Below are 72,089 nucleotides of genomic sequence, written 5' to 3'. Positions count from 1 at the left end.
CATTTTTTTACAACAATTGCCTGGCAATGTGGGCAACAGTAGACGTATATGACCCTGAAATATTCTGCAGCAACTTCAAGGCCAGGGGCGCAAGGCCAGGAGTAATGTGACGTCTACTAGCACTTAAAGGCAAATGTTTTATAAGACATCATATATATTGTCAGACACGTATTCTTCCCATAGTCAAAGCAAATCACGAAAACACTAGTACCCCCATGCTAGCTGACTACTGTCCTAGGGAAAATGGAATACAACTAGTGCCTCGCTCTATGCATATTGAGGTCACTGTCTAAGCCAATCACCGAAGGCTGTATGAAAACAATATGTTATAATGATAAATAGTTATAATCATAAACATTGACCATATGGCTTTAAAGGTAAAATCTCCCTTCTAGGGGTAGACCCCTAGAGCCTCTACAAGGGGTGGAAATATTCCAGCCTCAAGCTCTTCCCCCTACCTATTACTGTCTCAAGTTGCTATTAAACGTTTTTAACAATATTTCAACTCCGTGTAGTTGCTTTTTACATGTTGGTACTGTCTCGGAAAGCTCGGAAATTATTGCCTGAAGGGAATGAATATTCTTCAAATATTTGCTTTAAGTATCAAGCAACCCCCAGAGCTTCTAGGGGAAGACCTCCCATGACCCCCCCCCCCATAAGAGGTGTACATCTCTAGCTTTTCCCTTTAACTTTTACTGACAAGATGTTATTAAACTCTTTTTTGAATATATTTACCCTATGTATTACCCTAATTACAGGATGGTGCTATCTTATAAAGTATTTGCGAGACATAGTCAAGCAGTCCACTTTGAGTCACGATCAAATACCTGTATGTGAATATGATATGTATAGGGGGGGGGGGTTCCTGCGTATTGCAGTTAACGTCATTGTTATGCTTGAATATATAAACTAGTAACTTCTCTCCAACTGCTCAGGTGAAATACAAACGTGTGGATGTTATTGGACACCCTGTTGTTACTTCCCTAATCCATGAGAAATGGAAACAATGCGGAAGACATATATATTTCTTTGGTCTCCTGATGAACATCATCTTTGGATTACTTCTTACTGGATATTTGGTTTTCACTCCTCCACCCTATTATTACTATGACAACGAAAATGGCACCCGTGAATGGCTTGCCAATGGTGGTGATAAGTTTGATCAAGAAGCAAGTTCCTTTACGCAGCGATCACTCGTGATCTTTTGCAAATGGGGAGTCCTTCTGGTGTCTGCCTTTAACATTGTAAAAGAGGTAAATATTTTACGTTATTTCTCTTAAGTAACTCCTTGTATTACTATCAGCACTCCGTTATCCATCGTTTCTTATTCTTTTGAGCTGGGAATTTCTCACAGCGATATTCTGTTTACACAGATATATGCACATATACAGACATGTATATTCTTGTTAATGAGTTGCGCTTAGGCTGCATCTCTGTTTTTAGCTCTACTACAATATTGAAGGTTTTCACTATCCAGTGTGGTTTTTAGCATCAATTTGGATTGTAGCTGTCCGTGAATACCTGGTGACCCTACTGGACCTTGCAAACCTGCAACTTTACAAACTGTAAGGCAGTTTTTGGCTGTTTTTTATCATTTCCATCAAGTGAAGTTCAAGTCCAAGTGTCTGCTTGACCCAACACCACCTGGCCTGTTGAGGATGTTTTCTCAAGTGTAAAATAGACTTGCCTTAATTAACATAAAATACAAGGTGCTAAATAACCCAGTGTTATCAAGGGTAAATTTCACTATCTGGCAAAGACTTCAGACTTTGAATATATGCAAAACTCCCTATACTAAGAGAGGCTGTACTGCAGGAAGACATAAACAGCGTGAAATTCCAGTGATTATAGCTTCCTCTCAAAAACCAACATCAAATTACAATTTGCCAAGATCAGTGTGTCAACATAACCTAATTAACATAAATCCATCTCAGCCAATCAAACCTACAACATGCAAGATCAGAGATATTGATGTCTGTTTACTAAACTGCAGATCAATCAATAATAAATCAACACAAATAACTGACTTCATCACTGATAACGACATTGACATCGGACTGTTTACGGAAACCTGGCTACGTGGCGATGAGACCGATCAATTTTCAGCTGGCGAAATTACACCAACTGGTTATAAAATCCTTCAGATTCCGAGATCCAAACGGAAAGGAGGCGGAGTAGCAATTTTGCACAAGTCTACTTTGAAAGTGAACAAGGAAAAACAACAGTCTGACTTTAAGTCATTCGAATACCTTGTATCAACTATAACCCAAGCCTCTGATAGTTGGAAACTGGCTGTCATCTATCGACCACCACCATCAAAAAAGAACTGAGTGACAACTGGCATGTTCATTGATGAGTTTGCAAACCTAGCCTCAAATCTCTCTGCATCAACAGATAAACTGCTCATTGCTGGTGATTTTAATATCCATTTTGACAACAAAGATGAGGGTGACACTAGGCGTTTGTGTGACGTTCTAGAATCCACAAACTTAGTACAACATATCGACAACCCAACACATAGTCATGGTCATACACTTGATTTGGTCATCACGAAACATCACAAGCCTACTATAAGTAGTATTGTTATCGTTGACCCATTGATATCTGACCACTCAGCTGTATGTTTCAAAGTTCCAGTGACCAAGCCTGTACCACTGCGGAAAAAGCTTGACTCAAGAAAAACCAAGGACATGGATACTGATAAGTTCCGTGAAGACTTGGAGAAAAGTCAGCTGATTTCGAACCTCAAGACGTCTGAATCACTAGAAACTCACATCGAACATTACAATGACACATTAACCAGTTTGCTAGACCACCATGCACCTCTTCATCGTAGGACCATTACACTAAGGTCAAAAACTCCTTGGTTTACTGAAACTATCAGACTGGAAAAGAGGAAACGACGACAAGCAGAACGTAAATGGAGAAGTTCAAATCTAACAATACATAAAGAAATCTACAAAAATCAGTGTAACAAAGTAACTCAACTAATTAAAAAGGAGAAATCAGCCTACTTTTCATCTGTTGTACATGATAAACAATTGGACCCTAAAGCTCTCTTCACTGTCATAAATTCCCTCCTGCATAAACCTAACAAGTCATCGCTACCAGTCCACGAATCATCTGATGATCTAGCCGAACGATTTTCAACCTTTTTTGCAAAGAAAATTGCTGATATCCGCACAGAGCTACAAAGTCAGCTGCCTCAAAACTCAAATCCTGGCAACAACACTATTACATCTCTGACAGAAAATAAGCTTTGTTCCTTCAAACCAGCTACTGAAGATGAAATTCATGAGATTATCAAGCAATCACCAAGTAAATCATGTTCCCTTGATCCAGTACCAACTAATCTGCTGAAGAAATTCATGCCATCTTTGCTCCCAACAATAACTCGTATTGTAAACACATCACTCACAACTGGTACCTTCCCCGACACTCTAAAATCAGCTATCGAGACACCAATTCTCAAAAAATTAACTCTTGATGCAGACATATTGAAGAACTATCGACCAGTCTCAAATCTAAGCTTCATATCCAAAATCATCGAGAAAGTGGTTGCTTCGAGGCTGACTAATCATCTACAAACCAACAATCTCACTGAAGGTTTACAGTCTGCTTACAAAAAGGCTCACAGCACTGAAACTGCTCTGATACGTATACAAAATGACATCCTTATGGCCCTTGATCAGCGCAAAGTTGTCATGTTAGTATTGTTAGATCTGTCTGCTGCATTTGACACTGTGGACCACGCAATTTTGTTGTCTAGGTTAAAGTCTCTTGGAGTTTCTGATATTGCTCTGGCATGGTTCAACTCCTATCTCACCGACAGACAACAATCTGTCAGAATTGATGGTTCCACTTCAGGGCCTCACAAACTACTGTTCGGAGTTCCTCAAGGATCTGTTTTGGGTCCTTTATTGTTTACCATTTACACTTCGCCACTTGGAAATTTAATACGCCGACACAACCTGGATTTTCACTTTTACGCTGATGATAGCCAACTGTACTTATGCTTCCACATCAGACAGTTACAAGACAACATCAATCGGATGGAAATCGCTGTTTCTGATATTCATAGTTGGATGTCATCTAATCTACTCAAGCTGAATTCTGATAAGACGGAACTGATTTTCTTTGGGTCTAAACAAAACTTGTTAAAGCTGGATACATCAAGCCTTGAAATAAATGGTTGCAAAATTTCGGCAATGACATCTGTTAGAAACCTGGGTGCAATCTTGGATAGCTACATGAATATGGATGACCACGTCAAGTTCACATGTAAATCAGCAAATTACCACTTACGTAACATTGGAAAGATCAGAAGATATTTGGATAGGAACACCAGTGAACGCCTTGTACATGCATTTATAACATCAAAGCTTGACTTTAGCAATGGTCTACTGTGTGGAATCTCAAAAAGGTCCATCACAAAACTACAAATGATTCAAAATACCGCAGCGAGAATTGTCACCATGAAGAAGAAATATGATCACATTACTGAAGTGCTATTTGAGCTTCACTGGTTACCAGTTGAACATCGGATTGAATACAAGATATTGTTGCTCACATTTCGCGCCTTAAATGGACTTGCTCCAACTTACATTTGTGACCTTGTAACTCGCTATTGTCCTACCCGCACTCTCAGATCTATGGATCAATGTCTACTGACACCGACATCAGTTAACACCAAGTCTTACGGTCAACGTGCCTTTTCACATGCTGCTCCTAAATTCTGGAATTGTTTGCCAACAGAACTTAGACTTTGTAACTCTGTTGACATTTTTAAACGAAAACTGAAGACTCATCTTTTTAAGAAGGCGTATGCCTAGTTTTAATTTTGTTTCATTAGTTGCTACTTTTATCTATGAACTTTGAACTTGTGGGACTCTGAACGTTTTTAACTTTTATCCCTTTTCAGTATGTATTCCTTGCACCTTTTTAATTTTGTTCAGCGCCTCTGAGCAAACCCTATTTGTTATACTGGCGCTCTATAAATGTTATTATTATTATTATTATTATTATTATTATTATGCTGAAATCCACGTTTGGGACAACGTACGTGACATGTCTATGTTGAACGCTCCATGTCACGTTGCTGTGGAACTGTCAAGTCGTTCCCAGTCAATCCACAGTCTTTTCAGGAGTCACCCTGGCAAACATAGCACTTGAGGGCTCCGTGTGAGTATTGGGGGGGGGGGGTAGTATTGTCCCCGACTGTTCGGGTCCAGGTCCCAAGGACTCCCCAAATACGCACTCGTCTTGTATTGTGAGTTCTCCACCTTGAGTTATTTGAAAGAATTCTGTAATTCTGAAGGAGAGTAATTGATGTATACAAGGGTTACATTATTCTCCTCATCAAAAATAATTATAGTTTACAACCATTCCAAGTACAGTTTTACAGTCTCAGCTACTGCTAATGTTAAATAAGGATATGTGTGGTATACAAAGTCCTCTCTGCCTCAGCGCTCTGTCTCTCTCTGTCTACCTATGTTTGTCTGTCTGTCTGTCTGTCTGTCTGTCTGTCTGTCTGTCTGTCTGTCTGTCTCTATCTGTCTCTCTGCCTCTCCCTCCCTCTCTGTCTGTCTGTCTATCTCTCCCTCCCTCCTCTCTCTCTGTATATATATATATATATATATATATATATATATATATATATATATATATATATATATATATATATATATATATATATAATCAGAAAGTCTAAACCTGAGCTCGACTGGGGTCGTTTTCAACTTTCACACGTACATCTTAAATTACATTCTTTTGTCACAGTGATTTCCGTGATGAGTCATTTGACTCACTCAGAAAACCAGACTGGTAAAGAATTCCACAGATGTGGACGAAATCCTCAGTATTGTTTTTAGTAAATAACAATTTGTGTAATATCCCACATTGAAGTTTAAATGTTAACACACACACACACACGTACTCACACACACATACATTACTTTAGGTTTTTTGATTTTTTACACACAATGTCAAATAAAATAAGGTGATTATTTTGCTTAGATTTTACAGATATACGTTCATCGTGAAGATTACATAAATCCTCAAAATTTAAAGGAATGGACATTATATGTGTTCAGCATGCTATTCGTAATTGACATTATCAATGACGGATCAGGAATGAGAGAAGTATATCGTTTACCGTTATATTTGATAGCTCACTTCTTCCTTTTCCATGTGCACTGAAAGGAACTTAATCTTTTGCATCAGCACATGTTCTAAAATCAGCTGCATTATTGTACTTCACTTAAGCCTACACTAGCTGTAATAGGGCCATTATTTTCATTTCATCAAATAACCAGATATATATTCACTAAAATGTTGATCATTTATTTACAATAAAGACATTGTATCTGTTAATTAGTGACCAATATTATAGTAGTGTAGTGGCAAGTTTGTTTAACCTTCACCGTGTTTAAACTGTACTAGTTGTCTTTTTCGATTAGACAATCATAATATATTCACTGAAAATTGTCAAAGTACCAATAATTACACAATGAAAATTTTAATCAGTGGTTGATATTATTAATGTAGTAAGCAGTACAAAAAACATACTGAAAACGCGATCTCCTTTTAGGGCGCTAAATATTCCGAATTTCAATTTGATTTGATTTATCATGTACAACGGCTATAAAAACGTTTACCCACAGGTGATGCAATACTTTTCACAGTTTGTAATATTACGTGTAAGTTATTGTACCTAATAAACGGCTATATCACAATCAAGCGTACACAACCAACACCAACACCGTTACGGTCACATAGTACAAATGTGAAATTGAACATTTCCAAAACAATGATGTAAGTGGCATAAAGCCAGATTAGCCAGCAAAATAAAAAAAATTAAGTGAATCGGATAAAAAATGTATGAAATACACATATTTTAAAGGTGTGATTTTCACAATTTTTTCATGTTACGAAGGGTCATTTTCATTTTCACTAATTTTAACTACTCCTCATTCATACACTATATGACCAATACATCATATTGTAAGTTCTGTGCACTTTAAATTCATTTTAAAGTTTATTTAAGTGTGTGCTTGACATGCTGAAGGAATGCCGATGTTGAAAATCTGCATGGTTATCGAAATGACTCCTTGTTACGGATATTTGCAAACTTACAGCAACCTTATAAGAAGTGACACTGTACAAAATAAACCTGGCAATCTTCAGCACTTTAGGTCGTTATGAGATTAGAAATTATCTCTATTACTAAATTAAGAATAAAATTCATACCATTTGAAATGATATACTAATAGCAGGATGCATTGAAATGGAAAAGGAAAATTTCAGTAAATTTATGTAGTGTGCTAACCCCCCCCCCCCCAATTCTACTACCAATATATTGCACATACTAGGATAATACAATTATGATCATGTAGAGCCTCTATGTCATAGTCTATGGAAGTAAAGTGGACACTTAAGTTCAAAAACTTATCCCACTGGAAAAATTATCATGCCAAATTGTAGTGTACGTACCCCAAGTGTAGAGTACGTACCCCTGTTGCCATCTTGTTTAAAATGCAGTTTTCTATTAGTCATATAACTGAAAAAGTTATGTTTTGCCTCTATGTCCTAGTCTATGGAAGTAAAGTGGACTCTTAAAAACTCTTCCCACTGGAAAAATTATTATGCTAAATTGTAGTGTACGTACCCCCCCCCCCCCCAGTGTAGAGTACGTACCCCTCACAATACTGCAGCCATCTTGTTTAAAATGCTGTTGTGTATTAGTCATATAAACGAAAAACTGATGTTTTACACAGGAGAAGTTCACACCTTGGACAGAGAATTGGTGTTATAAGCTTTGACATAAAGTAATAATTGAATGTAAACTGTCATTATGACACTGTAGTGTACGTACCCCATACCCAGCTAGTAATATATATTACATGACACCGTGTTCTGTGCGATCAAAACAAAAAGACATACAGTTAGATATTATTTCAACTTAAAATATTTCTTGACAGTGCTATTATTAGACTTAAATAAGTTAAAAGACACTTAGTTACTGAAGACTGTTAAAAGTGTTCCCTCATTGAAATTAAATATTGAGTTTTAAAGATTGTAGTGGTAGAAGAAAATTGATCATTTGGTCATTTTGCACGTATGTGTGTTTCTGATATTTAGATTTTATATAAAGACTTTGAAAAAATAAGAGTAAGACATGAGATTTTCAGTGTAAGTGCACAGTTCATCATATTCAAACACATTCCAAGTCTGTAGTGTACTTACCCAAATCAAGAATAATTTAAATAATTAAGCAATATCATATGTCTGGTAAAGTTTACATCACTTTACTAGGATGCTGTCCTTCCTGTCACTCAAATTCCTGTTCATGTTACAGCTAAAATGATGCAGGTTTGGTGTTTCACTCACGGGACATTATATATGTTTGTGACACAATGATAGACAAACAGACTAACAATACCAGAATCACAACAAACACAGCAGGATCCTTTCTCCAGTCACATGAAAAGTGATGAACATCGTTATTCATTCACAGTGCAGTAAAAACAGACTTCTATAAATGAAAACATTACACATGGACTTGATGATTTTAATACCTGCAATTCCTTATTTTCTAACTGATAATCAACAGATTAACTTGATTACTTCTACATCCCAAGGGTTCACTGTACCTTGTTGCTGTTTGTTTGTGTCATGCTGCATAAGTGAAACGTGAAACCAACATAATAATAATAATAATAATAATAATAATAATAATAATAATAACATTTATAATAATAATCATATTTATAATAATAATAATAATAATAATGATAATAATTATAATAATAATAATAATTATTATTATAAAATAGTATATAGAAATAATAATTTTTATAATAATCAGGTTTATTGGAATATTAACCACCCTACCTGGGGTAGTTTTGTATGCTGAGTTCAGAAAAGGGGGTCATTTTATGAACATCTGTTGCCATGGTAACCAAAATAACCATAATATGTTAATCATTTTTCCAAAATTTGACATAAAACATTGAAAAAAAAGATAATACAGTGAAAAAATGTCCTTGTATTAGGCATGTATGAGTTAGTGCTACCTGATGTAACATAAACTGTACAAAATTTGATGGCTGTTTCCATGGCAACATACGGTAGACGTGAAAATTATGTTTTCATTACATACACATACATCTCACAAATAACATTATAAATCTGATAAATATCTTTTTATTTGCACATTGACCCCACTACCAAGGGTAGTTTGTCATGCTGAATTCAAAAAAGTGGTCATTTAAATCAGTTGCCATGGTAACCAAAATAACCATATTATGTGATTTTTTGAAAAATAAGACATAAAACACTTTAAAAATTTCAAATTTAGGAAAAAACATCATTGCTGTTTGAATGTATGGGTTGGTGATATATGTTGTAACAAGGTTTCATGATTTTTGAAATTATCTGTATCAAACCTATGCAATTCTAAAACTCTAAAATCACCAGAATAAATTGTAAATACCTAAAATACCACCAGTTCTTGACAATTCCATTTACGCAGCGTGGTTAAGTCTTTTATCACAAAATCTTCAAAGTAAGTGTACACACACATTTGAGTACAAGTTGACATGGTCGTTGACTCCATACTGTATATTATTGTTTGTACTTGGATTTTATCCAACAAAATATCGTCTGCTTTTGAATTCTCCAACTCAACTGACAACATGATGTACATATGCGTACGTACATATTTCCGGGTCCTAGTGACACATGCCAAATTCAAACGATGAGGACACAATATAGTTGGGATCGATCACAGTATCACTACATCATATTATTATCAAGAATTTCTCAGTCGTGAAGATTGCTGACAAGTGCAGAATTATAAAGATGGCGACTGTTATATTTTGTGCGTGCAAGACGACTGACGTCACTAGAATGTACAATGTATTACAATGTAGCTATAGTTATCACGCGAATCACGCATATTATGTGCACTGCATTTATGTTTGTATGCAGCTTGGCAGTACGAGGTGTGCCGTACACACACCATATACACAAAATGATAGGCAATGAAAGCAACCAACTCACTAGTTTATTGTTTACATGACTTTGCCGAACGACTCGGAATAATCATTAATTTACAAGTTGCTAAAATTTACACGAAGTTGACTTAAAAACAGAAAGGACATTGCAAATATTGTGTAATGCATGGTAGTCCGGATTGTTTGTCTTGCTTTCAAGCAGACTACCGAGCATTGATTGCTTTTATTTTGGTACAATAACATGTACCACTGACGCAGTCAATATAAAAAGACGCAACAATGATCATGTGTCTACCTGGAAAATTACACACATCGCGGCGAAAACACGTTCATATGGACATAGCACAGACGCACAGTGCAATGAATACCTCACGCTCCCACGTCAAAAATCAAAACAAAATGAATAAATAGATGAAACAAAAAAATTGCACTGTAAGACATGCCTAGCAATAGTTCTCTTCAGCATGTTCAAATTTAATTTTATTTTAGGAGACAAAAATAGTGGTAGACGATATACGGCACCATGACACACTGTTTCGGGTAGTTTTTTGAAAGATTACTTGACTTGACCTCGTTTCCTTCCCCAATACGAATTAGCACTTACGATTTTATGTGCATTTCACCTGTTTCTATTTCAATCGTGCACAATGAACCAAAAAAACACAACACTCCAAAAAAATACCAGTATACACACTATACTTGCCCATCACAATAATAACCTTTACCGAGCCAGTAAGCATGTAAATATAACTGAGTTCCCTGACCGATTTAGGAGTTCCCCGGTTGTGGCTCATGATCAAAGTGAAATCGAAAATTGTGTTTGAACTGATATAAAGAAGGCAAGTCAGCTTCATGATAATATTTGTTTTTGTTTTTGTTTTTGAACAATAATGCGTAGTCCGATTGTCTGTCTTGCTTTCAAACAGACTATGGAAAGTTGATTGCTTTTATTTTGATACATAGCATGAATCATTGTCGAAATCAACATAAAAAGACGCAACGCTGTACTGATGTTGCAATTCAGTGTTGCCATTGTTGTGTCTACCTGGATCATGGCAAACACAGGTTCATATAGACACAACACAGTACAGTTACGTCAAAACAAAAAAATAAACAAATAAAACAAAAATAAGACATGCCTGGCCAAAGTTCTGTTCAGCATGTTCAAATTTTATTTCATTTTACAACTAATACAAGGCAAATATAGTCGTAGACGATACACCACGCCACATGTACAGTAAGTCTTCAGTACGAACGGGACGGGTACGTTTTTGAAAGACAATGAAACTGCTTCGTGTCACTGTGTGGATGGTAATGAACCCAATCAAGAGAAAGTGAAATAAAGTGAGTACATAGTATTCAAGGTGGCTGGTTATCAGACAAAACTAAAAAGCCCAAAGTGTAAAATAAGAAATTTATTCATAATTATCTGGAAAATATTTGATGATTACGCGGCAAAACAAGATTAGCAATGTGGCGAAAGTGTTCGTTCTCGGTGAATTTAACCCTTGACCTAGTTTCATAAAGACGTCGAAGGAAACGAGGTCAGTGTGACATATCATGCATGATCAACAACGTTTACATGAGAGAATACAACTAAATGTTGTCTAAACTTCAGTGGAAGAGAAATTCTGTTGATCAGACAACGACTGTTTTCATTTTCTTAAAACATCTTGAAGATAAGAAGCAAAATGTGACACTGACAGACAGGCTAGCCCGTCCGGTACCATACACATGAGGCACAAACATACCACCATGTGCATCTGGTTGACTGGAATTGATTGTTATCACGTAATATTTAGCGCTAACTTTATGCTGTTGCTTCCAAATATTATTGAACTGTAATCTTTCTAAACAAGTCATGGAAATTGCCAGAAATCTGATGATTTCATGACTAAATATGTTACGATCAATATTTCCCTTACCTTTAGTTAAATTTTCTGATGGGAAGCAACACAATCATTTAGTGTGACATCTGATAAGCGACATTGATGATGGGTACAGCGACGTAATTCGTAAACAAATCTAACGTTGCGTACGTTGGTAACTATTATTTCTGTAAATGATCCTTAAATATCAAGTACACCTGTCTTCATAGCAAACAGAAATCTGAGGCCAAGTTTTGCAACGAATGGCTACATCATTTGACTCCACCACAACGGCACACAAATATATTGTGAACAATAGTATAAGTACCAATAGTTCAAAAACCTGGCTCAATTTTATCACACTCGCACAGCTCTGAGTGCCTGCATGGTGTCGGAAAAAACACTGTATAATCAAAATAATTGTACCTGTCAGTGATTTGGGAATAATAATATTACAAATATAGTAAGACTCATTGCAAATATTGTTTTCAGGGAATGTTATCAGCAACATTAAATATCATAACAGAACAATGTATTGCTTGGTCATGATGCGAGCTGTTCAGACAAATATCTGGGGGGGGGGGCTACTCCCTTATGTGAGTATACATTGATGTGCCGACCTTTTGGGTTCGTTTTCAAGTCATTTGGTCTAAAATGGGGTCAGGGTTTTTTCGAGCTCAAGAGTCTAAAACGGGTCCACTTTGCATTATATTTGATTTTGCTTGGTCTCAGATGTGGCCCTTTGTCCTTTGCCAAATCGTAATTGCCATAAATTGCCCCAAAATGTTGCCTCCTAAGGAAAATGTATTTTGTATTTTATTGACAATAGGACCAACAGGCACCATTCCTCTAAATTGTCTCTCACACAATGCTTTATTATTATATACTATTTAAACCCCTCCACTTGTAATAATAATAATAGTAATAATAATAATAATAATAATAATTATAATTATAATAATTATAATAATAGTACATAGAAATAATAATAATTGTAATAATCGGGTTTATTCGAGTTTCATGAGTTTTGAAATTATCTGTATCAAACCTAAGCAATTCTAAAACTCTAAAATCACCAGAATAAATTGTAAATACCTAAAATATACCAGCAGTCCTTGACAATTCCATTTACGCAGCTTGGTTCAGTCTTTTATCGCAAAATCTTCAAAGTAAGTGTACTCACACATTTGAGTACAAGTAAACATGATCGTTGACTCCAACTGTATATTATTGTTTGTACTTGGATTCTATCCAACAAAATATCATCTGCTTTTAAATTCTCCAACTCAACTGACAACATCATGATGTGCGTATGCGTACGTATATTTCCGGGTCCCAGTGACACATGCCAAATTCAAACGATAAGGACACAATATAGTTGGGATCGATCACAGTATCACTACATCGATTGTTACAGGAATATCAATATTATTATCCAGAATTTCTCAGTCGTGAAGCTCGTGACAAGTGCAGTGTAATAAAGATGGCGACTGTTATATTTTGCACGTGCAAGTCGATTGACGTCACTAAAATGTATTACAATGTAGCCATAGTTATCACGCGAATCACGCAAGTCATGTGCACTGCATTTATGTGTGTATGCAACGGTACATGTGTGCTATACACATATAATATACACAAGCAAGATAGGCAGTGACCAGGTCACTACTTTATTGTTTACATGACTTTGCCGAACAACTAGGAATAATCAGTAATTTACAAGTTGCTAAAATTTACACGAAGTTGACTTAAAAATAGAAATGGGCATTGCAAATATTTTGTAATGCATGTGTAGTCCGGATTGTTTGTCTTGCCATTGTTGCGTCTACTTGGAAAATTACATACATCTCGGCGAACACACATTCATATGAACAAAGCACAGTGCAGTGCATATGCCACGCTCCCACGTCAAAAATCAAAACAAAATAAATAAATAAAACAAAAATTTGCACTGTAAGACATGATAAAAAAAAAAAGTGAGTACATAGTTATCAACAGAGATAGTAAATCCGACCACATTTCCGATGACTTGTGAGGCTAGCTAGCCACTTCGCTGTAACACTGTGAGTATTAATCTTAGTATATTGTAATGCAACGACACATGATACGTCTAGATCAAAGGGGGACCTAGCGTTCGTTCGATACTGACGTGGCCGTTGAAAACCAGACTGTCGTATTTTTCTCAAAAGAAACAAATCAAAGAGATGCAGCAACTTTTATCTGACATACACCTAGTACAAACTAACCCCATCTTGACATAGTCTTGTCCTTTTCAGTTGCGCTGACATTTACAACCATGTACGTTAACGAAGTCATCAGCTCTACATACCTTTTGCTATGAACAAAGTTCAACTTTCCTTTCTTGACAGTGTAAATCATATATACATATATATATGCAAACGTAGTACATAAACTTCAGTTGAATATATGACATGATCGTGATGGATAATTGTGATGTAACATTGGATTACGTAGGTCTTTGAGTAATAAGGTCCAGTTTGACACAACATTGACAGTCGTGTACCAAAATATCCAACCGAACTTGCGTTCAAGGAAACCGTTAGTTGCGTTATGATTGAACACAGTTCCGCATTATATATAGTTGAGGATGAGTAGCCTTCCATTCTTAAGGGAATTTTGATAAATTATCCATGATTTCGCAGTTGTGTCACCATCAAGGTCGTGACCTTTTATTTGTGTTGTTTTAGTACACACACGCTGTGCAGATGCACACGTAAACACCTTGTGAGTGTGATACAATGTTACACAGTGTAAGAATATCATCATGCCTGGAATGACCTATATCACGTGCACTCCACATGTATGCCGTACATTTCATAATTTCAGGTACGTTTTTGCATTCGGATTAATATATTATTACATGTTATCGGCTATTCATGAATGTACAATTTGTACTAAATGAAACAATATTCTACAACGTTTTACAGTAGCAGAAGACACAGGTCAAGTCAACTTTATGGCATGCCAGCGCAAAGACATTGCATTTTCGATTGCGATCAAATAAAATCAAAACCATACGATTTTAGAAGAGATTCAAACGACTTAAAATCTCAAAATTGTATCGCAAGTAACGCAAAGATGAAAACAATTAAATCAAGCGAGTGTAGGCTGAGTGCGAATTTAACATTTACTTCCGAATACTCTGTCAGATTTCCCATAGAAAAATAATGGCCGTGTTCTTTTATTACAACTGAACTTTGCTCACATTCAACTTTTTCGAATGCGCACCAATCGGTCTGAAAATTCATAAATAGAGACCAAAGGGGTTTTGTAAAAAATCTCTTGGTTTTAGATTTGTCATTTTTAAAATTCTTTTCTGGAAAATGATGTGCTATCGCTGACTATGTTGTTAAAACTCATTAAGAAAACCATAATGTTGTAATCTGTAAACCGGCACATTTTACCATGTACATCTACATAAATACAGACCTCTAACTTCGTTATTCTGTAAGTAAATTACACGTAATACATACAGACTGACCTAGCATTTGCTTTCACAAAAATCAGTGTTTAATTTCATGAAAGCTGTGTGGCAAATAAAATCGAGAGTTTCGAGTTATTCCGTTTATTTTAGTTTAATACCCGTCAGCAAATACATATAATGGTATCAACAGGTCAGCGATATGTGTTCCACGGACACTCACCACAGTCAGTACAGTACTACTGCGCTCATATCAGAAAAACTTGAAATCGATATTCTTTTCACTAAACTTTGCAACATTATTTTATGACAACTAAACTTCGCTCAGCTCATGTTCAACTTTTTTCAAATGCACACCAATCTGTCTGAAAAATCCAAAGGGATTTGTGAAAATCTGAGTCATCGCTACCGCTACCGTATACGTAGCTGTCAATCAGATTTTAGTGCCTAAATGCTTTGGGGAATACTGGACAATTGAGATCTTCGCTGGGCCGCAGTGCTAGTGCCAATTTAGTCATAAATAAAATAATATTGTCATACTTTTATTCATATACATGACAAGTAACAAGCTCCCAATTGTTACGACTTGAAGCTTGAATGGGAAATGTTGAACAATTAATATGGGTGTAAAACGTCAACCTTTACACCTCCTACTTATACACACCACCCATAAGTGATATTCCTCTAAAGTTCTCGCAACATTTTTGATTATTATGTACTATTTAAACCCCTCCACTTGTAATAATAATAATAATAATGATGATGATGATGATGATGATGATGATGATGATGATGATGATGATGATGATGATGATGATGATGATGATGATGATAATAATAATAACATTTATTTTTCTATACCGTAAATCCATAAAATGCTCTGAAGGTTCACAAATCTAAAAAAAAAAAAAAAGCTCTTGACACTAAAACATTTGGCTGTACCACTTGTCAAATACATTTCAATTTGTATAAATACTAGTATTGGTGTCAGAATAGTGCAGCATTTAGACTGAAAGTTCAGCCGTTGTGGATGCCATTCTCATCCCTCTCTACAGATGACTTGCTGTAACTGTCCAATCATATCACTTCGTTTGTGCATACTGGGAGTTATCCTGCATGTTCACTCCCACATGCCACATTGGAGATGGTGTGAGTGATCAATAACAGATCAGACGCAGTGGATGGGATTCTTTTCCTATGATTTCCACTACACTAACCTACAGTGTGCCTACAGTTTGTAAGGAGAGGGATGATAAGGATGATCTCGTAAATCTATTTTGCAGTTTAACCAGGATGGTATACTAACAACACCAAATTGCTCTTTTCATACCTCTCTTCCAGCCATGGCAGTGGTGCATGGGTGCATTTGCAATATTCTTGGCATGGTTGAATCTCATTATCTTTGTACGCAAACGAGCCTATCTTGGGATCTACGTTGTCATGTTCATAGGTGAGAATAGTTATTGTACGTCATTCAAATAACTGTAAAAAATAACCTTACATTCTTTTTCAAGTTTCGCTAGTCGTTGATGACGTGAAGTTGTATTATATATGTGTATGACTGTAAGACTATTATTGTAAGGTGGTCCATACATATAACAAATGCTGTTACACAAGCCAAGTTATAGTCTTTGAAAAGACAATGTGCATTGTATATACCATGGCCGTTCTACATCACGATAATCCGTGTCTACGTCACGAATTCTGTGGTGCTTGAAAATGGGGGAAATCGGCATTAACGTTTCCGACTTTTCATCAAGTTTGCTTGAGAAGGTATAATTACATTGCTCCTAAATACTGATTCTTCACTGACCCGGAAAATAGTCCTGACCTAGTTGTTTTGTATTGCAACTCGAAGTGACAATGCCACTCAGGTCACTCATATTTTCCCTGGCTGAACGACGACACATATTAGAGAATAACAGCTAATTATATTCGTTATTATATCAGTAGTATTAATTTATCAGTATTACATGAATTGTCATTTATGTTGTCATCTTCTTTCCGTACGATTTTATAGATATTTTGAAGACTTTTTGCCGCTTTTCAGTCATATTGTTCCTGTTCATGGTGGCGTTTGGACTGAGTTTTTATGCACTACTAATGAATCAGGTGATTTACTCCTATTGTACATTAATTCCTATATCCCGTCATTCTACTTTAAAGTTGCCATGGCAATAACAACTAACCCTAACCCTAGACTGGAGGTAATGTATGTAGTGATTACTTGTGTAACCCCCCGAGTTTGACTGAGTGGAAAGTTTGGCTTGAACGTTAAACTTATTAGTCGACACTACCCGATGATACTAGATGATTACAAACACAAGGTCATGTGATGAGGAGTAGACAGTAGTGATTTATACGCATTTATCAATTTGTCAGTAGTGAATTATTTCATTGCCAGTACCCAATTCCTCGGTTGAACTTGCCTTTCTTTATTGTTATTATTGCAGCCAGCATTCAGTTCAGTGGGCTTTGCTTTAATGAAGACATTTGTCATGATGAATGGCGAATTTACCTATGATGAAATATTTCGATCTCTTAACTACCTGAACCGAGACGAATACGACATGACTGATCCCGAATATTTCGCAAATGTTGTTTCGTACCGTGGAATAACATATATTATGTTTTCAATCTTCATTATCATAGCAGCAATAATCATCATGAATTTACTGGTGAGTATTTTTCTCTTGATCAAGATTACTGATGGCACCATACTCGTATGCATCGATAGGCGTGTGTATCGTAGTCTTGTATTAGATATCGGGTCTGTGTTCCAAAGGTTGCCGACCATGTATGTATGTATGTATGTATGTATGTATGTATGTATGTATGTATGTACGTACGTACGTATGTATGCATATGTCTATGTTTATTTCAATTGTCATCATAGTGCAATATAGTATCCATCTATTATGTTTAATGGTTCATTTTATTCTCTTGTTTTATTTAGGTTGGTCTTGCTCTAGATGACATAAAGGGTGTTCAAGAACAGGCAGTTTTGAAAAAACACGCACTTCAGGTAAATGAAGATATATTTTTTTTAATATTCAAAGATAAATCATTGTAAGCAATTATTCTCATAGAGGTAAGACTATGACTTGTTCAACATGTCTCTTTGCTCTCAAATCGCTTAATTCAAATTTACGACTTCTTTGATTCGTGATTTTTTTCTTATATTAATGTTATGATTTTAATTGTTATTATGTCTTGTTAATTTGCACGAATTATCTATATTTCACAAGGTTGAGCTTGCCCTTGATGTGGAACAAATGCTGCCAAATAGATTTCGTCGCCGTCAATGGAGGGCTAAGACAACAATTTACCCGAACAGGAAAAAGAAATCAAGATTAAGGACCACCTTGCAGAGTATGTTTGGCGTTTCCTCTACAATATCAATACAATCTATCGTCCAATCCCTTAACCCAGAAAAGGTATGATTTAATGTATTTGTTTTTCATTTCAAAAATAATATGGACACCATTTACACCAGTAAACTACTGCCATACACCTTAACAACACCTAATACAGTACGCTTGTACATCGTTGGTATCTGTCTCTATATCCGTGAATTAATTACAGGTGATTTAGTCTCAGCTTGCAAATGCTATTAAATGATGTATGAAGATCACTGAGACTGACCACAAGGTTTGATGTTGAGATGGACACAATATAGATAGAACAGAGACATCCCTTACACAAAGTCTGCTCTTTATCTTGTAAATGATAGCAAGAAATAGAAATGTAACAAAATACAGAGAAGACACTGTGTACTGGTGTTTCTGTGTTATGTTTAGTGTGTCTATCTCAACATGAAACATTGTGTCACTGATCAGTCTCGCTCATTGATCTTGTTACATCGTTTAATAACTCTTACTAGATAAGACGAAAGCTCATATAAGAAGTATACCGATAAGGCTATGGAAGCGTATACAACATTTCAATGTTCACTTCTAGTGATTCTACTCGATCAAAGTACAAGAATATTCATTTAAATACTGTCATGTTCCTGTTGTCAAATTGAAGAATTGCCAATTGATTTGATTTTCTCAATGCATATTAATGATCATTTGTTCGTTTACGTATATTAACATTAAAAAGTCCCTTCCTCCTCCAGACTTCAATTGAAAAAATTCAATCAAATCAAGATGACCTGCTGAAGGAAGTTGAGAAGTTATCATCTAAAATCAAGGTTCGTCTTTTATATTAATGTCAGTTTGTATGAACGACATTTTTCAGAAAATTTATGCAATATAGGCGATACAAATGACAGCAAATGATGGTCTTCTTTGTCAATACAGAATGAAGGTAATTCCAACCTAACAATGGAACAACGTCATGGTAACCTTGAACAACGATTCCAACATCTGGAGATGAAAATCGAAGAAATGTATTCAATGATGGCAAAGATCTCGTCAAGTGCTGGTCCTGTCCTTCAGTTTACTTCAGATAAGGATCCTACGGCCTCGACTCAAACTTCTGTTAGTTTTATTTAGGTTTGGTTTTGTGTTTTCACGAAAATAAAGTTTGATTCAAAGTACAAACATCTGTTAGCAGGTTAAAGTAGGACCCTAACAGGTTTAGATTGTTTACTCCCTTTTTTCAAAATCACAGTTTATATTGTATATTTTGTTTGCTTTGCAAATCACACGGACTGTACTGCCAAGATCATAGATGCGCGCTTCTAACTACGGCTTGATCACGTGATCCGAAAACATATGAAGGCAATCTGATGGCAGAACTAAAAGTACACGTGAAGAAAATGACACTAAGACTGAATGTAATTGGAATGAAATAGAAGGTGTAAAACATAATGATTCAGAATTGGAATGGAAGAAAAAAAAAGACAGACATAGTTAACATTTAACGACACAGGCAGCATTACACTAGTCTAGTTCCTAACTGGTACAGTATTACGTATTAAAAATTTCATTTACCAGTCTAATCCGGGCAGTTACGGAAGGTGTTAAATTGTGGTGAATCCCTTACCTTTTAGGTCCTTCTCGTCCAAGGAGATGTCACTGATGACGACTACTGTAGATTTGTTATTTAGAAAAGTATTGGAAAGTTTGAAAGAAAAGACACTTCTCTTATGTAATACCTGAATTGCCTATGTGCAGAAAATTTGAGAACATTTATGCATGAAGGAGAGCACAGCTCTATCTCTATTTGCTCATCAGTCTTATGAAATTTGCAACGATGTAGCATAATATTACTGGGGCATGTTGCATGGAAATTATTATCGGTACAATTCAGTTTACATCAGTTTTGATTAACAGTCAATAATGCAGGCATTGGAGGAGAAGGGTCTATAGAAAAAACGTCATTGAAGCAGTATGACGTCACCATTAATACTAACATGAGAGAGTCGTGTATCACCTTACAATGTTGGCGGTACCACATCTGATGAAAACATAAGGTTTGTGTATCATAATTACAGTGAATATTACAGAAGGGCCGGGGCGGATTGTGATTTACATCCTTATAAATAATGTAGACAAGTGTAAACAATAGTTCATGCTGACGAAAACAAAATGATTATAATAAAAGACGTATCACAACCAAAATCTTCATGAGACTTTAGAGAGTGTTTGGTTTTAACTTCTATAAATGCTGGGCTTATAAAGTTAAACATTTAGTTTTCAAATTTGGTTTTGGGATTGCCTGAACTGAACATGAGAGTCTTTTCTTTACTGACTTTAAGCAAAGGTTATTTGGCATTGATAAATAACAATTGAGATGCAGATATAGATTCTTTACCCAAACAAGATACCTACCGTCTTTATAAAACCAATCTATCGCTTGGGAAATACATTTCTGTTATTGACACTTAATTTCTCAGGAGGGCACTTAGCAAATTTCGTGTCTCTGACCACAATCTCTATGTTGAGAGTGGACGAAATTTCCAGTTGCCAAGAAACAAACGGATATGATTGTCAACATTGAGATCTTAATCTTGTCGAAGACGCATTGCTCCATATTATTATCGATACCCTTCCCCTTTAAGATTTTTCAATTTAAATGTAATGTACTTCCAACAACAAAATCCAAAATCTAGCCAAATTTGTTCCATATAGTTCTAAATTGAGGGATAAGATCATCAGAAACATTTAGTTCAGCTTCTTTGATGTTTATTTCGCTTACAACTTCTATACCGATTGTTTTCTGTATATGTATTTTATATGTATGTTCATATTTTACAAGAGATCCTAATGTTCTAAATAAGCTGTTACATAATAGTTTTAACACTTCATAGGGGCCAGAGGATTTTGCATCAAGGGTCTTTAATTTCACTCTACATGGTAGCATCTTTTATTGATTACAATCGAGAGGCCTTGCACTGGGCTTATGATTTGAGCATTTTTGAAATGTGTTATTTTGCACTGCTGTTAACGCTTTAAATGATTGTATCAAACATTATTATAAGCAATTAAACTGATTGACAAAGGTTGCCAAGCTCGGCAACAATGTTTGTTTTTGTTTGTTTGTTGATAAGATAGGAATCTTGACCTTTGAGAGAATATTTTTATTTTCTTTTATTCTCAATCTCTACACATTACTATGAATTCTTAGTGTAACTCTCAATGTCAGACACCCATTTAAAAAACTCAAATATAATGATACCTTTGAATTAACATCATCATCACTTTCTGGTCTTCTAAGCAACGCCTGTTGTCTTAGTCTATCATGCATAGTGCGATAGCTACAAATACATACAGACCCTACTCGTTTGACTTGCGTATGTGCCTTGGCTTGCAGCAATGAAATTTAGTAGGGGGACAAACAACTTTTGGGGCAAATCTTGAATCTTGTATCGTGAAACAAACGACCTATGACAATTTAAATACTTGGACTCATCATCATTATGCATATTTTTTAAAGTTTTAATGAGTAATTTGCATAATTAATGAATATAGGTATTTAGGATTTACCCTAAGAATGCAAACTTTAAATATCATATAATTTCTTACATGTGTCAATCATAACAATGCGCACATGAAGTTTCCTGACATATAGCTTGTACGTTTAATGATTATCAGTAATTAAGCTATATTTTTGGAATGTACGCTTCACATTCCATAAGTAAACTTAGGCACATATATCAACCATAAGCAAGCACATATATCCTTCAAAGCCTGCTTTTATAGTTTTCAATTTTAATTGTGTGTAATTAGTAATCTTTGGTGATTAGGCCTTATCTTAAGAATTCAAACTTCAAATTTCTTTTAACTTGGTCCATCCATCAATCATAACAACTCATACATATTTGAGGTAGCTGTTCATGTAGTTTTTATTGTGATGACTAATTTAAATAATATTTTTGATAATTAGTCAATATCTTTAGTATGAATTATCAGATAATTTATTACGTGTATTGATTGTACTCCCCACAGACTCAGCCAGTTGGCCTAGGCAGGCCATATACCTATAAGTGAGCATTCTAAGGAGTCGTCGAAATTTTACAAATTTACGTATTGTATTATCTCACTTAAAGTTGCATTATTTTGTGGATTGAGTATCCCACAGCTGCCACCATTGCCATGACATACCCTACTATCAGAACATATTGCTGCTGAAATGCATGTGACTGTCACTTTTTATAGCTAGCAACATTTTCACCCAGTTTTGAAATATTTCTAGGTCATGTGTTAGAGCAGGATCATGTTATAGAGAAGTGACAGACTGAGAAATATTTGCAGCACAAGCAAACATACGGTGTCCAACTTGCAAAAGAAAATTTCAGAACGTCATACCCACATTCAATTTTATTCATTCATAACTAGAAATACACTCTATCCTTGTGATTTTTGTTTGTGTTAAAATACATCCACTCACAGACCATCTTCTCAAATACTTTCTGTAAATTCACTTTGTGTATATGGTCATGACTGTACCGTGTTACAGAGTGATTGCAATTTTGGTCATGGCATATTTTTTGTGCATGAGATTTTCTATGCTATCTATATACAAGCACTACCAAAACAAAAAAGAAATCTTCAGATACATTTGATAGTATTCCCCATCAATTTTTTTTTAAATCACAAAAATATAAATAAAATTGGAATTTCTGCAGTAGATCTGAAACAAGCTGAAGCGGCGAAAACCTTTCTACTTAAATTCTATTCGAGAATGGTCATGGTTAGTCCATAATCAGTTTTGTGACTTCCTTCTTTCTGTGGTTAGCACAAGGTGAATTACTGTGCACACATCACATGTCTTCCTCCAGTAAGTGTTAACTGTGTTGCTGTGATGAAGGAAGAATCATCAGATGCAAGGAATGCTATCGCCTTGGCAACCTCGTCAACCTCTCCAACACGGCCTATAGGATATATTGCTTTACAGTGTTCCACGTACTGGACATAGAAAAGAACAATGTAGTTATTAGTTTTGATTTGATAGATTGTAAAAATTAAAAATGTTATGTTAAAATAGCATGGTTATTTATGTAATTATGTATGTATTTATTTATCTACATTTATTCAGTCAGTCAGTCAGCCAGTCAGTCAGTCAGTCAGTCAGGTATCAGTCAGATCTGTAAACAGCTATTGTTCCTGTTCAGCACCATAGAACATTACGTCATATATATTGGATTTTGGTGCTATACAAATTATTTTCATTAATTAATTGATTGATTGATTGAATGATTGATTGATTGATTGATTGATTGATTGATCTTCAGTCAACCAGTCAATCTGCACATCATATGTATGTATGCAGTCAGTCAGTCAGTCAATCAGTCAGTCAGTCAGTCAGTCAGTCAGTCAGTCAGTCAATCAGTCAGTCAATCGGTCAGTCAGTCAGTCCCTACAATCTTAAAGTTGGCACTGTGTCATCAAGGTTGTTTACAACTAAATGTTTCAGTTACTTATTCTCCATCAAAACCAATCAATAAATAACGATCACAATGTGACACGTACTTTAGCATACTCTTCTTCACTCATTCCCGTACGTTTATAGCTCTCTGTAATAATCGCTGCAGGACTAGACACATAATTATTCAATAATGTTAGAATACATGGTGATTGGAGAATAAGGTCTATATATAGCATGTCGTAATGCGCAGTTAGATACTTTCTTATAAAAACTAATATTTGTTATGTCTTAAGCTTGTATTACACATCAACCTGCACTAGCTGCAACTGGGACATATTTTTCATTAAATAAGCAAAGATATATCCACTAAAAATTGGTTATTTATTTATGAAAAGACATTATATCTGTTAATAATTAGTGGTCAATATTTGCAAGTAGAAATCATGACTGAAAGCTTGGTTTTCAGTCTGTCACTTTCTTGAAACTATCAATTGGTACATGTAGCAGTATTTCTACATCAGACAATAACAACATATTCACTAAAATTGTTCAAATACCAATAATAAGACAATATACATGTTAGTAGTCGATATTATCTATCAGCTGTAGAGCAACAGGTTGAAAATAACGTAATCGCCGTAGAGGGCAGTGATATTGGGGTGTGTGCCCAAAAATCAATTTCATCTGATTTGTCGGTATAGAGCTACACAGAAAATACGTTTACCCATAGTTAATGGTTTACGATACTGTGAATAAGTTACGTCATTGTACTAACAGAATATTTTCAAAATATATTCCAGTTGCAGCTTTAAGCACAGACCATTGTAGGTCTGGAATTTAAGATGAAGAGACATAATAATACGTTTTCACTAAACACTGAACTCCCTTCTTTTTGGTTGAATTTCTTTGTATAAACATTGTGCACATTTACTGTTTGATTGACTTGTGTGACCTTTGTTCTTTGTATCAAGTGTTTAATATGGCAAACGCAAAATTGCAGCATTTGCAAGATTTCTTGCATGGCAAACTATTCAACCTAGGAATAACTCTATTTATCACTATTTTGTGTATTAATGGTATATGAATAGACAACCCTCTGACAGTAACATCTGATGTGATCAGGATCAATAACATGATTCAAACTTTAATTCTGTCAACATTATGTTTTTATGCTCCACTATTAAAGCCGTTGCCGTAATTTGTAGAAGGCCTTGTTGACTATAATTGCATTCTAGTAGGTGAGAATGATGGTACGTTTTGAAGGGTGCCATGTGGTTTTTGACAGTGGTACTCGATTATTATATCGAATGGAAACCGTTACTTTCTAATTAAGAAATGTATGTAAATAAATAAAAACTAAACATACTTTACTGAGTTCACTCGAACTTTCTTTGGTGCTAGTTCTGCAATTAAAAAAATAATGGCTTTATTTAATATCGCCGGACTTGACCAATTGGAATGGTTATTATTCATATTTGAAATAAAACGTGTTTTGATGATAGTAGTTCAAACCTTTCTCCGAGTATACTGACTTTTATACTGATAACCCGTGATAAATATGCCATGTTTTCGGTTAATAATCACTCTCAAATAGTGAAGCAACAGTGTTCTAGAAAGCAACGTTTATCTATTATTTTCCGTGGTACGTAGTATAGCGTAGTATAACGGTAAATTAATTTCGCCTAAATACGATATTAACCTTGAGCTAATAGAGACTTGAAGGTGACGGTCACGTGTCGATAGACCAATGGATATATGTAGGGAGTTGATTCAGTATGAACTGACGGTCTAGTCAGTGCTTTCTTCATATAGTATCCCTTCCAGTTCTAATTATCTTTATTATGCACATTACATGTATTTTATTTTATTACGTTGATTATTGTAAAACCGAATGAGGTCCGACATTATCCACCCAGTACACGTCGCAAGGTCACGGACTCAGGTTTCCAGAGAATTTTATTTGCCTTAATATACTAAGTTTTTTTACCTCTAGTATTTTCCTGGGCAACGATTGTACAAGTCGGGGGGGGGGGGGGTTATTATTGTCTTTTGGCATCCCAATGATGTGCTATTATTAATTACAAGTTTGTCAGTGTTCTGTAATTAGCTCACGAGCTTAACGTGTGTCGTCGTCACCATAGCCACAATTCTATAGTATATCGGAAAACGTTTACTTTATCACCCCCTTGTAATCGAACGCTGTTTGTAATTTTATGCTGAATAAACGCCACTCCGTTCCGTCTATGGGGCACCTAGCTTTCACTTCAATCCAGATGAGTACAAGGTTGTATGTTGTACAGTGTAGGTGAGACGTAAACATAACTGTGAAATGATTTTATAGGAGCGTTTTCTACTCTTTTTTTGTTTCTATCTACTAAATTATAAACAATCATTTTGCGAAAGGAATTAGATTGATTTATCACAGCCCCATAAAGCTGCAGACTATAAACGCCCCTGTAAAATACGTCCCTGGTTAGTCTTCTCTTGAATACTATTTATAGATATTATTGTAAAACACTCTGTTAGAATGATATGCTGACTCACCAAGAGCTATGCAGTTTGTGAATTGGTCCATTGCTGCTTTTGATAAGTTGTAGACTACACTACCAGTAATCTGTAAGAAGAAGTAGAACAGTATTAATTATTGATAAACTTGTCATAGAGATATAGACTCTTGTGTATATCATCATGAGTAATAGGTATGAATGTTTAGAGATTTTAGATCAAGTACTAAAACATGCATAGCCCCAGCTACACCTGTGACCTGTCACCGAACATTTTAGGGGGTGTATATATATGTGTGTGTGTGTGTGTGTGTGTGTGTGTGTGTGTGTGTGTGTGTGTGTGTGTGTGTGTGTGTGGAGCTGCATGTATCGAGACGACTACATTCCAATGGGGTAAACTTCACGTGTAAGACAAGAGCATCGGTCCAAATTGTCTGTAAGATATGTCAATCGTACAACTACTAATAGGGTTGAACAATACAACATATCTTACAGTATACGTTGCAAACCACTCTACTATTTCCAGCAATTCTACCTCACATAAAACCCCACTATTTCCTGCGGGAGTAAAAAAAATGGTCTGGCTTTCAAAATGACAAACAATAGACAAAATATCAACTTGAAGTGTTTGGCTTGATTAATAGAAATGTGTGAATAGATTCGTAACTGCACGGATAGCAATAAGTGGTTGTTAACATCTCAGTAAACACCAGGGATGAAATGAAAATGCTCCCGTTCAGAGATGTATATATCTTATTGCAAAATGTTCATAAAATATGCAAATTAGCACTTAATTGCCTCGATACCGTCATATCTGTGCTCGGTCAATATCTTTAGCAAGTTTCATCAAATTTGGTGCAGTCTTTCTGGGCCATAGCCATAAGCCGTAATTGTCAAATCTTGTTAATTGTGCAATGAGTAATAAATTGACAGTACTTGATTTCATTAAGAACTATCATATCTCTGTATGATCAATATCTTTGCCAAGTTTCATCAAATTTGATAAAGCCATTCTGGATGCATAACCTGAGTTACAAACTTTCATTAATTATGCAAATTAGCCCTTAATTAATTTGACACAACTTAACGACTTTTAGTGCTTTTATATCTTTGCATGATCCGTAGATGTAGCAAGTTTATTAAACTTGGTGCAGCTATTTTGCATGTATAGCTCCATTTATAAAATCATTAATTATGCAATTCAACATTACTAATCAATGCTAAGTTACAGCCTGACAATGCCACATAGTAAAATGCAGAACATTTGATTCAGTACTTTTTGAGATATCAGTGGAATAAAATTTCTGCACAGACAGACAGACAGACAGACAGACAGACAGACAGACAGACAGACAGACACAGTGCCACGACATCAGCTCCCATATGGGAGCTAAAAATGATACTCACGGCCCTCATGCCATTCACACTGGATACATTTACAATAGATCCTGTAGAAATAAGTGACAAAATGATAACATTTCAAAGGTATCATTGTGTGTGTTTTTTAAAATGAGTATAAGACATTGAGAGATACACTATGAATTCAAAGTAATGTTTATAATGACGAAAAAGAGAATAAAACTGTTCTCCCAATAGTCAAGATTCCTATATAATCAACAAACAAAATTAAACGTTGGTACTGAACTAGTGCTTTGTCAATCAGTTGCGCCAATTGTTTATAATATTGTTTGACACAGTCGTTTAAAGTGGCCATATATGGATGATGATTGGGTATTTTTTTTCAATGGATGTTTAGCTTATAAAACAGTTTTTATCATGGTTTCTTACTTGAAAGATCAATGTGAAACAACATATGGCAAGCCTTGTTTGTAACACAATAAATTGCAGAAGATTAATAAAATTGTGTAAAATAATTTTTATTGTACGCACAATAACAAAAAATGTAAACATTGTTTTTAGCTTTTTGCTCTCTATTGCATTACAAACACAGACATGGCTTATGTTGTTTCAAACTTAATTTCCAGTAGGTTCAGTCGTTGTTTTGTAAATTAAAAAACAAAAATAAATGTCCAATCCTCATCATATGGCCACTTTAAAGCGTTCATAGCAGTGCAAAAAACACTGTTAAAACATTTCCGAATCAAAAGCCCAATACAAGGCCTTTCTATTGTAATCAGTAAAAGGTGCTAACATGTAGCAAGCATCAAGTCATCGATATCCCTTTGATGAAAACCCCTTTGGCCCCCCACAAAAGTTAAAAGTGAAACCGAACACTCCCTAAAGTCGCATTAAGATTAAGCTGTGGTGCTGTCATTCATTGTAATCAATCTGTTTTCGTCAGCATTCATTTATTGATTACCAATTGGCTACATTAGAAGGGTGTAAATCACAAAGAACCCCCCCCTTCTGTAATATTGACTGTAATTGCGATACACAAACCTTGTGTTTTGATCAGATGTGGTACCGCCAACATTGTAAGGTGATACACGGCTCTCATATTAGTATTCATGATGAAGTCATACTGCTTCAATGATGTTTTTTCTATAGAACCTCCCTCTCCAATACCTGCATTATTGACCTGTTGATCAAAGTGATGTAAACTGAATTCTGCCGACGTACGTTTGCATTCAACATGACCCAATTATATTATGCTACACGGTTGTATGGTTTATAAAAAATGATGGCGCTGTTTACACTCTTTCATGCTTCAGTGCCCTAGTAATTTCCTCATAGCCAATGTTTGCAGGCACAAAACATAGACGTTGTGATGTTCCTCCCTTCATGCATCAATTGTCTGCATATAGGCAATGTATGAATTACAAACCACAAATGACTTTTTTCTTTTTTAATTTTCTGTTTGTTATACAGTTACGTTATTGTTTTCGTAAATATGAGCGATACATTTCTGTAATAAATTTCAAATCTATTGACAAGAAATAACCTTAATCTTACCAGCACATCCAGCTGACCAAACTTTCCAATAGTTTTCTCTAGAACAGATCTACAGTAGTCGTCATCAGTGACATCTCCTTGGATAAGAAGGATCTATAAGGTAAGTAATTCACAGATATTTACAAAAAGACAAACTCATAAATCTTATTTCAGAATTATTTTGGATAGACATTTCCCAAAGCAAACCATGCCATTTCAATTATACATTATTCATCACTTGACTTAGAGGCAGCAACTACTATTATAAGATTCCAATTCATTTTGTGAATCTAGGATCAGGATCCCATACCAAATCACAGTGCATCACTGGTTTCTTTTACAGTGCTGCAGGAGAAACAGGCTTCTGCAAACAAAGATTATACACGGACCTGATGATTCCAATGGCTTCGACTATTTATTTATAATCAATATCACTACTTGTCTACTTCTACATCCCAGCTGTGTGCGGTTCATCTATAATTATTTAATTTAAATTTCATTTGAAGCTGTCCGGGGTGAGTAAAATATGTCATGTTCATAGGGTAGCACCAAGGTAACCTCAATTTCCATAGAAATGGTATCTCGATCATAATAGTGACAATAATCCTGGTTAGGAAATTTCCTCTATACGACAATTTGATAAATACGAAGGAAAGTTTGATGGCAAACTGCAGGCATGTTTAGCATACAAAGTAATTAGTATGTTTGTTGTAATGTAAATTATAGACTGTTCATTCTTATCCTAATATCTAAATTAAAACACACCTAATCTTATAATTACTCAGCGGCTATGGTTCATATGACATATAACATAGGTCGTTGTGTGATGGCGCAGGCACCAGTTACAGGACTTATTTGGTTTATCACTTATCTTTTTGGAGTTTATCACACTGAACAAACACTCATTCATGTGAAAACTAGCATAAAAAGAGTAGATATATATATACATACTTTATCTTCTGGTAGTCCATATGCTTCACACTCCCTTCTCACTCTTTCCAGGTTATCTTTATTTCTTCCACACAGAGCAAGGTAACTTCCTAACGATGCAAAGTGCCTGGCAGTTCCAGCACCAATACCAGAGCTTGCACCTGTAAATCACACCACCAAATGTGCTATTAAAATGGTGGTTTTCACCCAGGTGATTTGTCTTTGGACTACTCATGATAACAACACCTGAATATCTAGACTTTCTCCGTCTTGAGAGCGTTGGGAGCAGACAGCGGTTGTTTTGTATGTACCGATATATCTACCACATACTTGTACTCTATTTAATATAGTTGTATGGTGAGCCCTCATTGCCGTGTTAATCAATCTGATTAAAATCTGATATGGTGAAAGTGGCTAGATGCCTTTATTTACCTCTATTTCATCGTTTTGTGTTGTTGTTTTTCTTCTGAATGATCGCCGCCTTCCCACCGTGGTATGTCTTCAATACAATATGAGTGATAGTAAGACATACTCATACAAACACACTCCATCCCTCCCTTCCCCTCGAAAACACACACACACACACACACACACACACACACATCAGACTATATAATACATAATTCTAGTGGTCTATATTCTATAATGCGTCGCCTCTTTCTCGAATGTTGTAACAATATCCAACAACCAATGTCTCATAGCTTGAAATTTGTCACGATTCTTGTATTCTCTTGACCGTAGGTTGTAGGTTTGATTTCCAATACAACTAGCTATACAGCCTAGTCCATGTACGAGCTGTGATCATCTCAATCATCTCCACCATGGAGAGAGAGACAGTAAGAAACTAAAACGGCTACACGTATAGTAACTATTAATAGACTACAATGTAACATGACCAGATAATCTAGTCACGAGATTTCAATCCTCAAACCATGGTCAAAAAAACTTGCTTATTTGGAATGAAAGACAAAGAATTCATCCTTGTTATTTTTAATATCATTGGAGACATAATGAGAAACATTGGAGACCAATCGTCAGTTTTATCGTACAATAATGATATGTATACACATTTGACCTGATTTAATAGGTCAGCGAGGTCAAAACATTACAACAACAGTGCGCTTACACTAGATATATCACTGTCACTATATACTAGGTGCAATAATTGTAGCGTTTGATGTGATTTTGATGGCTTTTTCGTCTGTTTTGTGCCTTTTTTCGTTCCAACGTTTAACCCGAATCAAACGCTGCAATTCCTGTAACGAAAACGCAAATAGAAGTAGCAATAAATGTAGCAACGCATGCAGCATTTTGAAACGGGCAGACGCTGACATCTCCCTCACGTCTTCAAAGTAGTCTCGTCTATTCGGGTTAAACGTCGGAACGAAAAAAGGCACAAAATAGACAAACAAGCCCCCCATATCACATCAAACGCTACGATTATTGCAGCTACAATAATATTAATACCAGTGATTCATTCTGTGAATCGTCAATGAAAGCCAAGCCATTATAACAAACGTAACAATACACAAACTGGTGGTACTTTGAAACCCAGAAAGAACATTTATACATTATAACTGAAGTCTAGTTTTTACGAACCTGTAATTAACGCGACCTTTTCTCGCAGGGAAGCCATGTGTGTTCAACCTCGAGTGGGACTCTAACCTATAACCTCGCTATTAAGTTCTTTCGTATTTTTGTGGAAGGCCCCTTTTCACTTAGTTCGGTCGGTCGTAGGTGGCGCACACCATTGAATGCCTTCACTGCAAACATATTCAAATACCCAACGTTGCTTGTCAATAAAGCTTTCAATGCCTTGTTGTCAGGCATGTGCTGCTGGCTAGCCATGTCAAATACAATGATCTTAAATCATATCATTTAAAATGTGGGAGAAAATGAATCTCGTCTTCTACACGTACTGACAGTACAAGTATAGCACTCTATACTGTAACACAATTCACAAATTACATCTTGAATGTAACTGGTTTACGACGAAGTCTAAGAAACGTACTGCATAAAAAATTATTTCAAAGTTACTTCGACCCCAAATTAAGGCAATTCTTGGATGGAAAAGTGGATCAACGATTTTGAACGTTTAAGCTTGCAATTATTTACACTGTATGTCAAAATCTGTGTCAGAGTCGCATCTAATAGAAAGCTTGATTCAGATCTCAATTGCGTTGATTTTTCTGTTAAGGGAGCGATCAGTGCTGTTTACGGCCGGGGTGAGCTGGTGACTTTTTGAAGTTGTGTTGAACTTAAAAATAGTGCCCTGCAATTTATCCACAGAGGAAACAATTGCAACACTCCCACCCCCACCCTCATTCCCGCCGACAAATAAAAAACACAGTGACCCTACAATCTGGAGACACGCGAAACATTCTTCTTGTCCTTTAAAATGACATTGTATTCTCAAACATTTACAGTTTCAGTAATTTGAACAACGTCGTAAACCACGTACCTCTCCATATTTCGTTGTTCCAGCAGAGAGAAATATGTGCTCTGGCTTGCGATGATGTAATTATATGTGTACCAGGTAAATCGTCACAATATATAAACCTATGACATGTATGATTGTCTGTTTACTGACATACAATAGCCACATGTTCTAGTATATCTCCCTGATTGAGTGAAGTATTACCATAGTTTAATTCAGCTACTAAAAAGTACAATATTAAAAATGGAGTTATTATAACTGTAAACCCAATAACTGTCAATGTATGCGAAAACAGTGATCAGTTTACACGTTTGTCCTGATGATAATTGTTCATTTTAATCTTCAAACTGATTTAAAAGTGCTTATTTTATCACAAAACAGGTTTTGAGTTATGAAATGGGGTACATGTAATGTCATTGGTTTCAAAGTAGAAATTAAAACTGTCATTAAGTTTACTCACTACAGCTATATATATTTCAGAACAAGATCTGATTCAGTTCACTACTGGTAATGTTTGTCTTCAGTATATTGTTTACAACACAACAGCCTTGATTTTAAAACATTTTCCCTTTAATACCATGGAAATGTAATATGATGATCTGCCAACACTATGTTGCTGATAGTATAGTTACCCAATGATGAATACTCAGTTTAACATATTCAGGGGGGGGGGGGGTGTCTGTACCATAAAAGTCAAAGGTAAGTAGCCCTTTACTAGATCATCATCAAACAAGTCTGTTTTAAAAGTTTGTTTATCAGTCAAAACACCAATTAACATCCTCCGATTAATATCCTCCAAAAACCAATATCAAAATAGAAACAAAAAGTTTTTTGGTCAAAGAATCAAAGACAAATTCATCTAGACACATTTAGGAACATTTTTACCAAATAATAGACATCTTGAAAGGTGAATTCATCTTCCCTAAAATAAAAGTGTCCTCCCCGGCGGGGAATTGAACCCCGGTCTCCCGCGTGACAGGCGGGGATACTCACCACTATACTACCGAGGATGAGATAAGGTTATTTGCTAATAATTGTACGATTAAAACATGTGGACACAACACAAAACACTATTCATACAATAGCTACATGCATATATAGAACAATATTCCAATACTTACGTAACGGGGCCGGGGAACAAAGATTTTGTTTATAGGAACTGTGTGCATCTCAAAAGTCCAGGGAGCTACCGCTATATGGACCATGTAGTAGTGTATAGACAGATAGATGTATCATGAACCGGCGTGGCGTGGGTCACAATTTTCTGTATGTGAAAAGTTACAATATTTGTCCACCCGAATATAAATGTTGTATAGAATCTTGTGAATAGTTGAATGCTAATATTTGAATAAAAATGATGTGGTATCATTGCTGTCATATACATTTCAAGATAACTCATAGTCAATCTTTTTTCATGGCAAAATGTCCTCTGTGCTCAACAATTAGACCATACTTCAATGAATGATAACTTATATGTACGGTTTTCACTTGTTGCCTGATATTGTTAACGACATTGGATGACTTTCTCCGATAATAATGGAATAATGGAACCTGAAACGTCGACTGGCTCGACAAAAATCTTACGAACAGTCAATACAAGTTTATCGTCTGACTCAACAAAAACCTTTATGTTGCCAAAAGAGATATCTGTTTTGTTGAGTCAGACAATTATACTCAGTTGTGTTCGTGAAAAATGTCGAGCCAGACAACGTTTTGCTTCTGGTGGCGTGATTTTCATTGTTTATGCCAGTGTGGCTACGAGAAATAGCAGAGCGCAACACAAGAGTGGTGTGAACAGGCTACTAGTTCTCTGACACATGTACAGAGAATGTAAACGCCAATAGTGCATCTCTTCACAGTCTTACTTAATCAGTGATGGCGTATTCAATGATCTCTTTGTTCGGGAAATATAAACGTTTTAAAATCGACATGGTGATTCTAATTTGTCGGAGTTTTTGGCATGTTACAGCAGTTATATGCCTCCCTGGCTGCTCTCTAAGGACCAAGCCAGTCGGCCTAAATAAGCCAGCTATACCTGTAAGTTATCCTTCTATTGAGGGGGTCACGTCTCATTGTATTATCTATAACTTAAAGTTGCATTAGCTTGAATTGTGTATTGTGTATCCCACTGCTGCCACCACTACCACGCCATACCCTACTATCACGTCATGTGGCTGCTGAAAAACCATGCAGTGACTTTTGTCCTTTTTAAATCTGACAACTTTTTAACCCGTTTTTGAAATGCATGACCGGGGGGTGGGGGGGGGGGTCATGTTATACAGAAGTGACATTGAGGGGTTTTTAGAAAACGGAAACAAGGGAGGGTCACATTTTATGCAACAGATTGTGCTTGATTTCTACCACCCCCCTGTAATTAATCTAGGCTCCCTTCCTTACACACACTTTACTCGGAGAAATCATAGACCGTACGTCCTATCTATGGATAAATATATGTAGCACGAACAAACAAACTTGAAAAAGAAATAAAGTGAGAACATCTCACACTCATCTGCGTGATGTATAGACCAACATTCAAGTTTATTCATTCATAATTACGTACACATCACCCGTGCTATTTATACTAGTTCTTCTTATTCAATTACCTTAACTAACAGAACCTCTTTTCAGTTAATTTCTATAACACATAGTTTGACAGTACCGTGTTTCTACGCATCACGAGGTTGGTTGCTCTGAAGTTTAGTAATTGCGTATTTTTTGTGCATGGGATTTTCACTACAATAATTTACAGAAATCTTCGGATATTATTTCATAGTACTCTCCATATTCTTTTTTTTCAAAGAAAATAATGTCAATCATATTGGAATTTCTGCACTAGATCTGATACAACCTCGCACGCGTACGGCGAAAGCGTTTCTATTTATAGATATTGTTATATACGCAGTACATATATTCGATAATGACCCTAGTTAGTCCATAATCAATTTTGTGACTTCCTTCTCCCTGTGATTAACACATAGTGGATTATCGTGGACACGTCACATGTCTTCCTCCAGTGAGTGGTAACTGTGTTGCCGTGATGAAGGACGAATCATCAGATGCAAGGAATACTATCGCGTTGGCAACTTCGTCAACCTCCCCAACACGACCAATAGGATGGGTTGTTTTACAGTATTCCAAGAACTAGGTATGCAATAGAATAATATGTATTTGTGAGTTTTGTTGACAAAGAATAGCTAAGTTACATTGCAATATCATTGTTGTTTATTTTCCCCAATTATTTAGATCTGCAGATGATCGATCGGTTGGTTAGCAAGTCAAGATCATGCATTTAGTTAGTTAGTCTGTCTGTCACGCGCCAGTCACGGCACAATCTAAAAGTTAGCACTGTGCCACGAATATTTCCACTAAATGTTATAGTTGCTTATTCTCCGTAAGAAATCCATACATAATGTGACATATACCTTAGCATACTCTTGTTCGCTCATTCCCGCTCTTTTATGGATCCCTGTAATTATCACTGCAGGACTAGAAACATGGACAATTTTAGCATGCATACATGGTGTTTGGAGAGTAAGGCCGCGACATTATGAGTAGCTTATTATAGCTTACAAAGCGTTTTCAAAAACTAGTGCTGATTTAATGCCTGAAACCTCTGAAAGCAACAGCAGATTTGATCAATACCATGCTTATAACTTGAAATTTACAAATCTCTTGTTTTTAGTTAATTACCGAAAATTGAACACTATATATAAAGTTGGTGATTAATTTGTCTGGTTGACTGTGTACGTGCAATATATTGCTCCTCCTGTTGCATTCTCGTATTTCACACCACATGTTCTCCGTTGATACAACGTCAAATATGGTGCCACGTTCTGAACGGTGCCGTGAAGAAGCCAGATTTTTTTACGATGCTGGAGGTGTATTGTTGACGGTGCCGTAAAGAAGCCTGTCGATTTACGATGATCATAGACATAGTAGATTATTATATCGAATATAAATTGTTACTTTCTAACTAAAGAACGTATGCAAATGATAAAAACTAAACGTACTTTACCGAGTTCACTCGAACTTTCTTTGGGGCTAGTTCTGCAATGGAAAAAAAGGTTGGCTTTCAGAGGGAAATTCGTCTGTGTTGGTAATCCATACTATTCAATTGAACTTTTGTTCCAAACACACCTTGAAAATTGTATCTGAAATTCTCGACTGCACACCTATGACCCCTTATTAGGCTCACGTGTCCACTAGTACTGATAAGGTCACGTGTACTGAATAGCGGGTCAATCTGTTGACAAATACTGAAGTGTGCAGTCGAAAATGTCAGGTAAACCTTTTAAGTTGTGTTTCACGTAAGATAAGTTGAATACAAAAGTTGGCGTTATTTAGGTTCTGCCCCTAACTCGACTACATGGAATCTCAGCCTACTAGTGGCCTAGATGGAATGGCTGTTGTAATTGAAAAAGTACATGTTTAGATGATTCATACCTATGATTTCAAATCTTTCTCCTATTTTAGTGACTTTTATATTGATAACCCGCTAAACCCGTAAGTAATATACATGGCATGTTTCGGTTAGTGGTGAATATGAACCACACGGTTCTTGAAAACCACTTTCATGTTAACATAAGAATGTTTTCTACTCTTTCTCTGTTTCTATCCACTAAATTACAAACAACACTTTTTTACGAGGAAATTAAACCAATTATCATAGCCCAATAAGCTCTAGACTGTAAAATACCACACTGACTAGTCTTTTCACTAGGAGCTGACCGACACGTCGTATTTAAAACGCTTGAAACTATCAAAAGGATAGAAACTATTTATTCAAAAACACTCCTGACTCACCAAGAGCTACACAGTTTGTAAACTGATCCATTGCTGCTTTTGATAAGTTGTAGACTAAACAACCAGTAATCTGTAAGAAGAAGTAGTACAGTAGTAATCAGTGAAATTATAGACTTGTCACAGAGTTATAAGAGACTCTATACGTGAGCAAGAAAATTCAGGTCAAGTACTAACATTCATAACACTCGGCTGGACTTGCTACAGACCAGTTTTTTGTGTTCGTTTGTGTGTTTGTTTGTTTGTGTTTGTGTTTGTGTTTGTGTTTGTGTTTGTGTTTGTGTTTGTGTCTGTGTTTGTGTTTGTGCTTGTGTTTGTGTTTGTGTTTGTGTTTGTGTCTGTCAGTGTCTGTGTCGGTCTGTGTGTATGTATGTATGTATGTATGTATGTATGTATGTATGTATGTATGTATGTATGTATGTATGTGTGTCTGTGTCTGTGTCTGTGTCTGTGTCTGTGTCTGTGTCTGTGTGTATATCTGTATGTCTGTCTGTTTCATTAACGTTCTTTATATCTATGGTAACAAAGATATTGAATTGCATGTATCAAGACGATTGCCTTTCAATGGGGTAAACTTAACCTGTAAGCCAAGAGCATCGTCACAAATTTAACCACTTTCCTGTTTCCGGCAGTCTACCTCACATAAAGCTCCACTTTTCGTCATGTCAGAAGAAAAAGTGCTCTGCCTTTCAATAAAATAATCAACAAAGGACGAAATAGATTTTGATTTGACTAACATAAACGTTCGAATAGCTTTATGCATGTGTATGGATGACAATGAGTGTTTCTTAAATTCGGAACAAAAATTGATACTCACGGCCCTCATGCCATTCACGCTGGACACATTTACAATAGATCCTGTAGAAATAACAGGCAACTTTAATCAGGGGCAAATTTTATAGATGACATTAATCAGGGACAAATTCTAAAAGATGATGTTTCAAAGGTGTCATTTTCTATTTTTATTTTTACTTTTGAAATGGGGAATCAGACATTGACAATTATACTATGAATGGTAATAATTAAAGCCAAGCTATTGTAATCAGTAACCAACGTCATTACCATAGAAGCCAGTAAGATGAAGATATCATAAAGTCGTATGGAGATCACAGTTGTGATGCTGTCATTCACTGTAATCAGATGTTTTTCGTCAGCTTGCAACTTTGTTTACAAATTGACAACATAATAAGATAGTAAATCATAACGACCATCCCATCTGCAATGTTCACTGTAATTTCGAGCGACCAACCTTGTGTTTTGATCAGATGTGGTACCGCCAACATTGTAAGGTGATACACGGCTCTCATATTAGTATTCATGATGACGTCATACTGTTTCATTGTCACATCCTCTATAGAATCGTCCAATCCAAAACCTGCATTATTGACCTGTAGAAAGTGTTTGTGAACTGAAGTCTTGCGATAATCATTTGCAGTCAAAATGTTCTATTAAAATTATCAGACAAGTTGGAGGTTCTGTAAAGAGATGGCGCTGCATTCACTCCGAGCTTTCGTGCTTCAGTGGCCTTGCAATTTCACAAAAGAAAATGAGAGGTGGTGCTGTAAGTTTCTGAAGATTTTCTGCACATAGGCAATGTATTACAAATGGTAAATGACTTTTTCCTTTCCTATCCTTACGTTTAATTAATTAATTAATTAATTATTTATTTATTTAATTAATTAATTAATTAATTGAATTTTAAATAACACCAGTTTTTTTTCTGACGCATATAGTTTTCTAATAAAGTTCAAATCTATTGAGTCAGACACGAAATAACCTTAATCTTACCAGCACATCCAGCTGACCAAACTTTTCAATAGTTTTCTCTATAACAGATCTACAGTAGTCGTCATCAGTGACATCTCCTTGGATGAGAAGGATCTAACATGTAAGTAATGCACAGAGACATTTACGAAAAGGCAGACTTGTTATTGTCTCAGAATTATTTTTTTCACAGACCAAACAATGGTATATCAGTAACATTATTCATCACTTGACTTGATTTAGAGGCAGCTGGTACAATCAATCAGTCAATCAATCAATCAATCAATCAATCAATCAATCAATCAATCAATCAATCAATCAATCAAATTCCAAGTCTTTATTTTGTGAAGTAACAATGTTCATATTCTTTGTGAATATATTTTTCCTGTAATACTGGGAAATTGAAATTGTCGTGGCGGTTCACACCCGGGCGCTATGTTGTTGTTTTTTTCTACATAAACACAGATGCAACAAAACATAGACACCACACACAAGATACCATACCCAATGACAGTGCATTAGGCAAAATAAAATAAAAATGTGTGTTTCTGATAACCCGATCGACCCTAGTTTTAACCACCGACCCTAAATATTTTTTAAACATTTAAAAAAAAGATAAGAAACTCGTTGTCTTCTTGATTATGTATGTCTGTTTTCCTTCTGTGATTTCTGTACACATATTTATGTACATATTTAAAGTATAGGCTTTTGCTGAAAAGTTTATACATGGGCTTGATGATTCAATGGCTTTAACTGATAATCAACATGATTACTTGTTTGATACTACATCCCAAATGTGTATGGCACTTCTATGTTCATTTATTGGTTTGTCTGGGGTACAATATATCATGCCATGATAAACGCCATGGCAACTTCAATTTTCCTGTACAAAGTATCTCGATCATAATAGTCACAATAATCCTCGTTAGGAAAATTCACCTGTACGACTATTTGTCAACTGTTACAACGACTACCAACGAAGGAAGGTTCGATGTCAAATTGAAAACATATGTAGCATAAAATTAACAGTAGTATGTTTGTTATAAAATACTGATAGAGCAAACGTAAACTGAACAATTCTAAATTATAGTATTTAATCTTTGTTCCAGGAACTACGTCCAATATACATACTTTATCTTCTGGTAGTCCATTTGCTTCACACTCCTTTCTCACTCTTTCCAGGTTTTCTTTATTTCTTCCACACAGAGCAAGGTAACTTCCTAACGATGCAAAATGCCTGGCAGTTCCAGCACCAATACCAGAACTTGCACCTGCAGGTCACAACACCAAATTTGAATATACTATCAAATAATGTTTTAATCCGGGTAATTTGTCTATAGACCACCATCCTTTATCTAGTACACACACACACAGACACACAGACACATACATACATACATACATACATACATACATACATACATACACAGATGACCTTATAATGATTAGGCCAGTGAAATAGGAATATTAAAACCACAGAGCACCCACAGTAGATATATATTCACCGTCATTGTTTTAAATAATACTATCAATTAATTGAATGCAACCAACCATGCATCAGGTGTTGGTGCTTTAACATCCAGAAGGACATTACCAAACAGTTTTTGTTTTACGAACCTGTGATTAACGCAACCTTTTCTCGAAGGGAGGCCATGTTACTCTCTTGACTAACCTCGAGTGGAACTAGAACTTTAACCTTAGACCTATAGTTCATTGCCACTTTTCGCACGGGTCGGTCGTAGGGGGCGCAGACCATGGAATGATGTGCCTAGACTGCAACACATTATAATATCCGCCAAAATGAGGTCAGCAAATGATATGACTGCTTTCCCACTCCCAATGACAATTTCAAATAACGGCAGAACGTGAATACCAACTATAAATAAGCCTATATGCGTATATAAAGATTATCTTACATGTTCCTTATGTTGTTAATAACAACCTCGATGTCTGACATGCGCTGCTCGGTAACTAACTACATCTATGTGCACTCAAATGCAATAGTAAATAGTAAATAGTTAAATACTAAATTCTGTACATTACCTCAGACCATTATAGTGGTCTGAGATATTATTTACAATTTATATCACTTCCCCTAATTGGTATTGTTCGTTCGTAATTCTATTACTCGAATTTACATTATATTACACCCTCTCCCTTGTGAATTAAATAGAAATTTATTATTAGACGCCGTTCGGACCACATATGTTTATAAAGAACACATATGTTTATAAAGAAGTTATTGTTTTATTTATTAATTTTACTCTAAAACTTATGATCATTATTTATATGACGTACATGGAATCGGGAAGGGGGGGGGGTATTCGATGTGCCGTATTCCCTCATAATCCCTCAAATGAATGGTTTATGTTGTATGTTCCTGAAGCCGCATTTGGATTCAAACGTTGCAGGAATTTTGAGAGTTCATCACTTGTACGATTGTTGGTAACTTAATTCCAGTCATTTTGGGAACATTCTCAGCTGATTATTCAGTGAAAACTGATTTGAAATAATCGGACAGAACATTTGCTTTACCCTAGCCTGTAGATCCGACTCGAACATGATTTTCTCACCCGATTTTAGTGGGAGTATGCCACATCTGTCTTTCTATTTTGAGATTCTTTATATATTTGAATATATTTGAAGAATGCTTCTTTATCAGTACTAAATATAGTTATAATGTGAGATTTGTATGCTTCGCGGAGTGATTTATTGTACTCTTGGTTTCTAAATTCTTGCCAATATCTTGGGTTCCCAGATTTGTTAGCTTTGTTATAAAGACCCTGTTGTTCCCTTTTCATCATGTGTAATGTTCTGTTAAACCAACACAAGGCACATTGAATCTTGTTAAGCTCATCTTGCTTGGAATATATTTATCCATAAGAACAGATAATTTAGCTTTGAAGTTTGTCCAGTTCTCCTCCACAGAGCGCTTTGTGGATGTTTTTAGATAGTTTGTAACATAATCGTTAACTTCAGTTTTCAGACCATCTGGATTACTTACTATACATGTTTTATTTTGCAGGTGTTTTTTTTTATGAATCTTTGGGTTCAAGGATGAATCAACTAAAACTGCTTCATGGTCACTAAATCCTGGTATAGCACTGATCTCATTTATCAGTGAGTTATTAGAGGTGAAAAATAGATCAAGTACGTTTGCAGTAGTTCCCGTACGTGTTGGTGCTAACTGAATTTGATCTAGGTTATATTTATGACACATATCAAGCATGAGTTCTATTCTGACTGACGTGCTGTTCTTATCCTTGTCATAACTTGATGATTTTCCCATTTTACATCTGGTAAATTAAAGTCTCCACATAGCCGTAAAGTATGTTTTTAATGTTTCCGTTGTATTCGACATAAGACTGGGTCTAGCTTTTGAAAGGAGGCCCGAATTTCGTACACGTCTGACTTGTAGATTTGACCCTTGACCCATGTAATGGGCTGGGATCTAGATGATGGTGTTTCTTTTAAGCTTAACGCTCGTAATATTTCGTCTGTACATGCGGTGATTCGCGAGATATGACAGTTCAGATAAAGAAGTTTACCGCTGGAGACGTAAAGCTGCATGATTATTTAAATGACTCGTTTTGAAAAAAATGTGGAAAATACAGAAAGAAAGAAGAAGCGGCAAACCTTCATAAAGTCAATATAGAACTTCAGCTATGGGTAATGACTCACTACTGGAGACAAAAACCAGAGTATGTCATCCTCCAGGGTTTGAAGCCCGGAATGAATAAAACCCCTATTTGAAAAGGCGTAATAATGCTGAGAGCTATTGTACACTCAGTCTGATAAAGTTCGCAAAGGAACTTTACTGCAGGATTCGTGATTATACAGCAAAACATACTAGGTTACTTTAGGAATATTGTACATTGGCGGGGTACATATTTATAAGAGTTTTTTTATATTATTAAACATGCCTTAGGTTTTAAAGCTGCACTGACTGCAACTGAAGCCTCGATTGAAACTGTTTGTCAGATGTAATGACCCACTCTCAATATTGTACACCATGATACAGGGTTCCCATACGCAGGTCAGTGCTGGCTGGGGGACTCCAAACTAGTGACAACTACTCAGTGGTTACCAAGCACTACCTACTTGTATGTCGCAAACATATTTTTGTTTCGCCACTCCCATACCCCCCCACCCCCCTTGGTTCGTCTGAGTAACCAATTATGAGTTTTACATTTATGTGTTTTTTTCCAAAACAGATACATTAGGTGATAGCGGTATCCACAAGACATGGAGAAGATTATAGTCAAGCAAGAAGATTCTGAGAATAACATACTAAATATACCTTGCAGCCATCAGCAAAACTTTATTGCATATAATGTTGTAGAATCATCTTACTGTTCTGAGGAGCAAATCTTGGTGAAAGATGAAGAACAGAGACAAGACAGAGAGGAGGTGATGATGAAGCAGGAAGATAAGAATAACCAGGGTTATCATGGTGACGAATTAAGCTTAAACATCAAACATTACTCAACAAATGTATTTTATAATTTAAATGAACCTTTTGAAGTCAAAGTTGAAAACAAATCAAATAATGATGCTGACACTGAACAAATGTATTGGAAGGTAAAGACTGAAGACTTTCAACGAAGTGAACTTGATTTCCCTGGCCTGACTGTGACTAGAAAAGCAACTAAACTGCTAAATACAGTGGAAGACCCACACTATATCAAGGCAGATAAACAACTAACCATAGTGAAAGACGTAGACAAGAACATGGCAACTAACCAACTAAGCACAGTGGAAAACCCATGTTATGAGAAGGCATCTAAACAACTAACCACATTGGAAAACCAGGATTATGGTACGACCTCAGGAGTTCTTGGAATTTCCAATGATGATTGTAAAAATCCTTTTCCTATAGTGATTCAGCAAGTTTGTTTTTCTGGTGCTGTGAAACCAGAAGATGACAATGGATATGTCATTCAGAATACAGAAACTATAAACGAAAGGATTTCTAATGAAACACAATTTGTATGTAAAGGGTGTGGTAAAACATTTAATTGCACTAGCAACCTAAATTTCCATATGAGAATCCATACGAATTAAAGACCATTTGTACGTATAAAGAGTTTGGTAAAGGGTTTATTGACACAGGGGATCTGAAGAAGCACTCAAGGATGTACACAGATGAAAGTCTTAGACCATTTGTTTGTAACGAGTGTGATAAAAGGTTCAATAGAACAGAGGATCTGAAAAGGCATATGAGGATACACACAAATGAAAGACCATTTGTATGTAAAGAGTGTGGTAAAGGGTTTAAGCAAAGGGGTGGTCTGACAATACACATGAGGATCCATACAAACGAAAGACCATTTGTATGTAAAGAGTGTGGTAAAGCATTTACTTGCACTAGCAACCTAAATGTCCATATGTGAATCCATACAAATGAAAGACCATTTGTATGTAATGAGTGTGGTAAAGGGTTCAATGAAACAGGGGATCTGAAAAAGCACTCACGGATACACACAAATGAAAGACCGTTTGTCTATAAGAAGTGCACGGTAAAAGGTTCAATAGAATAGGGGATCTGAAAAGGCATATAATGATACACACACATGAAAGACCATTTGTATGTAAAGAGTGTGGTAAAGATTTTAGAGGATTTAGTAATCTGAGGGGTCACATGAGAATCCATTCAAATAAAAGACCATTTTATATAAAGAGTGTGATAAATGGTTTATCGACAGGGGTCATCTAAATGTACATTGTAAGGACCCATAACCAAACATAAACTGAATGCTACACATAAGTGATACAGTATTTGTACTTCTTTCTTTATTGATCACAAATTAATGACAACTCTGTCCTGTAAGTAAGTGGCAAAAGATATCATCATGGGAACTATGTAAAAGCACTGTCTGATTATGGGTAAAGTAAGTTTAAATAAACAACAGTAAACTAAAATGTTTTGGGCAGATGCTCACAAATCTAAATTAATAATTGAAAGGAAAATCTCAATATTTTCCAACAGTGGTCACAATAATAGTAAACATGATATTGTGAATATGTGTATTATACAACAGAACAAATAAGTTGTAAATATGAGAAGTGTGACAATGTATGTATGTATGTATGTATGTGTGTGTGTATGTATGTGTATAACGACAAAGGAACTAGACTCATTTCAATGATCTAAAGATTTACTGCATCATGGGTACAGAAAAATTATAGGTCTCTGATTCTGCCAATTATTGACCACTTCAGCCATTCAATGCATGACGACCAGCTCTGAGTCGTTGGATTCACATATTGATTTAATAGAACTATAAGTGACTAAAAGTGTGCATTACATACGGGATATCAATTAAACAATGAACTACATTGTAGTAGTAGTAGTAGTAGTAGTAGTAGTAGTAGTAGTAGTAGTAGTAGTGCGTTATGTACGAATCATAAATGTGAATGCTACCCTGGTGTCTTAAAAGCTGCCGGTACAAATTGAAAAGTTCTATCGCTTAACATTTTTCTTACAACCTTACAAAGATTGACAAAGTGGCGAATAAGATGCAAGTTACGATATTTGCAATTGTCTGCATAGCAGCATCCGTCAATGGCGGTTCAAAGTCCCTGGGTATAAATTTACTGTGTGGACCAAATGGCATGCCTTCTGTGGACATGGCTCTACCCAGCTCTTTAAATGTCTTCCCGTCTAAAACAACAACCATTCCTGCAAATATAGCGAAGTTTTTAAATAGTAATTAGGTTATAAATCCCTGCATGGATACTTTGAAAATATCGATTTCATCTGTAACCTGGTGATCTGTCGGCAGTTTGTGATGAAGGACTCGGTATAGTGCCCTCATAGAGCTTTGATGTACCACTCAGTCAGCAGCTAGAAATAGTATTAAACATTATGTCTTTCAACATGATTCTCTTGTAAATTAATGTGATTACATTTCAATTCAGCTTTGGCACCCATCCATGAACAATATTGATCTATAGTTTACTCAAAATCAGATTGAGAAACCCCAGGAATTACAGCTAAGGAAGATGTGTGATTATATCATACCTGAGAAAAACCCGGAATTACAGATTACAAAGAAGTTAAAATTTGCATGGTGAAAAGCGGATGATAATATAAAGTATCACACCTTTGCCAATATTGGCATCCAACACGTTGGCAATGACAACACCATCATCCTCTTCAACGGCATCAGGAGAGGGTACAAAGATTGGTTCACCAGGTATCAATCCATCATATGGCCCCCAGTAGACAGCTGTTTTGCTTTTCACATCCAACTACAATATGACATAATAGTAGGAAGATTTCAGAAGCTCACGTATACAAGCATAAACATAACGTACTGTGGAATACAGCCATGAAATCTCAACCTATGAAATACAATGTCGACAAAACATGTCTCGATCAAGACTCGATATGTTTCAGCTATGAATACACATCAGAGCTGAACGTAGAGGTTCAAATGATTCTGGGTAAGATAAAGTAAGGCAATAACGTAAAGGTATGGTAAGGTAAGATATAACTTATGTTTTCGAAGGATTTAAGTTTCACTGATACCAGAAATTTGCTGTTTTGTCTGGAACCAGTTGTCATTGACGTAAGGAGCTATGCCTGGTAACTACCTGGTAACTATGTAAAATAATATCATGGGGATTTTCAGCAGCATCACAATTCGTAATAATTGTACAATGGTTTGAAAAACTAGGTTAATTGACATCCATATTTAACATAGCAGGAAAAACTGGTATGATTATGGTCACTGAGATATAAAATATCATTAAAGTCAATTGAAATGTAAAAGTTACTTTTTTTTATGATAATGTTGGTTGGTAAAAATCAGATACCGTCTTGAAAATAAATTATAAATTTGACTCATATATTTGGCTTTAACATACAGTTGTTCATGTTTCACACCTGTTAACTAAAAGCAAAACAACTTTAAAGTGGCCATAAGGATGATGATTGAGTATTTATTTTGAATTTATAATTTTAAAACACTTTTATCATGGCTTCCTACTGGAAAATTCTATGTGAAACAACATGGACCAAGTCTGTGTTCGTAACTTAATACAGTGCTAAAAGAGTTCAGTAAATGTGCAAATATTTGTTATTGTACGCACAATAACAAATATTTTACACATAATTGTATTGATCTTTTGCAATTTATTTAGTTAAAAACAAAGATTTGACATTTTTTCAAATAGGCAGCTGTGATAAAAACATACCTTGATCAGGCATTTTGGTATGGGATCGAACCCAACCATGTAGGAGTATTGGTATGGTTTACCATTGTACAAGTCATAGTTCACAGTGGAAAATTCCAAGAGGTCTTCATCACGTGATGGAAACAGGTCGATTCGTTCTTCCAATGTCCAAGCAGCCATGTCTATTTTGAATCTCTCCACCCGAGTTCTTGTCCCACGCTGTAAAAAAATCGTGACCCCTTCAATATATGATATGCAAGAAAGAGTCAAGAAACCAGATTTTCCTTTTTCAAATTTGATTTTTTAAAACAGGCATAAGAATTGTTTCTATAATTTGAAGTTGAGATGTAACGAAATTTTACAGAAAAGGAAAGAAAACCAGTAGATAATGTTGGCGGGAAAGTGCGAAAAACAACGACAAATTGGAATCGACGTATTCTGACGTAACGGTATGCAAATGTAAAACGTGGCTGATTGAAATCGTCGCTACATTTACCTGGTATATGATTACATTCCAAGCCGAGCATTCGTACGTCGACGTCGATGAAAAAATATATATAGAACATATTTTGGTATTACTTCAAGCAAGACTACGTAACTTTTCACTATTAAACTGATATCAAAGTGATATCAAGACATTGGAAACATATTTATAGTATGGCAGATATTTACCAAGTAAAGCCCAAACTCACTCATTCCCGATCGCAATTTCTATATTATGCCGTAGAGGTCGCGTTGGTCCAGGAGAGAGATTCAATGTCTATGATTATACTGTACCTTATTTATGCACAGTTCGATTTGTAGCATTGAATCCTAAAATACCGAACTAGATAAACTAAAATTGCAAATAATCCTAAAATACATTTACAAAATAAAGAATATAGTATTATTTGTTTACGTAATTAGTAATTAGTTTCAATATGTTGCAGTGACAGCAGATCGACATGCCTTGTGATTCGTTAATTAGTAAGGAAGGCGCCCATAATTTTTTTAATTCTATATATTCTATTCTGTTATATGTGTTTAAGTAATATCTGAACATTTTTATTTATTCTAGTTTTGTTATTTCATTTTTTTGTTGAGGATCTGTACAACTACAAGGCCATTTGTGCACGATTGAAACATATATGCATGTATTCGACTGCCTAAAGAGAGTAGATGACGATTAATAAAAACAAACAACACAGAACTTTGCTGTGATAGTTTTTACTCACAGGTCCTGCTAAGAGTTCATCCGCATAAAAATGCCAGTAGACATTACTTTGGTACGTTAACATATCCAAGTACATATACCCGTCTTCTTCGTACGAATTCATCTGGAATAAAATGATAAGCTTGGATTGTTTTTGAAGGCTTCGAAGTGTGACAGTGTGACAAGGTTACACCTATATGCGTGCGTATATGTGCCCACTGTGTACATGGGTAGGTTTGTGTCTGTGCATACGCATGATACATGATCTATTTGTTGATCTTTTATAAGAGAAAGTCTTTTGTCAGAATATTTTACACAAAAAATATCTTCATTCATATCATTTTACTTGCAGCCCCTATAAGCGGATAGGATTAAAGCATTCACATTGCAACCTCTATCCTACCAGAAAAAAATGCAATTCTGTACAATGTCTTTTATTTATTTACTTATATATATATATATATATATATATATATATATATATATATATATATATATATATATATATATATATATATATATATATATATATATATATATATATATATATATAACTCGGTGAGTATCAATCTGCTAAGACAGTGCTCTATACCGCAGTGGCAGAGCGTAATAGTTTATATATTTGTTTGTCTGCACTTATTTATTAATTGATTGACTGACTGATTGATTGATTGATTGATTGATTGATTGATTGATTGATTGATTGATTGATTGATTGATTGATTGATTGATTGCCAGATTGATTGATTGATTGATTGATTGATTGATTGCCAGATTGACCAACTGTTTGAAGTCGAATGAATGCAAAAATTGATGATTTGATAACATAACTGAAACAATTAATGCTTTTACTGTGTGTGTCGCCAGTTTGTGGTCATATCATGAGTATATAATAAGTCTAACCTGGTGTGTAATAAAGAGGCCATCTGGTGTTGAGAACTCGCCAACAACTGTATTAGTAGATCGGTTGATAATTACAAAACGTGTGGGAGTCGTCTCAGAGAAATTGTAGTTGTCTCTGAAAAATGGCCCAGTAGGTGTCGAGGGTTCAGATCCTGTCAAATAAATGTTTTACAATATTATGTTGTATTGTGTGTGTTACGACAATGGCATACGGCAGACCAACTGTCGGCAATTATACCCAACCTATATCTCCAAGTTTGAAAGTAAGCCATGTTTGGAGTCAATAAAGTCATAGGTTCTAATTGCATGAAATAACTACTGTAACAGCTCTTGTTTCTATTGCAGTAATTTAAAATCCAACACAGAAAAATGGTCTAAAAACGCTGATTTCCTTAGACGTCGAAATAGATCTTCTGATTCAAAAGTCAACGAGCTATGATATATATGTGGGCTTTGCGAAAAAGGTCTCACTTTGTGCTGTAACCTATACTTGGAGAACTTAGCCAGCAGGGTTTTCTCTTTCAATCTTGATTCTGAGTAAAAAAAATAGCATCCTCCAAGATAGCTAGTGGGAGGGTGTGTGTGTGTGGGGGGGGTGTCCTCCAACACAGTAAGCACTTAAAAAATAAGGACATCTAGGAGGCCATTTAATGACATACAATTCATTGACGTGTTACTACGATACACGGAGCGTCGCAGTAACACATCAACGAATGGTTAGCCATATGTGGTCGATGAGGACGCACAGTACAAGAATATTCAGTTGGTATCGGTACATACAAAATAACCCTTTTAGCGATGCGATGCTCCCGGGGCAGTGAGAGAGTTTAATAAAGACGAAGCTTTGTCCCGTAGATTACTAGAGAGAGAAGTTTATTACTAAATTAAACGTATTGCCAATTTGCTCAGTAAACGACTGGTCCTGAAGTTAAATTGGTACTGTTAGTCACGAGCAAAAAATATTTCGTGTCCCTCCCATTTCAGACCATTAGAAAATTCAAGGCCTTACCCTTCGCACCCCATTTTTTTGGTCCCCCCCCCCATTTACTCTTCACTTCCCCTTTCGTAAATTCTGCCTGTTCCCCTATATTCCTCATTTGAGTGACTTCTAGTTCTATTTCAATATTTCTGTGTTTTAATATTCCTGATTTGCTAATGTTTAAAGTACACAATCTCACAAAAGGTCATTTGGCAGTGGTTACTTCTCCCAAAACTACATTTCTAACGTTAGCCATATTGTACCACAAATAACATCGATATTTACGAATTTTTCAGATTTCGCACTCTTCATACCATGTCAATCTTAGATCCTTCGGGTCGAACTGAGTATGTTCAAGGATGCGTGATTCTAAAATCACGAGAGCGCCCTCATTAATGTACTTTACATTTATGGGATGGATGTAATTTATATTTAGGGGATGGGTGTACTTTTCGTTTTTGGGATGGATGTGTCTTATTTTTAGGGGATGTGTGCACTTTTCATTTAGGGGATGGGTGTAATTTATATTTAGTGGATGGATGTACTTTTCATTTAGGGGATGGGTGTATTTTACATTTAGGGGATGGATGTAATTTACATTTAGGTAATCGATGTACTTTTGATTCAGGGGATGGATGTGCTTTTTCATTTATGGGAGAGAAATACTTTTCATTTGTGGGAGAGAAATACTTTTCATTTAGGGGATGCATGTAATTTATATTTAGGGGATGGATGTGTCTTATTTTTAGGGGATGTGTGCACTTTTCATTTAGGGGATGGATGTAATTTATATTTAGTGGATGGATGTACTTATGATTAATGGGATGGATGTAATTTATATTAAGGGGATGGATATACTTTACATTTATGGGATGGATGAAATTTACATTTAGGGGATGGATGTACTTTTCATTTATGGGATGGGTATACTTTACATTTAGGTAATCGATGTACTTTTCATTTAGGGGATGGATGTACTTTTCATTTATGGGTGGATGTACTTTATGTTTAGGGGAGAGAAATACTTTTCAATTTATTTGAAAGAAATACTTTTCAATTTATTTCAGAGAAAATACTTCTTATTTATTGTAGAGAAATACTTTTCATTTATGGGAGAGAAATACTTTTCATTGAGGGGAGAGAAATACTTTTTCATTTAGGATATCCTTTTCATTTATGGGAGAGAAACACTTGTCACCTATGGGAGAGAAATACTTTTCAATCATTGGAGAGAAATACTTTTCATTTAGGGGAGAGAAAATATTTTGGTTTATGGAGTGGATGTTTTTTTCATTTAGGGATGGATGTAATTTATATTTAGGGGATGAGTGTACTTTTGATTTATGGGATGGATGTAATTTATATTAAAGAGGATGGATGTACTGTGTATTTATGGGATAGATGTACTTTTCATTTAGGGATGGGTGTACTTTACATTTAGGGTGGGTGTACTTTTCATTTAGGGGATGGATTTAATTTATATTTAGGGGATGGGTGTACTTTTGATTTATGAGATTGATGTTATTTACATTTAGGGGATGGGTGTACTTTTCATTTATGGGATTGATGTAATTTACATTTATGAGGTGGGTGTACTTTACATTTATGGGAGAGAAATACTTTTCCTTTATGGGAGAGAAATACTTTTCATTCACTGTAGAGAAATACTTTTCATTTATTGGAGAAAAACACTTCCTTTATGGGAGAGAAATAATTTTCATTTAGGGGAGAGAAATACTTTTCATTTAGGGGAGATAAATAATTTTCATTTTGGGGAGGGAAATAATTTTGATTCATGGAGTGGATTTTTTTTTTTTATTTAGGGGATGGCTGCATTTTCGAGTGGCATTTATGGGTGGAAATACTTTTCATTTTGTAATATTGAAAAATGTGGGATTCTTAGATCTTTCCTATACATTCCATTTTTTTGTAACTTGTACTTAGACACATAACATACCAGTCTGGTAATTCGTGGACATTAAACTTTGACAACCAGTTGAAGAATGTAAAATTGCAAAACATTTAATGATGAAAAATATCTAGGTTTACAGTATTTCACATTTTTGTAGTTAGTTGAGATGTAAGGAGACAGAGGTGTTGATTTTCAGTAGGTTGATTTTTTGTAGAGCTTCATATCCAATAGGTTGGTAAAGTGTACAACGTACACTACATGTACATAATTAAATGACTTAGCCACTACTATGTACCAACGCTTTTCCAGTGTTTTTTATTATTCTTTTTATATCTGGTTTTTAGTGCGGGGCCAAGTGAGTGCTAGCAATTCCAGTTCTGATAGAAATGGTAATGTAATCATTGTATTGTATTGTATTGTATTGTATTGTATTGTATTGTATTGTATTGTATTGTATTGTATTGTATTGTATTGTATTGTATTGTATTGTATTGTATTGTATTGTATTGTATTGTATTTACAAGTTGAGTATTTTAAGAGTCTGTTTGGTATTAAGACATGGTTGCAATATTATGACTTAGTAATTGTAAATAACTTGTTAGGTGGTGTATGTTTGTGTGTGAAGCCCATGAATGTAAACAGAATTGATATTAGTCTCTAGCAAGATCTCTTTTGACAAGTTTAGAAAGAAACCAACTAAAACTAATATTGTATATGTTGTGATGTATCATACCAGTGTCCATATACATGTACTTGATCTAGTTGATCTATGAATGGACATTGATAATCTAGTTGATCTATGAATGGACATTGATAATCTATTTAATCTATAAATGGACATTGATGTGATTACACACACAATCTAGTTAATCTATGAATGGACATTGATATGATTACACACACAATCTATTTAATCTATAAATGGACATTGATGTGATTACACACACAATCTAGTTAATCTATGAATGGACATTGATATGATTACACACACAATCTAGTTAATCTATGAATGGACATTGATGTGATTACACACACAATCTAGTTAATCTATAAATGGACATTGATATGATTACACACACAATCTAGTTAATCTATGAATGGACATTGATGTGATTACACACACAATCTAGTTAATCTATGAATGGACATTGATATGATTACACACACAATCTAGTTAATCTATGAATGGACATTGATATGATTACACACACAATCTAGTTAATCTATGAATGGACATTGATATGATTACACACACAATCTAGTTAATCTATGAATGGACATTGATATGATTACACACACAATCTAGTTAATCTATAAATGGACATTGATATGATTACACACACAATCTAGTTAATCTATGAATGGACATTGATATGATTACACACACAATCTAGTTAATCTATGAATGGACATTGATATGATTACACACACAATCTAGTTAATCTATGAATGGACATTGATGTGATTACACACACAATCTAGTTAATCTATGAATGGACATTGATATGATTACACACACAATCTAGTTAATCTATGAATGGACATTGATATGATTACACACACAATCTAGTTAATCTATAAATGGACATTGATATGATTACACACACAATCTAGTTAATCTATGAATGGACATTGATATGATTACACACACAATCTAGTTAATCTATGAATGGACATTGATGTGATTACACACACAATCTAGTTAATCTATGAATGGACATTGATGTGATTACACACACAATCTAGTTAATCTATGAATGGACATTAATATGATTACACACACAATCTAGTTAATCTATCAATGGACATTGATGTGATTACACACACAATCTAGTTAATCTATGAATGGACATTGATATGATTACACACACAATCTAGTTAATCTATGAATGGACATTAATATGATTACACACACAATCTAGTTAATCTATGAATGGACATTGATATGATTACACACACAATCTAGTTAATCTATAAATGGACATTGATATGATTACACACACAATCTAGTTAATCTATGAATGGACATTGATATGATTACACACATAATCTAGTTAATCTATAAATGGACATTGATGTGATTACACACACAATCTAGTTAATCTATGAATGGACATTGATATGATTACACACACAATCTAGTTAATCTATGAATGGACATTGATGTGATTACACACATAATCTAGTTAATCTATGAATGGACATTGATATGATTACACACACAATCTAGTTAATCTATAAATGGACATTGATATGATTACACACACAATCTAGTTAATCTATGAATGGACATTGATATGATTACACACATAATCTAGTTAATCTATGAATGGACATTGATGTGATTACACAAACAATCTAGTTAATCTATGAATGGACATTGATGTGATTACACACACAATCTAGTTAATCTATGAATGGACATTGATATGATTACACACACAATCTAGTTAATCTATGAATGGACATTGATGTGATTACACACACAATCTAGTTAATCTATGAATGGACATTGATGTGATTACACAAACAATCTAGTTAATCTATGAATGGACATTGATGTGATTACACACACAATCTAGTTAATCTATGAATGGACATTGATATGATTACACACACAATCTAGTTAATCTATGAATGGACATTGATATGATTACACACATAATCTAGTTAATCTATAAATGGACATTGATATGATTACACACACAATCTAGTTAATCTATGAATGGACATTGATGTGATTACACACACAATCTAGTTAATCTATGAATGGACATTGATGTGATTACACAAACAATCTAGTTAATCTATGAATGGACATTGATGTGATTACACACATAATCTAGTTAATCTATGAATGGACATTGATATGATTACACACACAATCTAGTTAATCTATGAATGGACATTGATATGATTACACACACAATCTAGTTAATCTATGAATGGACATTGATATGATTACACACATAATCTAGTTAATCTATAAATGGACATTGATATGATTACACACACAATCTAGTTAATCTATGAATGGACATTGATGTGATTACACACACAATCTAGTTAATCTATGAATGGACATTGATATGATTACACACACAATCTAGTTAATCTATGAATGGACATTGATGTGATTACACACACAATCTAGTTAATCTATGAATGGACATTGATATGATTACACACACAATCTAGTTAATCTATGAATGGACATTGATATGATTACACACAATACAGTGTATGGATAAATCATACAATTTTTTTATTCAATGTGGACTTCAAGTATACATTTATATGTGTGTGTACGTGTGTGTGTGTGTGTGTGTGTATGTATGTATGTATGTATGTATGTATGTATGTATGTATGTATGTATGCATCTGGAAGGTGTTATTACATTGGGTTGTGTCCGTCTATGTGTACCACCCTCATAATTCTTACATGCACCAACTGATTAAAATAAATCTGGCACAAAGGTACTATGTGAGATGCATGTTAGGGGGCGATCAGTTTTTACAGTGACTTTTTGTTCGTGTACTTAAAAAAGTGACCCCCTGCAATTCATCCACAAAACATGCCCCCCCCCCCTCGAGACAAACACAATGTACATGTAATTTTTGAAGCCAGTACAGTAGACCATAACAATCTGTAACACAAGTTGATCAAACCGTGACTAGTACATTGAGTTCTGTTACATCAGTGAAATCATTAATTGATAAAGTAGTAAGGAATAGCCCGATTAAAGAAATAAACAGCTGAAGCCACACAGGAGGGTAAAGTTTGACCACCAAATAGGATCAACTCATCTAGAATATCATGGTGTAGATTATACATGTATGTCAGTCAGTGAAAGCATACCAGATACTGGGATGATATTGTAACTTAGTGAGCTGAAAACAAATCTCTGACAAACTTCATTGAGATATAACTGGTAAATACTTATTATAAATATTAAATACATGTTGAAAACAAAGAATATGGTAATATATAGCTAACTTTTCATTGCACAGATACTAGTACATGGCGTTCTGTTACATGAAATGAATATACATTAAGTACACTATGATTTTTCCTAATTTTAAATGGTATGGCACATTGCAACTATACTTTGAGAATTTTTCTCAATGTTATTAGTATTTTGAATTGAAATTTCAATTGTGATTAGGAAAGGGTATTGTTATCACCTTGACATATTAAAATAATACCAGATAACATTTTTTAGTTTTTGTCCTTGAATTTCAACAATTTCTAGGAGCTTAAGGGGAATCCTCTCCTGTACCTAACCTCATATCTCACATCTCCTATATCACGTCATGCCATGTCATGTCATGTCATGTCATGTATATCTTCTGTAATCACATTAAACTATCACAGCCACAAACTAAAACTCTCATTGCGACATGTTGATATAAGCTATCACCACGTTACAGTCACAGGGGGTGGCGTTTCTGGCAACAACTTTCTCTCATGTGGCAGCACATTCAACCCCATTCAATGTGTACATCATCTTGATTGCAAGGGGGATTCTATCCACAAGACACCACTATCACCCACTTCAAGTAAAAAGTTGTACTAATGCATAATCGATCACATGCTGCAAAAGTATTATATTTTGCCAATCAAGTGTCACATTTTCCGTAGTACTAGTTCGTTACAAAGTATCATTATGTTTACATAACTATTAGTCAATTAGACCATAGACCCGAAAACAGTTCCTCTTAAATTCACATTACTTCGAAAGTAATTAGCTATTTGGCAAACTTAGATAAACACAAACTGGAACTATTGTTATTGATTGTGGTACACTACACGGATCGCCATGTCTTGGTTTGTGGATATAATCACTCTGCAATCAAGGCACATGTGGTTTAAACACTTAATGAAGTTGAACGTGTGACCATTTTAGATAAACTCGTCATCAGAGACGCATGCGCAGCCCTATTGCGAGTGTAATTACGTTTACACCAACGTTCACTGATAGCTAAAATATCATCTTGTTGCAATAGTAGTTTTAGTCTGCTTCTGCTACTAATTTACTCATGTTTTGCGCAAACCATGCACATGCAGTAATAGATCCAGTAAAGTGATCATTCAATGCAACTGAGATCATACTACATGAATTTTGGTACCACCTCCTCATAAAGGTGTACCCCAGTAGTTAAAAGCTACGGATGCGTATGTATGACAAACCAACTCATCAATCTTTTTTTCTTTCTTTTTTTTTCTTTTTTTCTTTTTTTTTTGGGGGGGGGGTTGCTTATTTGTCTTACTGCATCATCATCAGAATCCAATTGGGGAAAATTAGTTACACTTGTGAAAATGTTATAATGCAAAGTTTTTCCTCGACTGAGATGTAGAACTAGGTGTAAGCTGGTTATTTTTAGCAAAGATAATTCAGAGATTTGCTCGGACCATGAGTCGTCGGAAGTAATGAATTATACACAATATCAAAACTGTAAATAACAGTACCTAGAAGAGATATGATACGAACGTTAGTTCAATATTTTAAGATTTAATGTTTGTCAATGCAAACGAAGAAAAAATTAAACTTACTGAAAGTAGAGCAAACGTCAGTAAGATACGTGCTGACTGGGATGACGAAATGGTTTTGCGTCATGCAAAAGGAATGCACATAGCCCCCTCTATCATCCAATTCTGGATAGGGACTTCCTAATGAACATTTGTCAAGATCCAGTGGTCCTGCTTCTTGGAATGAAGCTAGCGGAATGCGCTCGTCATCTTCTATTTTATAAACAATTCTCCTGTATTAAGAAATGAAATATAAGGCTTTTTCATAATTTTTACCTACATAAGATTTATGCTGTAAGTATGTCTGTCCGTCCGTCCGTCTGTCTGTCTGTCTGTCTGTCTGTCTGTCTGTCTGTGAGCAAGATATCCCCTAAACTACAACATCAGTTCTTATCATGAAAGCTAGACATTTTTTAGCAATGGCAAGAACTGATAGATTTTGGTAAACAGTCAATGAATATTTATGTACTATTTGCATGATTAATGGCTTCTGGTAATTAGGCGACAGACAAATAGACAGACAGACAGACAGACAGACAGATAGATAGATAGATAGACACAGATAGATATATAGATAGATAGACAGACAGACAGACAGACAGACACAGACAGACAGACAGAGAAACAGTCAGCTAGTCAGTCAGACAGACAGACAGACAGACAGACAGAAAAACAAACAGACAGACAGACAGACAGACAGACAGACAGACAGACAGACAGACAGACAGTGAAAGCAAAGAGAGAAATGTTAAATGCTAACATGTTTCTAAGATATTAATGTTTCATACTGATTGACTTACGTCGCGTTCATGCTGTTAGAGTTGCTAAGATCGTACATTACTGCAGAACCATAGACGGTGACACCGTCTTCGTCGTAATGTTCGTGAGCTGGGTTGTTCAAACTTATCATGTACGGAGGGAGGCCGAAGTTGTTATCTTTGAATGGATAGGTTCCTTTTGACTCCAGAGTGTCCAGATCAAACCAGATACCTTGAAATTGACATTTTTGATAGTAACTACTTATAGTTATGCATGCTACAATAGTTTGATCACAAATGAACATCATCAATTACCTGCAGTGTTTGACTAGACTAAATTACTTTTAGCACAAAGAAAAGTGCAATTTACATCCCAATACGCACACACACACACACACACACACACACACACACTCTCTCTCTCTCTCTCTCTCTCTCTCTCTCTCTCTCTCTCTCTCTCTCTCTCTCTCTCTCTCTCTCTCTCTCTCTCTCTCTCTCTCTCACCCTACTACAAACACATTCACTTTCTGATCTATTGCAAAACAATAATAGATATCCAAGGTTTTACATTTTTTATCAGCAAAATATCAAAAAGTGTAAGAAAATAGAAACCCATTCGTCCATCCACTCACTCACTCACTCACTCACTCATGCGACCCCCCCCCAAAAAAAAGCACCCATTCACCGACAACTCACTACCTCGCTCGCTCGCTCACTCATCACTCACGCACGCACGCATGCACGCACGCACGTAACCACCCTACCACCACACACATATACTCACTCACTCACTCACTCACTCACTCACTCACTCACTCACCAGCTGTTAACTCCGACATAGCTTCCACGTTGTCGCCAATTCTCCAGAAGGCAACGTTAGGATTGTCGTCTGGATAATCACCAAAACTCTGCCACTTGTTGTATTGGTCTTGGTCCTATTATGATGGAAATATAAACAAAATACAGCAACTCTACAAAGTTTTGAGTTTTTATTCATCTTTCCATGAAATAGTAATGTGTTTAAAAAAACATAAAGGAGGTGCCACATTGTAATTTTGTAAACTTGGGATTAATACGAAAGTTTGTTTCTGTATCGAGCGGCGGACGAATTTCACATAAACCGAAAGTTCTTTATTAAATGCAACCATAGACGCCTTACTATTAGCTGATGTGGCACGCATGCATGCATGTAGTTCATACTTGGTGACGTAGTGAGTCGAAGTGCTATCTATACAAGTACAAGGTGAAGGTCCAATAAATTGCGTAAGTGTTACTAATCTTAATTTTAAACCCAACGAAAGATTATTTGTGTATAAGCTTATACTTACTATTGGACTAAAAGTTGTACCCCAGGCTACCTTTGACTGGTCCATATCTCTACTATAGTAGTCAAACACTTTAAAAGGCTGTGTGACGTAATACCTGGAATGACATAACTATATGATGATTTGTGAACACGCTATTAGGATGATAATCACACATGTTCATTAGATCGTTTTTCTCCTATATTCTGACAATTGTATATTTTGCCGAGAGTGCTCCCTCTTGAGTTCTGATACCGTTTGAAATCTTTTTGTATTAACTTGAAATCAATGAATGTGTATTCTACAGCATTGTCAAAATAAAATATCCCACCTACTTTATTGAATACTGTACTGTTCCACCATTGAATTTAAACGAAGTCACTGCGCCAACGCCATCGAATGTATGGGTCATTTTAGCGCCCTCAACGGGATTACTTTGGTTACCAAAACTACCACCAGTTTGGTGGATGAAGTAACCTAATGGACAATGTTGACACAAATAACATGAAGTACGTTCAGTATCTATAGTTGCAAGTTTTTACAACAGTACAACCTCGCGACATAAATGACCCGGCATCAAAAGTCTGTTGCTCATCATATTTCAATTAAGAAAAACATGACATGACATGGTGATGGCTAGACGATAGAACTAGCGAAGAGAATAAATGATTATTGAAGGCACGAAACGGAAAGAGATAGAAACAACATATAGTTAAAAAGTTTGATAAAGATAGCTGTATAAGTATTCATCATCGGACAGACAGACAGACAGACGTACTTAGACATAGCTAGTTAGCTAGATGGATGGATGGATGGCTGGCTGGCTGGCTGGCTGGATAGATGGATAGATAGATAGATAGATAGATAGATAGATAGATAGATAGATAGATAGATAGATAGATAGATAGATAGATAGATAGATAGATAGATAGATAGATAGATAGATAGATAGATAGATAGATAGATAGATAGGTAAATAGATAGATAGATAGGTAACATAACATAACATACACATGTCTCAGAGGTATTCAATCATGAGATATTGCCAGTCGACATCATGGATGTGTTATCCCCTAATAGATACATGGCCGACATTATATAGGTATACATACCTGAAAACGTGTTAGTGTACGTATTCAATGAGACATGCATGGCAAAAGTCGACGATATAGGCTTACTGTTACACATACCTGATAACCATTCTGGAATGATTCCTTGGATTTCTATCTCTCCATATTCGTGTTCCTTTTCTATTTGGCCAAAGTACGTCTCTTTAATGTTATCTGGAACCTCCCAGCATGTTACCATGGTAACAAGACCGAAGTAGAACGCAACCAACCGGAGACTACCCATGGTGGTGACTTGGAGGTTGAAGCACGAAGTCTTAAACCTAGTTGTGATGAAACGATAAATTTTACCATGACCTTAATCTTGTTGATTGTAACTATCATAGTTCGTGTATACATTGACTAATAGCGGGTCATAGGTCACATCTACTCTGATGAGAAGACGCGCAGATGTATATCCCAATGTCACGTGACTGACTGAATATGAACATCTCATAAGTGAATAGCTAATATGCACTTTTATTGTGTTACACTCGCCCAGATATGTCACGTGAATTTGTATTTAAATTAGTCATCTCGATGTTGTTCTATGTACATCGTATTGTATCACTCTCCCTCGTCACAAACTATATTTTTTGTGATATTGCGCTACCCATCCACTCCGACAATAAAGCGTTCCAAATTTTCGGTTAATTTTCAAGGCTTTGAATGATAAGGTTGACCCTCATGACGATCTCATGGAATAATTTAATACATACATACATACATACATACATACATACATACATACATACATACATACATACATACATACACACACACTCGCACGCACGCACGCACGCACGCACGCACGCACACACACACACACACACACACATACATACATACATACATACATACATACATACATACATACATACATACATACATACATACATACATACATACATACATACATACATACATACATACTGCTAGCTTCAATGGCATATATTTCGTTAAGGGCGCCAGGCATATGTCAGGACCTGACACAACACTGTGCGCTGTCAACACAGAGTAGGTATGATCACCTAAGTTCTTTTAAACATATAGCAAAGTGACATTCTGCAATAGTGCCACTATACCAGTGTTATAGACATTACAATTTTATGTGACACGCGAAACTTATATCAACTTTAGCTTTTTGAATTTGTGAAGTTATTAATACCTGAACTTGAAGCCTTTAGACCCAAAAGAAAGATCTGCTGGGAGGAGACCCCAGGGACTCTCTCACCGCCAGGTGAATGGGAGTTACTTATTCAACCAACAATCAGATGCCCAACCCAAATTTACTGTCATGATATTATTAAACACTGTAACCCTTTGTACAAAGATTAATTGCTAATTTTAGATGGTATTGTCATTTACAGCTGTTACATACAGTAGTCTAAAAATTGCCATAACAAACTCTTAAAGTGAAAAAAACTCTCCCCAATAAGAGGTGGACGTATCCCCGTCTCAAGATCTCCCCCTACCTTTTACCCTCAAGATGCTATTAAACTTTTTTTTAAATAAAAATAATATATCAACCCTATTTTATTAGTTGCTATTCATATATGATGGTACTGTTTTGAAAGTTGGAACGTTGATATTATTACCATTGGGTGACCACTTGGTGGCGCTGTTTATGATGACCTCTATTGCAGCCGTTGTGTTTTCATCTCCGCTGTTGAATTCGTTGTTGTTAACGGTGTTGCAGCTCGAATTTCACCTGTGTATCTTGTGAAGACGACAACCACAGAACGTCTGATGTATTTATTTATCACTGGTAGGTATACTGTAATATTTCACTTCTCTTTTTCACGAGAATTGGGTAGTATTAGAATGCTGAAGATTTTACTCAACATGGAGTCTTAGACTCTTACAAGTTACATGCATGAAGTGTAGCGTTATACTGGCTAGTCACGGGCTAGACACTCTCACCAGTCCTCGCGAGCATCCCTATCAGTTGTTTATTGTATACCGATATCTACCGCATAATTGTACTACAATATCCTTGTACTGTGGGTCCTCATCGAATACATAGGGCTATTCATTTATTGACGTGTTACTGTGCTGCTCCGTGACGTCGAGGCGATACATACAAAACAGCCCAAGTTTATGCGATGCTCCGAGGACTGTGAGAGAGTCTAGTCACGGGTGCTCATCGTTATATAATTTACGTACTTGGAGCAAATGCATAAAATGCCCAGAAATATACAGATAGCTAGTTTGCCTGTGTAATAGTTCATACCAGAGCAGAGGACACTCATGACTTTGATGTTCATATGATCGTACGTACATAGCGTTGTAGGTGCGTGCGCCCCCAACGACCTGTTTTTGATAACGCATGCCTTGGAAGTAATAATACGATGCACATTTAGGGGTAGGTCCAACTCGGTCCATTGCCAACTCGGCCCATTACCAACTCGGCCCCGGGGATTACCAACTCGGCCCAGGTGATTGCCAACTCAGCCCAGGTGATTGCCGACTCGGCCCATTCAGTGATACCAACTCGGCCCACTGTGTCATACGTTAATTTGTCATCACAGAAATGATATTCTGAACAAGCAGATACAGAAGACAAGCCAAGGTCCATCCAGACTCAGCCTAGTCCTACTGCACTCCTGCACTTTTAAGGTACACAGGGACGAATTGCCTCAACTATTTTGGACTTTGAACTTTTTATAGCAAAGTCATGAATGTAAAAGAGGAGAAACAGGAATCGCAATCGTATTGAACTTGAGGCGAAACTTGGACTAGTTCAACTGGGACAAATTGAACAGAGTGGGCTGAGTTGGCAGAGGATGGGCCGAGTTGGTGGGCCGAGTTGGCAATGAGTGGGCCGAGTTGGTGGGCCGAGTTGGCGATGGGCCGAGTTGGACGTGCACCGCGCATTTATAATATGTACCAGGACTGTACCTTTACGCTATTACGTAGATAACCCAGAAACTTGGCTGTCAACAGAACATAAATATACTGGAAAGCCATTTCTTATTTATCACTATTATCTGTGTGTATTCTGTTTTTATTTAAGCTGCTGACCTTCAATGAAGAAATATCAAAGGGTCACCAAAGACTGTGCATATTATACACATTTTACGTTCCCAAAAAGCAATTTAGTTAGATATTATAGAAACAGGCTTCCCACAGACCAGTAATTACAAATACAAACAGTACCATGCAAGCAGACTCAAATTCTTGCTAGTTTCAATTTGTATGTTTCAAAATCTGAGCTTGCAATGTGATGACTTTCAGTAGCTTGTTTCTTTCAAGGAGGTTGTGTGTGTCTCTGTGTATCAGTGAAAGTCGGATGGTGTTTTTTGTATTTGCAGTGAGTGGTTTGTGGGAAGCTTTTTTCTTATCTACTAGTATCTAAATTGTTCTTGGGGAACATAAAATTTGCATGATACTCAGTCTTTCGGCGACCCTTCAATATTTCTGCTGTAATATTTACATTATTGTATATACAACCCCACCAACTCAAACAACAACAAACCTAATATGCCACACTCAATCATATATGTTTAGCACACCCTTTTCACTTATTTGGATGTATAAATGTAATAATGGGCATATTTAGACACAACCGGTCACAACAAATTTTTAATAATAAATGTGATTTAGAGAAACTTTATTACAACTACATGTAGTGTTCTTACTATGCATAGTGTCTTTAATCTTGCATAGCATAACATTAGATCTCAGTTTAACATTTCTTCTTTTTCAAAACAGATACCTGACTCATAGATGATAGAGTTTTCCAAAAGACATGGAGAAGATTATAGTCAAGCAAGAAGATTGTGAGAATAATGACATGCTTTCCAGTCATCAGCACAATAGTGATGTGTGTAGTATTGTAGAATCACCTTACTGTTCTGATGGACAAATCTTGGAGAACGATGAAGAACAGAGACCAGCCAGAGAGGGGGTGATGGTGGTGATGCAGGAAGATAAGAACAACCAGGGTTATTATGATGAAGAAGAAAGACCAGACAGAGAGAAGGTGATGGTGAAGCAGGAAGATAAGAACAATCAGGGCGATTATGATGAAGAGTTAAGCATGAAGATCAAACATTACTCAACAAATGTATTTTATCATTCAGATAAAGCTTTTGAAGTTGAAAATCATGTTGCACAAAACATGTTTTCCAATGACACAGTGAATGAGGCAATGCCAATAAAGATAGAAGTTGCAGGGATACAAGACAACCATGACATTGACATTGAACAAAGCCATTGGGAGGTGAAGAGTGAAGACCCGCAAGAAAGTGAGCTTGATTTTCCTGCCCTGACTGTGACTAATGAGGAAACTTCACACCGAAATACAGCAGAAGAACCAGACTATAACAAGGCAAATAAAAAACTAACCACAGTGGAAGACTATAACACGGCAACTAAACAACTAACCACAGTAGAAGACCCAGACTATGGTACAATCACAGGAGTTCATGAACATTCCACTGATGATTGTAGACATCCTTTTCCTATAGGGATACAGCAAGCTTGCTTTAGTGGTACTGTGAATCCAGAAGATGTCCATGGATATGACACCCAGCAATACAACTGTAAAAACACAGAAATTACAAAAGAAACGACTCCTAATGAAAGACCATTTGTATGTAAAGTGTGTAGTAAAGGGTTTAAAAATAATAGCACCCTGAAGGATCACATAATGTTGCATACAAATGAAAGACCATTTGTATGTACAGAATGTGGAAAAGCGTTTAATCGACGTATGCGTTTGAATCTACACAGGACAACACACACAAAGGAAAGATCATTTGTATGTAAAGAGTGTGGTAAAGTGTTTAATACCCGTAGTCATCTCAATGCACACATGAAGACACATACAAAGGAAAAAACATTTACGTGCAAGGGGTGTGGTAAAGGGTTTAATCGCAGTAGTCATTTAAATAGAGGGGTAAAGGAAAAAATCATGCAAAACGTCATCTCGCATTTTTTAACTAAATCTTGTAGAGATCTGAAAGAGAATTAAAATGCAGGTTAAATTGTTCATCCGAGAGTGTAAGCTTATAATATGAGAAGATGAAATCATCAGATTTTCACACATTTTCCCTGCGAAATGATTAACAATGACAATTTACTGAATTTCAAAAAAAAATCTGAGGAATTTGAATCGTCTGGAAAATTGTATCAAAAACATTTTTAAAAAGTTGTTCGGAATCATTTTCTAGTTCCCCTGATTAAATGCCTCTAATCTTCAAACTTTGTCATGGTGTACACTTTATGTTTACATGAAGTACAACAATATTATTGTACATGTGCTATTTTTGACTCGAATGACACTTAATATAAGACAGAGATAGATTTTGAAAGGAAATTGTGCTTTTGAAATATCAGTGAATGGACAGATCCATGCATGCTCCTTCCTGCATCATGTTACATATCTCATATGTCTTTTGAATGTCTTCAATCGTGATGTCCCTATTCCTGAATCACAATGTGTTCTTTGTCCACAGGGTGTAGCTATAATCATATGATTGATTAATTGATTGATTGATTGATTGATTGATTGATTGATTGATTGACTTGCGTAAAATCGGTCATAAACGCCAATGGATTGATTAAAAATCAGCAAGCTTCTGTTTTAATACCTTAAAATCAATGTAGAATATAGTCTTGGTTACCCAGACCCTCGCCGCTGGGGGGCTCTGCCTACGAGACCTCCACGAGTGAAGAAGAAGAGCCTCAAACATTAAGAGCTTGGGTAACCGAGACTATGTAGAACAGGGTTTGTTTGAGTGGGTTTTAAAAAAATTTAAAATTAAGTTTGCTTTGGCTTTGCAATAATGTACAATATGTAAAAGGAACTTACTGTACTTAATAAAGGTATTTTCATAAACTTTGGGTTCTGGAGAATGATTTCACATCACATAATTTTAACCTCTATTGTACTTTCAGTCGAACTTATTTAATTGCCTTATGTGTCTTAGCATGCAGATATGATTATTCATTAGATGCACACTTATTATTTATGACTCTTTAAGAGCTTACTTCCTTCAGATAAAGCATAGACCCTCCATGGATAAAGTCAGGAATATTTAGTGTACATACAATAAATAGCCTTTATCTAAATTCTTTAAAAAAAAAAAAAAAAAAAAAAAAAAAACCCGCACTCTACTCTTGAACACGCCCTAGTTGTGACCCATCGTTGCCTTAGGTTACCGCTTGATGGCGCTATTTAGATGACCTTTATGGTGTTTTTGAACTCGTCGATGTCTTCGAAGTGAGCAGCACCGATTTCAACGCTGTATCTTATCAAGTTGACAACCTCAGAACATCTGGGTTATCAAGGGTAGGTATGCTATAATATTTTACTTCCAATTTTCATGAGAAGTGGGTGTTCAGAATGCTGTGACATTTGAAGTTCCTCGCTAAGACTCACTGCGTTCCTATCTCTAACGACGAGGCTGCGAACAGATTCCATGCACACAGTTTCATGCACACGGATTTTGGGGAATAAAATCCACCCATATACCCTTGCTAATGACCATATAAAACTGAACTTTAAATCACTAAACTCAACCTACGTTTTGTCTATTCTGTCAAATATTGTCTTACGATGAGTCACACCATGGATGTATTAGTGAGATTAATACATCCATGGTCACACGATTGCGAACAGATTAACAGAAGATTAGAAGATTAAGCTCAATATTGCACATGCGTAAAACCTTGTATACATTTTAAGCAGCTGTCATATCGTACGATCTGTGACTCGATCCAAGGAGAATGGACAGTGCTAGTGGCAGTTGCTGAATATCAAAGGTATATCAAAGTTTGAACGTGTACACTGTACGTGTACGGTGTAGATCATCTACACGTGCAAACTTTGATGAACCCATAGATGTATTAGAGAGATGATGTACCACAGTGTTTTATCACAACTGAACTGACAAGGTTCAGTAGTGCCATAAGCATTGCAAAGTGTGTGTGTGTGTGTGTGTGTGTGTGTGTGTGTGTGTGTGTGTGTGTGTGTGTGTGTGTGTAAATAACTGAAAAACAAAAACCATTGGAGTGGACTGATTGCCATGATATTTTGGGGTATATTACCTTGGTGTCTAATTTGGAAATTGTTCAAATCAAAATGATCTTACCACCAATGTGTGATTTAGGAATTGGGTGTAAAAAATGTTATTTTTGGTTGAAAAATTAAACTAAAAAACTACTGTGCAGATTGGTCTAAGATTTGGTTGGAACGTTCTTATAGGTGTGTAGATTGGGAAATTATTCATGACATGATGATCTCATCAGTGATATGCAAAGGGATAAAAAAGGTAACACTGATTTGGTAAAAAATCTGTAAATCCAAAGGTTTGTGGCTAATTTAGCTGAAATTTAACAGGGCTATTTTTGGGGATGTATAGATCAAGTGATAGGAATTGCATGATGATTCCATTATTTAGCGATATGCAAATTAGGACTAAAAACCCATGATTTTTCAGTGAAATGTCTGTCAGGAATATTTAGGCCATAGGAGTGTACAGAAATTATTGTTTTCTTGACCTCATTAAACCATTAAATTTTCTATGGGGTGCTTGGCATAATATAACAAGTCTGTGTAAATGGCACTGGAATTAATCTCTCCTTGAGGCTGCTTGGAAATATTGTGTACTAGCAAACTTTACAGGTTGGTTCAAGGTAAAATGCCTGTCTGTCTGTCTGTCTGCGCTTTACCTCTCAAACTGTTTGGGATGAAATTTGGTTATGATTCTAAAAGTGTTAGTCTGCAAATTGTGGGTGTCTCATATTTACAAAGTTGGCCCTAGCAACCATTACCATATCCTTACCAACAGTCAAATGATATATTTCTTTTGCAATTATAACAACAGGGATGGGTAGGCAATTGAATAAACATTATTTTAAAAGATGTAAATGCCCTCAGCAACAAGACCATGCCAATAGCAACAGGTAAACAATGATGTACAATGCCAAAATAACACCGGTGACAGGAAGGCAAATGAATAAACATTGCAAAATTGTATGTAGATAATACATACATAAATCCTAGTTACAAGTGCCTCTCCCCCCCCCCCACCCACACTAGGTTGTGTACTTGGTTGTTTATTATCACACTTTATTTTATGATTTTAACATTTTTATTAAAGTGTACATGCATATAAAATTCTATTAATTTGATTGGCTTTTTACATTTATTTTAGCCTAAATGGCCCTATAAAACTTATCTTTACTCACAGTTGCATCTCCAAAAGTCATTTATTTATTCCCAGTGACATATTGTAGATATAGTGTCCGATCAATGTCCATAACCAAATGCATTGAGTACATTTGGGGGCATTGTGTTTTGAATACATATGTTCTTTGATTGGTCGGATCGTCATGATGTCATTGCTCATGAATATTTATAATTTCAACAAAATCATGAAAAGTACACTAAAAGATGCCAGAGTACATATTTCCTTGCTTCAGCTGAAATGTGTGCTCTGGCTTGCGAGAATGGGAGTATGGCTGCATAGTCTCACTAATACATCCATAGCTAAAGATAGTATAAGTAAGACCACACTAAGCTACCAAGTCTCTGGTTAAATGATACTGGATCTAGTGTCCTAATGAATTACTTGTACATGTATGACGTTGATGTATAGTGTCATAGGAGAAGTTTTACTATTTACAACATTGACATGCCATCTATGAGCAAAGACAATGTTGTATCATTGTCCATGTTGATATAGAACAAAAGACAGTACCTGTTGTTTTGTTTGACATAAACATATGGACTGGATTGTGTATTGTATTATGCATGGTTTAAAAACTGTCAAGATGCTGGGATTGGGAACTGCAAAGATATGGGTGGGGGGGGGGGGGGGGGTAACTCCCTTTGCTACCACACTAGCATTCACAATATATTAGTCAGTTACACAGACAATTCATATTACATGTATGCCACGCTCATATTGTTATAACTTATATTCCATTATTTTTATAAATAATGGGCAAATTCAGATAATAGTGTGACTTTTACAGACTTTTAATGATACATGACATTGTTTGGAGAAGCTATCCAACCACATTTAGTTTTTTCCGCTATGTTAAAAGGAATGATGTCTCGAATCTGATATATATTCTGAGTTTAACAATTCTGATGTCATTTTTAAAAACAGATACCTAACTCTTCAGCTGAAGGATGGAAGTGTCTACAAACATGGAGAAGATTGTAGTCAAACAAGAAGATCCTGAAAACAATGATTGCGGACATCAGGAAAATAGTACTGTGTGTAACATTGTAGAATCACCTTACTGTTCTGATGGACAAATCTTGGTGAACAATGAAGAACAGAGACAAGACAGAGAGGAGGTGATGGTGGTGAAACAGGAAGATAAGAACAACCAGGGCCATTATGATGACGAATTAATTACAGGCATTAAACATGACTCAACAAATATATTTTTTAATTTTGATGAACCTTTTCAAGTCAAAGTTATAAACAAACAAAATTATGTTGAACAAAACATTTTTTCAAATAGCATGCTGAAGAGGGATATGCAAACACAGATAGAAGATGCAGTGATACCAGATGACTTCAGCATTGAAACTAAACAAACTTATTGGAAGGTTAAGAGTGAAGAGTTTCATCAAAGTGAACTTGATTTTCCTGCCCTGACTGTGACTAGAAAGGCAACTAAACAACTAAGTACTGTGAAAGCCCCGGACTATAACAAGGCAACTAAACAACAATCAACAGTGAAACCAAACTATGATATTATAACCACAGGAGTTCATGGACATATTGCTGATGGTTTCAGTAATCCTTTTCCTATAGGGATACAGCAGGTTTGTTTTAGTGATGGAATTAATCCAGAAGGAAATGGATATGGAGCCCAAAAATACAACTGTGAAACTGCAGAAGAAAACATTTCTACTGAAAGACCATTTGTATGTAAACAGTGTGGCAAAGGGTTTATTCACGACGACCATCTAAATGTTCACCTGCAGATCCATACAAATGAAAGACCATTTGTATGTAAACAGTGTGGTAAAGGTTTTAATTACAGAAGCCGTCTGAAGGTTCACGCGAGGACACACACAAATGAAAGACCATTTGTATGTAAAGAATGTGGTAAAGGGTTTAATCACAGGGGCCATTTTAATGTTCACGTGCAGATCCATACAAATGAAAGACCATTTATATGCAAAGAGTGTGGTAATGGGTTTAAGCAAAGTAGTGATCTTAAAAGGCACAGGAGGATACACACAAGAAGTAAACGACCATTTGTATGTGAAGAATGTGGTAAAGAGTTTAAGCGCAGTAGCAAACTGAAGGATCACACTAGGATACATACAAATGAAAGGCCATTTGTATGTGAAAAGTGTGGTAAAGGCTTTAATCACAGAGGCAATCTACATGGCCATATGAGGATACATACAAATGAAAGACCATTTGTATGTAAACAGTGTGGTAAAGGTTTTAATTACAGTACCCATCTGAGGGTTCACATGAGGATACACACAAATGAAAGACCATTTGTATGTAAAGAGTGCGGTAAAGGGTTTAGACAAAGTAATTATATGAAGGATCACATGAGGACACACACAAATGAAAGACCACTTATATGTAAAGAGTGTGGTAAAGGTTTTAATTATAGTAGCCATCTGAAGGTTCACATGAGGATACACACAAATGAAAGACCATTTGTATGTAAAGAGTGTGGAAAAGCATTTAACCGCAGTAGTCATTTGAAGATTCACATAAGGATGCACACAAATGAAAGACCATTTGTCTGTAAAGAGT

General features: G+C 35.7%; 3 protein-coding genes, 1 non-coding gene and 1 pseudogene across 4 annotated transcripts; 1 reads left to right on the top strand and 4 right to left on the bottom strand.

The window, feature by feature from the left end:
* Positions 1-23,135: 23,135 nt before the first annotated feature.
* Positions 23,136-32,122, bottom strand: LOC144449415 (3-oxoacyl-[acyl-carrier-protein] reductase FabG-like). The gene is made up of 9 exons (XM_078139945.1): positions 32,069-32,122; positions 30,491-30,630; positions 29,561-29,653; positions 29,048-29,186; positions 28,055-28,095; positions 26,688-26,757; positions 25,510-25,546; positions 24,248-24,311; positions 23,136-23,683 (listed from the first exon to the last, which is right to left on the bottom strand). Exons 1-9 carry the CDS (start codon positions 32,103-32,105, stop codon positions 23,525-23,527), a joined length of 780 nt encoding a protein of 259 aa, XP_077996071.1. The 5' UTR covers positions 32,106-32,122; the 3' UTR covers positions 23,136-23,524.
* Positions 32,123-33,844: 1,722 nt separating this feature from the next.
* Positions 33,845-33,916, bottom strand: Trnad-guc (transfer RNA aspartic acid (anticodon GUC)). Its single transcript has one exon. It is a non-coding gene; the product is annotated as a tRNA-Asp (tRNA).
* Positions 33,917-35,888: 1,972 nt separating this feature from the next.
* Positions 35,889-41,127, bottom strand: LOC144449530 (3-oxoacyl-[acyl-carrier-protein] reductase FabG-like). The gene is made up of 9 exons (XM_078140074.1): positions 41,088-41,127; positions 40,602-40,741; positions 39,495-39,587; positions 38,956-39,094; positions 38,524-38,564; positions 37,710-37,779; positions 36,917-36,953; positions 36,329-36,392; positions 35,889-36,047 (listed from the first exon to the last, which is right to left on the bottom strand). Exons 1-9 carry the CDS (start codon positions 41,122-41,124, stop codon positions 35,889-35,891), a joined length of 780 nt encoding a protein of 259 aa, XP_077996200.1. The 5' UTR covers positions 41,125-41,127.
* Positions 41,128-45,952: 4,825 nt separating this feature from the next.
* Positions 45,953-61,582, bottom strand: LOC144449767 (beta,beta-carotene 15,15'-dioxygenase-like). Its single transcript, XM_078140343.1, has 11 exons — positions 61,420-61,582; positions 60,565-60,706; positions 60,254-60,347; positions 59,746-59,860; positions 58,968-59,157; positions 58,192-58,400; positions 49,747-49,898; positions 48,866-48,967; positions 47,673-47,870; positions 46,577-46,724; positions 45,953-46,152 (listed from the first exon to the last, which is right to left on the bottom strand). Exons 1-11 carry the CDS (start codon positions 61,580-61,582, stop codon positions 45,953-45,955), a joined length of 1,713 nt encoding a protein of 570 aa, XP_077996469.1.
* An 8,919-nt stretch (positions 61,583-70,501) lies between these two features.
* LOC144449766 (uncharacterized) overlaps positions 70,502-72,089 on the top strand; it is a 1,756-nt pseudogene continuing 168 nt past the window's right edge.

Source organism: Glandiceps talaboti, chromosome 18, assembly GCF_964340395.1.
Source record: "Glandiceps talaboti chromosome 18, keGlaTala1.1, whole genome shotgun sequence".
NCBI lineage: Eukaryota > Metazoa > Hemichordata > Enteropneusta > Spengelidae > Glandiceps > Glandiceps talaboti.
This window is presented reverse-complemented; position numbering and strand designations above follow the sequence as displayed.

Bases quoted from the DNA above. Each gene is read 5' to 3' on its own strand.
- LOC144449415 (XM_078139945.1), bottom strand. From the start codon at position 32,105: ATGGCTTCCCTGCGAGAAAAGGTCGCGTTAATTACAG. The intron at 25,547-26,687 runs GTGAGTCAGCAT...TTTTAATTGCAG, and splicing joins CACAAACTGCATAGCTCTTG to AACTAGCACCAAAGAAAGTT. The intron at 24,312-25,509 runs GTATGTTTAGTT...TTATGTGTCTAG, and splicing joins GTTCGAGTGAACTCAGTAAA to TCCTGCAGCGATTATTACAG.
- LOC144449530 (XM_078140074.1), bottom strand. From the start codon at position 41,124: ATGGCCTCCCTTCGAGAAAAGGTTGCGTTAATCACAG. The intron at 40,742-41,087 runs GTTCGTAAAACA...TGTGACCTGCAG, and splicing joins AAAGGTTGCGTTAATCACAG to GTGCAAGTTCTGGTATTGGT. The intron at 36,048-36,328 runs GTATATGTCACA...TTGCATACCTAG, and splicing joins GCGAACAAGAGTATGCTAAG to TTCTTGGAATACTGTAAAAC.
- LOC144449767 (XM_078140343.1), bottom strand. From the start codon at position 61,582: ATGGGTAGTCTCCGGTTGGTTGCGTTCTACTTCGGTCTTGTTACCATG. The intron at 59,861-60,253 runs GTAAGTATAAGC...CCATCATAATAG, and splicing joins GTACAACTTTTAGTCCAATA to GACCAAGACCAATACAACAA. The intron at 48,968-49,746 runs GTTAGACTTATT...ATTTTATTCCAG, and splicing joins GCCTCTTTATTACACACCAG to ATGAATTCGTACGAAGAAGA.